At 46.9% G+C, this 58731-nt stretch overlaps 1 protein-coding gene across 1 annotated transcript; it reads left to right on the top strand.

Annotated features, from left to right (window-relative positions):
• Window positions 1-25731: 25731 nt before the first annotated feature.
• Window positions 25732-58521, top strand: cfap276 (cilia and flagella associated protein 276). The gene is made up of 5 exons (XM_072480298.1): window positions 25732-25907; window positions 39781-39897; window positions 43884-43996; window positions 55799-56001; window positions 58276-58521. Exons 1-5 carry the CDS (start codon window positions 25827-25829, stop codon window positions 58344-58346), a joined length of 585 nt encoding a protein of 194 aa, XP_072336399.1. The 5' UTR covers window positions 25732-25826; the 3' UTR covers window positions 58347-58521.
• The last annotated feature ends 210 nt before the right edge of the window (window positions 58522-58731 follow it).

Raw genomic sequence — 58731 nt, 5'->3', positions numbered from 1 at the left:
CCCAAAACGGGATTCTGTTTTTTGCGCATTAAATCACGCCCTAAATATATAGTTAAACCTGAAAAGGACTAACCATGTGAATCTAATTCACTAACCATTCAGCTCACTCTGGCATAGTCGCCTGTCTCCTCACATGCCTGTTAACCAGTAAAAGGCTAATTCAGGGCTAATACCAGCACTTCTTCGCACATAATGTGGTTAATAGTTGGAATAGGCTTCCAGATAGATTATAGAATTATAGATTGTCTGGAAGAATTAGCTCGACCAAACGACCTTCCTCATCTGTAATATTTTTGATCTTTATGAATCGACCTTTAAAATCCCTTGTGCAGTCGCACACAGCAGAGGTTATTTTAACGTTTGATAATATCAGATGATCTGCCCAAATTAACCTTATATTGTCTTCATTTACCTCTCATGTGGGTGATAAAGATTACATGACCTTTTTGACATCTTACTGTCCTAACCATCACTTATAGCCATTATCTGCACAATAACTTATTTTTGTCTGACGTGTTCAGTGGCTTACTTGATCTGTGTGTGATTATATTAGTCTGGTCACCGATCCATGTTCAAGGTGCTTGATTGCGTAAACCTGAATGAAGTCACTGTGAGCGAAACAGAAGATTCCAGAAACACTTGATTGGATTGGATTGGATTTGTTTATTGTCACGTGTACCAAGGTACAGTGAAAAGTATTTTTCTGCGAGCAGCTCAACAGATCATTAAATACATGGGAAGAAAAGGGAAGAAAAGAAAATACATAATAGGGCAACACAACATATACAATGTAACTACATAAGCACTGGCATCGGATGAAGCATACAGGGTGTATTGATAATGAGGTCAGTCCATAAGAGGGTCATTTAGGAATCTGGTGACAGTGGGGAAGAAGCTGTTTTTGAGTCTGTTCGTGCGTGTTCTCAGACTTCTGTATCTCCTGCCCGATGGAAGAAGTTGGAAGAGTGAGTAAGCCGGGTGGGAGGGATCTTTGATTATGCTGCCCACTTTCCCCAGGCAGCAGGAGGTGTAGATGGAGTCAATGGATGGGAGGCAGGTTCGTGCAGTGGACTGGGCGGTGTTCACAACTCTCTGAAGTTTCTTGCGGTCTAAGCTGTGAACTAGGGTGCAGAAAGCATTGCAAATAAACTTGTTATGGAGTTAGAACTAGTGCCATCTCTGCATTGCTCTGTGGTAAACCAAATATATCAAATATACAAAAAGCTGGCAAATACACAACCGTGTCAACAAATTTGACAAAGAATCACCCAGACTCAAAACGTTAGCTTCCTTTTCTCTCCACAGATTCTGTCAGACCTGCTGAGATTGTCCAGTATTATCTGTTTTTGTTTCAGATTCCAGCATCCACAGTAATTTACTTTTATCTTCGTGTCAACGAATTGTCTGCCATATTTCCCTACGTTACAACAGTGTGAATAAACCATAGATGATATTGAAAATGGCTTTATTTATCGATTGGGGTGAAGCCACTGGTTGAGGTTTAAAAGACAACAGAATTTCAGTGACTTAAAACAGCAACTTCTAAGAAGGCTGAATATTTGCATAACTGTGCCCTGAAAATTCTGAAGCCATTAAAATGGAGTATGGATGGACCTATCAGAGAGAGCCACCTGAGAGGAATATGGATTACCAATCTCCTGACTGACTCCCAAAACATCCAGACAGCACCTATTCATTCAACTGGACATGAAACAAGCCACCATTTGCAATCAGTTTGGAAAATGGATCCTGGCTAAGAATAGAACTTATCTAGCCATAATCTAATCATGCCTAAACCACGGACCTGGTGTTAACTTGCTCCAGGTAACTGGTAAGTTTGTGAGGGAAGATCATGCGACAAACCAACCAACCCTCTTTTTTTGTTTCAATAACTGTTTTCTCCAGGCTAGTCAGTAGAGAAGAAAAAGAGAGGCAGAAGAAGGTCCCTGAGTGGGAACTTTCTCATTCTCTCGCTCTCTCTCCTTCCTTACTGTAAGCTTGAGCCCTGTCTGTTTATTGACTAGCTACATGCCACAGGCAGCATTTAAAAATCAACCAAGCAGCCGCTGACTCCGAGAAACCAAATAGAAATGGTCTGTGAACATCTTTAAGTGATCCCAGCGCAGAATTCGGAGAGACTACTGAACCCAGTCTAAAACCATCCTGGGCATCAAACTACAGGATGTGTATGCAGAGTGTGTGTTGAAAAGTAAAAATGGGAAAATATGTCATTTGAAACATGGAAGTCTGGCAAAACCTGACCTGAGGGTACATGAGAAAATGTAGGAAAAAAATCCCACGAAGGGTTAACAGCAGCAGAAAAAGAAGGTTTTAAAATGCAGATAGCCTTTAGCAAACAGGCGTTAAGAAAACAGCTTGCGACTGCTCAAGCTGTAAAACTGATGCATGTCTTTCAAGTTAAAGCAGATTGAACTTTTAGTTACATGAAGGGAAACAATATTTTGCACCTTCTTTGAAGTTAATTATTTTAGTAAGCATTTATTAAAGAATTGCCAGGATCTTCAATTGAATTAGGTGACAAATGTTTAGGTGTGAAATCTTGCTGACACCAGTTGAATATGGGAAGCCGGAGACAACGTGTCCACGAGAGCACAAGTTAACCCCAAATCGGAGTCAGAGTTCTGACAAGCTAAGGGCACTATTTGGTAATAAAGCAACTTTAGAAGTGACAGGAACCAGAACCCCTCGAGGATCAAAGCACTTTTGAACATTACAAGGGAAAAAATGTAATCAAAGTTCGATGAGCTAAAGTCATGCTCAACATGAATACATAGTCACGTTAGAAGTAAATAAGATTAAAGGCACATTGAACAATCAAGAGCAAAACAAATTTACTTTACGATAATGTCATATAAACTTAATAACTGTTCGAAGGGAAATATAAACCCAAAATCGTTACCAGTCAGCAGAATCAGCTCTCATAGCTGCCCTCGGTCATGGGAAGGATAGAACACAGAAACCGAGCAGAACAACGAATCCATCAGGAGAAAACCAAAAGCTAAAGAAGAAAGATTGTCAAGGTAGACCTGAAGGCCTAACAACTGACCACGAGGTTCCAAAGAAAAGATCTTTTTACCTTTCTGTAAAAACAGTGATTTCATCTTTTAAAAGGAAAGGTATAATAATAAAAGTTTTCACCTGAAACAGTGGTTATGACAAAGTCTACTTTACTTACTTAGCAACGCGGGACCCAGGATCAATGCTACTAAGTGGTAAGTAGCTGAAATCTTCTATGAAGATATCGGTTATACCAGGGGATAACTTGAAAATATAGATTGACCCGAATAGCACCCACCTAAGTCTGCATAGGAGTCAGGGAGTGAGAATCCCTGTTCACCATTTAGAATGTCTTATTGACCCTTTTTGGTATAGGAGGAAATCTAAGAATAGTGGTGAGTTTTTTTACTTCAGTGTGAACTCTTGAATGCATGTGTGCGTGAGAGGGTTGTAGCTTTTTTATTTTTTAAAATTTAGATTGGGTGATGAGAACAATAAATACTATTCTATTTTCTTTAAAAAGTCCCAGCCGGGGGGTATGGGGCAGGGGTTGTTGCTTCGGGCTCTGGGAGGGAGGTGGGGGGGGGAAGTACTGCTGACAGGTGTAGGGCTTTTAAAATGTAAGGGGAGGAGGATCGATGACGGTGGGTGCCCGAGGGCGGGCCTGGGAAGGTGCAGGACATGGGCCGGAGGCTGGCCCAAGAGGGGCGATGGTTGATCGGCAGGGTGCCCCCCCGACCAGGCTGGTCACGTGGAATGTGCGAGGATTGAATGGGCCAGTCAAAAGGGCACACTTAAAGCGATTAAACGCAGATGTGGCCATGCTACAAGAGATGCACTTGAAGGCTGGAGACCAGATTAGACTGAGGAAGAGATGGGTTGGGCAAGTGTTTCATTCAGGGCTGGATTCTAAAACGAGTGGGTGGCGATTTTGGTCAATAAGCAGGTGGCGTTCGAGGTGGGAAATATAGTGGCGGACTCTGGGGGCGGTATGTTATGGTAAGCAGGAAATTGGAGGGGATGCCAGTGGTGTTATCAACATCTATGCCTCGAACTGGGATGACGTGGAATTTATGAGCAGGTGCTGGGGATGATTCCGGACCTGGACTCTCATTGGCTGATTATGGAGGGGGGACTTTAATACAATCCTGGATCTGAGACTGGACCGGTAGATCTAGAGGTCAGGGAGGGTGTCGGCTCCAGCAAAGGAGTTTGGGGGTTCATGGAGCACATGTGGGGGGAGAGTGGGGGGATCTGGGGAGATTTGGAAGGCCGAAGGCGAAAGAACTTTAGTTTTACACCCATGTGCACAAGGTGTACTCCCGAATACATTTTCTACGTGGTGGATAAGATGTTGTTGGCAGGGATGGTGGATGTCGAGTATTCGTCAATAGTGGTGTCGGACCATGCCCCGCACTGGGTGGATTTACAAGTGAGCAAGGCAGGGGGCAGCGCCTGCAATGGAGGCTGGATGTGGGACTGTTAGCGGAGGAAGAGGTGTGTGAGCGGGTGAGGAAGGCCATCCGGGGATAAGTTGAGATCAATGACATGGGGGAGGTTTCGGCAGCAGGTACGGTCTGGGAGGCACTGAAAGCAGTGGACGGGGGAGCGTATTTCAATTTGGGCACACAGGGAAAAGGCGGAGCGGGTGGAGAGAGAAAGGTTAGTAGAGGAAATCCTGCAGATGGACAGGAGATATGCAGAGACCCCGGAGGAAGGGCTGTTAAAGCAATGTCAGAGGCTGCAAATGGAATTTGGGTTGGTAACCGCGGGTCAGGTGGTAGGGCAATTGCGAAAGGTGAGGGGGCGGTATATGAGTATGGGGAGAAAGTGAACAGGATGTTAGCACACCAGTTGAGAAATCAGGAGTCGGTGAGAGAAATTGGAAAAGTGAAGGACACGGGAGGGAACACGGTCTTGGGCCCGGTGGGGGTGAATGGGGTGTTTAGGGAGTTTTATAGTAAATTGTATAAGTCGGCACCCTCAGCCAGGGAGGAGGGGAGTTCCCAAAGGTGGATGAGGGACCCCAATTGGGTTTGTATAAGTGGTAGAGAGGTTGGAGGCGATGCAATCGGTCAAGGCCCCGGTGGAATCTTATAAGAAGTTCTCGGGGGTGTTTGGACCGCTGTTGGTAAGGGCCTTCAGTGAAGCAAAGAGTTGGGAGCACGCCCCCCGATGTTGTCATAGGTGTCGATCTCCCTCATTTTAAAACAGGATAAGGATCCGGAAAATTGTCGGTCATATAGGCCGATCTCCCTGTTAAATGTGGATGCCAAATTGTTGGCGATGATCCTGGCCACAAGGATCGAGGACTGTGTCCCAGGGGTAATTGGGGAGGACCAGATGGGGTTTGTTAAGAGGCGGCACTTGGTGATCAAAGTTAGGTGACTGAATATAATCATGATGCCTCCAGAGGGGCGTGAGGTTGAGGTGGCGGTGGCAATGGACACAGAGAAGGCTTTTGATCGGGTGGAGTGGGAATATTAATGGGAGGTCCTGGGGCGGTTTGGGTTTGGGCAGGGATTTGTGGATTGGGTTTGGTTGCTATACCAGGCAACGGTGGCAAGTGTGCGGACGAATCAGGCGAGATTGGACTACTTCAGGTTGTACCAGGGGACAAGGAAGGGATGTCCACTTTCCTCACTGTTGTTTGCCTTGGCTATAGAGCCATTGGCATTGGCATTGAGAGGTTTGAGGGTCTGGCAGGGGATAGTACGGGAAGGGGATGGAACACAGGGTCTCGCTCTATGCGGACGATCTACTTCTGTACATATCGGACCCGCTGGGGGGGATTGGTGGGATTATGGGGATATTAGAGGAATTCGGACGGTTTTCTGGATACAAATTGAATATGGGTAAGAGTGAGGTCTTTGCGATCTAGGCGAGGGGGCAGGAGAAGAGAATGGGTGAGATATCGTTCAAGGTCGTGGGAGGGAGCTTTCGATATTTGGGTATCCAGGTGGTGCGGGAGTGGGAACAGCTGCATAAACTGAATTTGGGACGGTTGGCAAACAGATGAGGGGGGATTTTCGGAGGTGGGACGCGTTGCCATTGGCAGGGTGGGGCGGGTACAGACAGTTAAAATGATGGGCCTCCTTTTTGTTTGTTTTCCAGAGTCTCCCAATTTTTATTCCCAAGGCGTTCTTCAAAAAAGTGAATGCAGAGATCTTGGGGTTTGTGTGGGCGGGTAAAACCCTGTGCGTAAAAAGGTGCTGCTGGAGCGGGGGGGGGGGGGGGGGGGGGGGGGGCTGGCCCGCCCCGATTCTATGAACTATTGCTGGGCGGCGAACATTGCGATGGTCAGGAGTGGGTAGTGGGGGAGGGGTTGGTATGGGACGGGGTGGAGGCGGCCTCATATAAGGACACAAGTTTGGGAGCATTGTTCACGGGTTTCCTGCGCCTGGAAGAGCTGGAGGAGGAGTTCGATTGCCAGGGGGGAATGTGCTCCGCTATCTGCAGGTGAGGGATTTTCTGCGGAAGCAGGTTTCGACCCTCCTGCACCTGCCGCCCCAAGTTAAGGTGGTGTCGAGAACAGGAGTAGGAGAGGGAAAGGTCCCCTGGATCTATAAGGAGCTGATGGAGTGGGAGGGAGCCGCGAAAGGGGAAGTGAAGAGGAAGTGGGAAGAGGAGTTAGGTAGGAAGTTGGAGGCTGGGTTATGTAAGAAGGCCCTGAGGAGAGTTAATGCATCCTCGTCGTGTGCCAGGCTCAGCTTGATACAATTTAAGGTGGTCCATAGGGCACACATGACTGTGGCCCAGATGAGCAGGGTCTTTGAGGGGGTGGAAGATAGGTGTGGGCGCTGTGCAGGGGTCCTGCAAACCATGTACATATGTTTTGGGCATGTCCAAAGCTGAGGTGTTTCTGGCAGGGGTTTTCTGACGTCATGTCAGAGGTCTTACATGTGAGGGTGGGTCCATGGAGAGGTGGCGATCTTCGGTGTGTCGGAAGACCCGGGAGCTGAGGGGGTTAGAGAGGCCGATGTCCTGCCTTTGCCTCCCTGGTGGCCCGGAGACGGATCTTACTAGGATGGAGGGGCTCGGAGCCCCCGAAGTCGGGGGGTGTGGGTTAGCGACATGGCGGGGTTTCTCAGACTCAAGAAAATTAAATTCACTTTGAGGGTGGGCACCTTGGCACTGCCACCCTGGCACTACTCAGATGCCCAGGTGGTAATGCAAAGCTGGCAGGAGTACTCCCAGGGTGCCAGGGTGGCACTGACAGGGTGCCAGGGTAGCATTGCCATGGGTCAGGGCGGGTTGAGCGGGGGTATTAAGGGTGGAGAATGCTGGACAGGTATGAAGGGGCCTCTGGAAGGTTGAGGGTGGGTGGTGAAGGGTGGGGGCCTGGAAAGGGGGGTGGGAACGCCTTAAAAAGGAGGCCCTCAGTGACTCCTTGAGGGGGTGGGGTAATGCCCATATGTGTGGATGGTGGCATTGCCCATGTGTGGGGGGTGTGGGGGACCCACAAGCTCATTTACAGATCTGGGCACCCTTTCAAAATGGTGGCCCGATCGCTGAGGAGACGGTAGGCTAGTGAGTCAGCTCCCAGTGATGAAAATAATTCTAGGTATGAAAAACTCCCCAGGGTCCAAACAAGTGACTAAGTGTGGTTAGATGGAAGTGAGGAATTTCCAGCAAAACCTGCCACAAATGACACGCCCATAATCTATTAATCATATATGCTTCTCAATGTGAATAAAGAAAACAAACACATGGCCAGACAAATATTTGATTAAAAAATAATTTGATGGTTAAGAAGGTTAGTAAACACAATATTCATGATCAGTATTCATGGAAGAGAATTGTATTATAATACTTCATGATTATACTCAATGGTACACCATGATTCTGCTGGGACCATGGGAACCTATTACATAAGTGATCATATAAAGTTTCATAGATTGAAATGTGAATTTAATATCTTGAGGTTCTCACAGCAGTTCCTCTGAGGATCGAGAAAACAAATTCAGAGTTTATACTTTTAATTCTGATTAGTCACCACTCTCAGAGAGCAAAGTAAAAGTTGAACAGAGTTCACAGTAATATAAAATATACATTGATTATTGGAGGGAACAGTCCACCGCATATTTTGTTGGCCTGAATAATGCAGTCAGCAGTGTTCATAGCATTCAATGTTTATTATGCTTACAGCTCCCCACAATTTCTTCATGAAAATTGTGCAACAACCTATGGTTATCAAAGAACCTTTTCAATTTGGCACCCTCTGCTGGAGCTCTGTGGCATGTCTTAGCAGAAAAATGAACAGCATAACTCTTCAACAGATCAGATTGATGAACTCTCACTGAGACATGACGGTCTAAACCAAGGGCATACATTAGAACATGTAATTCATCATAAAATCACGTACAGAAACTGAAACAAATAGAGGGAAAGGAATATGGCATAAAGAGAGAGGATAATACAGACTGTAAAGTATAATTTTTAACATTTTTAAATTCTCCAACGATAATTATATTCTGAAGGAATGAAAATCCACACTTGTAAATTGTTTTTAGGATCAGAGAGGTTATTTGTCAGTAAATGTGATTTATCACACAGTTCATAAATCATAGAATTTACAATGCAGAAGGAGGCCATTTGGTCCATCCAGTCTACACCAGCCCTTGAAAGAGCACTCTACCCAAGCCCACACCTCCACCCTATTCCTGCAACCCAACAACCCCAGCAACCCCACCTAACCTTTGGACACTATGGGGCAATTTAGTGTGACCAATCCAGCTAACCCACACATCTTTGGACTGTGGGAGGAAACCGGAGCACCCGGAGGAAACCCACGCAGACACGGGTACAAAATGTAGACTCTGCACAGACAGTGACCAAAGCCACGAATCGGTACCTGGTGCTGTGAAGAAACAGTGTTAACCACTGTGCTACCGTGCCACCCCAGATAACTAGCAGAGAATTGTTTTGATCCATCGACCTCTGGCGCCAAAAATTCACTTATACAAAGAGAGGGAAAGATGGTTGAGATAAGAGAAAAAAAGACAGAATGCAAAGTAAAAATATATCATTTTAACACTTCTAAATTCTCCAACAATTATATTCGAAAGGAATGAGAATATAGACTTGTAAAATTGTTTTAGGATCAGAGAGGTTATTTACAGTCATTGTGATTTACCATAGTGTTAAAAATTAATTTACACGAATGAAAGGAAACAAAAGTTGGGATAAAGAGAGGGGAGGAGGACAAAATGAAAATAAATAATTTTTTTACATTTTTAAAGACTCTAACAATAATTATATTCTGAAGGACTGAGAATTTGGACTTGTAAAATTGTTTATTTTTTTAAGAACCAATGATGTCCAAAAGAGGCAATAATTTTAATTTATCACACTGTCAAAAATTCACTTAGGACTGTTTGCATAATTCCTAACTGCTGTAGTTTGGTCAACTAGTTTGCAACTACAGTAACTTCACGCCCTCACATGGATTTCAAGGTCCATCGATGAGGTATTGGTAGGTCTTGTGGAGTAGCAGGGCAAATCAGACAGTATATTCCAAATTTCCGCATTTTTCTATGCAAATGCAGTCGCCAAAATTTGGCACTTGATTTATTCCATAATAATGGTGGGCAGCGATAGCCTCTCTGTTACCACTAGCTCAAAAAACATGTCAAAATATTTTTTGTAAAGCTGAGGCGAATGCATGGTAGTAAATGCCTTGCGATCTTCCGATGGGCGATGGACTAAAATCCTGAATGAAAATACATTTTCTTTGGTTATCTTATACGGTTAGCAATTTCTTTCTACAGTTGCGGCGTAGATCATAATAAGTGCAGTAAATGAAATTTAGATTAAAAGTCAAGTACTGAAACAGGCCAGTTTTTATATTTAGTTCACCAAATGTTATAATCCACTGGCAAAATGCATTCATTCTGTTCCTAACAAGCCAGTAACATGCTTACTGGTATTTATATCCAAGTAAAAAGCACAAGAACACAATATAAAGAGCTTAATACCAGGATGAGTAAAATAGATATAGAATTTACAATGCAGAAGGAGGCCATTCGGCCCATCGAGTCTGCACCAGCTCTTGGAAAGAGCACCCTTTCCAATCCCACACCTCCACCCTATCCCCATAACCCAGTAACCCCACCCAACACTAAGGCAATTTTGGACACTAAGGGCAATTTAGCATGGCCAGACCACCTAACCTGCACATCTTTGGACTGTGGTAGGAAACCGGAGCACCCGGAGGAAACCCACGCACACACAGGGAGAATGTGCAGACTCCACACAGACAGTGACCCAAGACAGGAATCGAACCTGGAACCCTGGAGTTGTGAAGCAATTGCACTAACCACTATGCTACCTGCTATTGTCCTGTAAGCTCTGAATCAAATGGCTGTGTGGTGTTCTTATTTAGGATGGTAGGCGTAGTGTTCCACAAGACCAGAGTCTAACTTTTACTTAAACAAAGCTATGATTTTATTTACACTACTAAACTGGGTTTTGACACCTAGTCCTTTTAGCATACAGAATTGATCAATGACATCTAACTACACTCACCTACTGCTAATCTCACTAACTGGTCTAACTACAAGCTAACCTTCTCACACTAACTGCTCTTATGACCTTCACTCGCCGTCTCCTGCTTACACTCTTCCCCCAAGGTCTGGCATCACTGCTTTATATTGTAGTCATGATGTGGAGATGCCGGTGTTGGACTGGGGTGGGTGTGGTAGTACCAGGTATTGCGGTACCTAAGAGGTGGATGACCATTGGTTAGACCCAGGAGTCTACCATTGGCTGTTGTACATAGCTCCGCCCTGAGAGGCGGAGTATAAGAACCGGTGCCGTCCTGGCAGCCTTCACTTTCTGTATCGAAGCTGCTGGGGAAGAGTTCTAGCAGATTAAAGCCTTCAGTTATGAATCACTTCGTCTTGAGAGTAATTGATCGCGCATCAGTGGGCATAGTAAGAAGTCTTACAACACCAGGTTAAAGTCCAAAATTCGAAACAAGCCTGTTAGATTTTAACCTGGTGTTGTCAGACTTCATATATAGTAGTATCTGCAGCTCCCTCTAGTGGCTATTCATGGTACTACATTAACCCTTGTAATGCTGATAGTTATGATAATACCATAGGCTGAAACCTCAATGTCTGATATTTCCAGACACTTTGTTTTCCACCACTCCTTTCCTCATATGAAGTCACTGTTATTTATTTGTGAGCTGGGCCATATAGGGTCCGCAAAATATTTAAATCATAACCCAGCTAATGCCTAGCCTCACCTGACATCCCACAAATTCCAGAGTGCAGTGACCAGATATCAGTCTGGATTAGAACCCTCAGTAGATCTCCTCTTTTCAAGCTGAGGGCACTGAGGCTAAAGTTAACATCTGTGTCTCTTGGTTCAGCTGAGACCAAGTAATTCCTCACTGTCCAGAAATCAAATCCTGTACTTTTGTGATTCTCCTATAGATTAGGAAGTACCATGCTGATTAGTGCATTTATTCACTACACTGTCACGAGGGCGCCATGAAGTAGAAACATGATTTTAACATTGCAAAACGATCAAATCGAAACTGAATGGCTCAACGTTTAGATATAAATTTCTGTTGATTGAAACTATTAAATTTCAAGTGAATTGACGTTTTAGATCTAGCGGTGGATTCTCTGCCGCCCGCCGCCAGCAGCGGGTTTCCCGATCCAGTGGAGAATTGAGCATCGGGCAAAAAACACCGTTCCGATGCTTCGACTCCGCCGTCGGTGATCTCAGCGAACTTCGCACCCCTCCTCCTTCCGGCGAATCCACCATTTGCATTGGATTTAAATCTCATTAACTGGCTGGGGGCCCAAATCTCCAAAACTTCACAATGCTCCACCCCTCACAGTGGTAATCACATGGGTGTGAATTGGTGCAAGTATTTACAAACGCAGACCAGGCACATGGTCGTTGAGGGGGAGCAAGAAGGTTATTGAACTGTGCAAACCTATCGGGCTTGCTGGGGGGTGTACGCCTGGAACCCTGGGAGTAGTGGGGAACAACATTGTGGCAAGTGTGTGGACTCGGGGTGTCTCCCTCGGAACTGGGATGCCCTGACTGAGACCCCCCACTGCTGCTATACAGTAATTTAAACCCACCCCCTAGCTGCAACTTTTAGGCTCCTGGCTGCTCACACTGCTCACAGGATCCTGGAAATGCTCTGAAGGCCACTGGTCATGTGGCAACCATCCAGCATACCTATAAGGACACCCACGCATCCCAGCAGTATAATGGGCGTGGCCATGCTCAATCACCAGCCCACCAGGAGTTGGCATTCCTCACTGCACCCTTTATAGCACTGTTCCACACCAGAGGTAGCAAGGGATCAGCAGAGCTCACACCAAACAATGGAGACATGCACCGGTTCCGGTGGAACCCTCCCTGGCACACAGCCCCTCTCAATCACTGCCTGACCAGTGACAATATCATCTAGCCCTAAGGATCATGAGATGTCTCCAAGCCTGGCCTGTCCGCTGTGCCCCGGAATCCATCCATCGCATCCCCCGGCCAGGAACACGAACCAGCTCCTGGTCACAACCTCTGTGTTAAAACCAGGCTCCACATAACACTGCGGCTAAGCTCCCAGCAAACTCGCATGTCCCTCGCTCACCCCCATCTTTAGGATCTGCCCACACAACAGACTCTTAGCATGGAGACAAATAGCTGCCCAGTATGAATGCCTCCACCACACAACCAGATGCCAACATTCTGGCAGGTTGGAACAAGGCTTACCCAGTGAGGAGACCCACAGTAGTCCTCACTGGGGCCACAGAGCCTTTCATTAACATCAATTGCAGCAGTGCCGGTTACCACAGTTGGTAGGGATGGGTGGTGATGATAGAGACCCCCCATCACAGGTCGGGTGCCAGTCACCGATGGGGACAAGGTGGCAGTGTGGGCTACCACATCTTGAAGGGAGGGGGCACAGGGTGACGGTGGCACAGCAGGACAACTCAAGTTGACAATGTAACCTCGTGCCATTGGATGGTCAAGGGAATCTTCATCATGCTCACATTCTCTCTCCACCCCCCCCCCCCCCCCCCCCCCCCACCCCTTCCACAGAGACAATGGATTTCAGACTACAGCCAGCTATGCTAGCTGTAGCTACAGGGAGATGGTGCGTCTCCTGTGCCAAATGGAGGAGGACAACCCCTCCTGGTGGCCGTCAAGGTGACGGTCGCCTGAGATTTTACGCCTCTGATTCATTCCAGGGCTCGAGCAGGGACCTGTGTGGGATCTCACAGTCGTCAGCACACAGGTGCATCTGTGTTGCTGTGGATGCCCTATGTGCCCAGGCATCTACAGACATCACCTTTAACCTGGACTAGGCCCACCAGGATGCCCAGGCAGCAAGGTTTGCCGCCATCGCTGGCATGCTCCAGGCGACAATCGATGGCATGCATATCGCCCTCTGAGCACCGGCTTGACAGGGGTGCCCTTCATCAGTAGGAAGGGATTCCACTCCATGAATGTGCAGCTGGTGTGCGATACATCCTGGCGCACTCGTCAGTTCCCGGTACCTTCAAGATGCTTCCTCGGATGAGGGGTTGGCTGTTGGGCGACAAGCTCACCGCAGAAGTCATGGCTATTGACGCCCAGATTGAGGCGGAGAACCATTATAATGACGCTCACTCAGCAACCAGGATCGTCATCAAGTGGTGCATTGGCCTGCTCAAGATGCGCATCCGATGCCTGGACCACTCTGGTGGTGTGCTCCAATAAAGCCCCGAGAAAGGCCTCAAGAATTGTGGTGGCCTCCTGCGTCCTTCATAACATCGCGGAACATACAGAGGAGCAACATGCTGGAGGAAGAGAAAGAATGACAAGCCTCGTCTGACGAGGAGGATGAGGATGGTGTCCAGGAGGAAGCGAGTGTGGCGCCTGAGCGGTAGGCCGCCCATTGTGTGATCCAGTGCCACCGCACATGGAACCACCTCATCACCTCTCGATTTAACAACAATGAAGCCTGGAAACTGGCAGCTATCTTGCCCTGTCCCATCTCTTTCCACCCCTCACCCCGCCCAACTCTTCAAATACCCCCTCCCCACCCTCCACATTACCCTGAGGCTCTCAATTCTTACCTCTTTCTTAGTCCTTCACTCCCCCTAGGCTTCCACTTTTTCCCACTACCAGAGTTCCCCCTTCCCCCTCCAACGGTCATATCAACATCACCACAGGATGTTGGCCCTGGGTTTGCAGTATAAGCGGGTCTTGTCCACGGATGGAGGAGGTTGATGACGACTCGCTGCAAGATGAGCTCCTCACTGTCTGACAGTCATACTTCTGTCTCTGAAATAACAGTCTCCTGTCACCACCCCCCCCCCCCTCCCCCCCCACACGCCCACTGACCCCTGCATGTGAGCTGCCGATTTACTGTCATGTCTCCAAATATTTTGGTGGGGATGGGATACCTGGACGTGGTGCCGATCGGTTATGGCTCAATCACTGGGAACTCTTGTCATACAAGGCGGCTCACACTGCTGCGCCCATGCCCTGCAACGTCTCGGTGAGGATGTAGGCATGTGAGAGGTTCCTGTGTCATGGCCGGCCTTCCCCCCTTCCCCCATCCCCATTCTGCCACCGCACAACATCCAGCCCATCCTTCAATGGAAATTTCATGACCAGCAACATCTCGCCCAACATTTCCAAATGGCTGAGTTGTTCCAGTACCTCCCCTGCAGGAGGCGCAGGGATGGGCCCCATCACTTCTTCTTCCCTCAGGGTGCTTTCTGGCCCTCAGGGATACTATATGGGATGGCATGGAGGCCAGAGTGAGCTCCGGAGGTTCCACCATTACCTGCCAGTTCTGGAGGCAAGCCCTTGGTTCGATGCCCTCATCCAAGGAGCACTGAGACTGAGCCATGACCCTCAATTCCTTGGACAGTTCACTATGTGAGTGTGTCATGGCCTTCAGCGCCTCTGTGTCCGGTCATGGTCCCTCAGCCATGACCCGCTGTGGCTGGGCCAAGCTCTGGAGTGCCGCAGCAATGTCCAACTGCACCCAGGACATGCCTGCCTGTGACTAGGCTCTCGTGTCCTTCGCCTCAGACATTGATATCCCGACACATGGCTCTGACGTTTTGCCCAGGCCTTCCACCACAACCACAACCCTTTCAGTGATGGCCTGGGTGCCATGCATTGTCAGAAGCATCTCCTGCACCTGCAGGTGGGTGGACTCCTACAGCTGACCTTGCAGGCACTGGAATGTTGCTGACACCTGCTCCTGTAGATTCTGGCTCTGAGTCTGCTGCTGCACAAATGTTGGGAACGTCTTTGCCAGAAGCCAAAAATCTGTCTGGGCATCAGCTGTTTCCTGGGCTCAGGCGGCCCTCTGGAAGCTTGTTCCCTTGGGAGACCCTGCCTCCACCTGGAGTGCTTTAGATGTGTGTGCTGGACACCAGAGGGTGACCCAGGAGCTGACCACTAACATTACCCACTGAGGTGATAGTTTCTGTAATGGTAGATGGTTTTTCCCAGAGTCAAGCTATGGGGTGTCTTGAGGGTCTTGGTGGGGGGGATAGCGACCCCGGATGGCCCAGCCCTGTATGATGGTGATATTGAAAGACCAAAGGCAAAGGTTGAGATCTTGAGAAGGACAAGTCAATGGGAGTTGATAGACTCACTTGCTATAGGGACATCAGCATTGCATTGGTCTCTCGCTCGTTTCCCTCAGGCTTAACTCAATTCCAGATACCGCACTTTCCCCAACCTCCCCGGTGATTTGGAGTGCCCTCTCCATAAACAGGTTGTGGACCCATAGGTCCGATATGTCCCTTCCAGTCTTCTTGGTGGTTATGGGCCATTTTATCCTTGGGGACACGGAAAGGACATATTGAGATGCAGGGATGCGAGTTTGGTTGGGGGGGGGGTTGTTTTGTAACTGTTGACATGTGTGCGAAAGGCTCCTAGCCAAGGAGGGCAATACATGGGGGGGAGAGGAATTTGTGGAGGGTGGGCTGCAAGGGAAATTCAGGCAGGTAGGGTGTTATTGGCCTCTAAGGGATTTGGGGCAGGTGTGAGGGGTGAGCGACGGGACGGGAGTGATGCCAGGAGCACAGAGTGGTTAGTTATCCGAACTGCTCGAAGGAGGTCATTCACCTGTTTACAGCATTGCATGCTGGTCCTCTTGGTCACGCCGGCAGCATTGATGACCTTTGCTACCTCATCCCGAGTCTGATTGAGAAGGGCAGACTTGGTCTCTGCCCCACCCTGGGAAAGAGGGTTGCCCTTCTCTCCTCAACAGCGCCCATCAATCTTTCTATTTCAACATCCAGGAAGTGAGAGGCAGCTCTTCTCGTCACCATCTTCTAGCTGGAATGAGAGATTGATGTGAGTGGAGCGCTTAAAAGCTGCTTCTGGGCTTGTCAGCCTCCAAGGGCTAATCCCTGCCCCAGTGAATCTGACGCTAGCGGGACTGGGAATCGCGCAGACTGCACACTGCACTGGCCTATTTGCAAGTCCTGAATAGCTCGTTGCCATGGTTCCCTGTAGCAGCATGCATTTACAGCGATTCTCCGTCGCAGGGAGAAGAGGGGGTGGGATTCTCTAATAATGGAGCTATGTCCCCATGCCAACGTGAAAACCGGCACTAAAGACTCCGGCGTCACCAGCCCCCGAAAGTGAGGGATTCGCATCTTCCTAGGGTGCTAGGTTGGCGCCGGAGTGGTCCCCGCAGCTCCAGCCAGCGCGGAATGGCCCGCGTGAGTTCGCGAATGCGCGGAATGGCCGGCGTATTTCCGCGCATGCTCGTGGGTTCCTTTCTCCGCACCTGCCCCCAGGCAATATGGCGGACCCCTACAGGGGCCCGACGCGAAGTAAAGTAGGCCTCCACGGAACCAGCCCGCCCGCCAATCGGGAGGCCCCGATCGCGGGCCAGGCTACCGTGGCCCCCCGCCCCCCGGGTCGGATCCCCCTGCCCCCTCCAGGATGGCCCCTGCACACTCACCTTCCAGCTCCCGCTGTGTGGGAGGTGAGTAACCCACGTAGGCGGGACTCGGCCAAACTCGTCGGCCACTCGGGGCCCGGAGAATCGCCGGGGAGGGCCACTGTCAGCGATCCCTGACTGGCGCGGCGGAAATCCCACGGGCGCCTGAACAATGGCACCGGAGAATGGGGAAGCCAGCAGCGGGGCGGCGGGGCGCGCCCCCCCCCCCCCCCCCCCCAGGGATTCTCCGACCCGGCGCCAGGTCAGAGAATCCCGGCAATAATCTCCCAAATGGAGAATCATGTCCCTGTATGTGTGCATTGTTGTTATTCAGGACTTCAGTGAGGAATTTCTGGATTTTATTGTTGAGAGTTTGGTTGCAAAGCCAGCCATAACTGTGCCAAAAACCTGATCATGAAAGAAAAAGCAAATTAAGAAAATCAAATGTCTGAAAATTATTTGTTGTTCAAAGATCACTTTTCAATGTTTCTCAAAAGCTCACGTAATTACATGAAAACCGATGACTCTCAAATATCGACTATAGATCAAATACCAATGACTTATGCTTTTATGAGTGATCAGGCATATTATTATATTCCAGAATGATGAGCCATGATTATAAAATAGTCACTAAGAAATCCAATCAAATTTCAGAAGAAACCTATTTACCAACAGGGTGTTAGAGTATGGAACTTGCATGTGGTGCATTAAAGAGCATTTAAGGGGAAGCTAGATCAGTATATGAGGGAGAAAGGGATTTGAAGATATATAGATAGGATTAAATGGCATAGTGTGGGAGGAAGCTTGTGTGGAGCTAAACAGCAGCACAGACCGGTTAGGTGAAATGGCCTGTCTCTGTGCTCTTTATAGCTTAGTACCATACTGAGCGGTGTATTTATTCACTACATTATCAGGAAGCGTTATTACAAAATAGAAACATAAACATTAAGATTTATACACTGCAAAATGATCAAATCAAGGCTATAACTTTGACATAATTGCACTTAATTTAACTTAAGGAGCTACCTTACAGATTCTTTCTATAAAATGAATCAAACTAAAATTCCATCCAACCCAATATTTTAGCACTTTTTGATTTTCAATTAACATGCATGCAATGCATCAACTAGTAAAGTGAAGTTGCATAAAATAGGAAAGTTTTGCAAGCTCTTATTTTCTGAAAAGTTGCTCTGTCTATTTACTTCATTTACTCTTTTTGTTTGGTATTAATCATGGCCGGTGCAACAGCAAGAGATTTCCACCTGCATAGATCCGCGTGGATATTTGTACGTTCAACAACTTAGATAATGCTGTGACAAGGTCATGGTTCATATTAAGTGGTATGTATCAACACAAGAATAAACCAGTTAATGTTAACCCACTGAGAACTAAATTACTGTTATAATTCAAATGACAGTTCTGTTAAATATGGATTTTAAAAACAAATATTCTGTAACTGATTTGATGGAACAGGCACGGTAGCACAGTGGGTAGCACTGTTGCTTCACAGCTCCCCGTACCAGCCTCCCCGAACAGGCGCTGGAATGTGGCGACTAGGGGCTTTTCACAGTAACTTCATTGAAGCCTACTCGTGACAATAAGCGATTTTCATTTCATTTTCATTTCAGGGTCCCAGGTTTGATTCCCGGCTTGGACCAGTGTCTGTGCGGAGTCTGCATGTTCTCCCCGTGTCTGCGTGGGTTTCCTCCGGGTGCTCCGATTTTCTCCTACAAGCCCCCGAAAGACGTGCTGTTAGGTAAATTGAACATTCTGAATTCTCCCTCTCTGTATCCGAACAGACGCCAGAATGTGGCGACTAGGGGCTTTTCACAGTAACTTCATTGCCGTGTTAATGTAAGCCTACTTGTGACAATAAAGAATATTGTTATTATTAAATCAGTAGTTTCCATGTGTTTCTGTGTAGGAGACGGCGTGCAAAATTGGTTCGATCAGGAACCCTATGTTACAAAGTCTGAACCCTAAAATCAGCCACCCAAATTAAACAATACAATCATTGTGGACATTTCTGGCATACAGGGATGGAAATGATGAGAAAAAAACAAAGAAAAATAGAAAATGTACAATGTAGAATTTGTGAGACGCCGTGTACAAAGATACATTAGTATGAGATGGACAGAAATCAGACCTCACAGAACCTTTGGGTTCCGTGAATGACCCTGGAAGGTTCTCAAATTCCAGCCTGTAAGCTTTATAGTATATGCTGGGAATGCACCGTGTCAATCTAGACCTAAAAGAAAAAAAAATATGTTAACATTTACAGCTGAGAACCATTCAATAAATGCTTCACTGTTTTGCTGAAATTTTAAGTGACTACTGTTTCAGACACTGAAAGATCTGCAATGTATTTGTGTGACATTTTGTTTCTTCATACTCTTCCTTCAGCAGTCCCTTCCCAATTACAGTACACCATTCCACAGCTCCTTGGCGCTACATTGATATGTTTGAATCTACACTTGTTTAACATCAATTACCTCAATGTAAAGGTTTACTCACTACATTCAGGATGCATCTGTCTTGGAGTCCCAGCGCACTCTCATAAGCAAAGAGTTCCCAGCACCCAAATCAATTCAGTGACTCGGAATCTAGGGCGGCACTGTAGCACAGTGGCTAGCAGTCTTGCTTCTCAACGCCAGGAACCTGGGTTCGATTCCCGGCTTGGGTCACTGTCTGTGCAGAGTCTGTATGTTCTCTGTGTGTTTCCTTCAGGACTCTGATTTCCTCCCACAAGTCCTGAAAGATGTGCTTGTTAGGTGAGTTGGACATTATAAATGCTCCCTCAGTGTACCTGAACAGGCACTAGAGTGTGGCGACTAGGGGATTTTCACAGTAACTTCATTGCAGTGTTAATGTAAGCCTACTTGTTTCACTAATAAAGACTATTATTATAAAACTAATTAATACCTTTTCCCTTGTATAAGGGCATTATTACTGCCATTTCCAAGACAGCAAGGTGGCGCAGTGGTTAACATTGCTGCCTCACAGCGCCGAGGTCCCAGGTTTGATCCTGGCTCTGGGTCACTGTCCGTGTGGAGTTTGCACATTCTACCGTGCTTGCGTGGGTTTCGCCCCCACATCCTAAAGATGTGCAGGGTAGGTGGATTGGCCACGCTAAATTGCCCCTTAATTGGAAAAAATGAATTGGGTATTCTAAATTTTTTTTAAAATTACTGCCATTTCCCAGTCAGAGATATTTTCTGCATTCTCCAGCTTGCATGCATAACGTATTAATTCATTCCATATGCTGTTTGTTACAGTATCTATATTTACGTGACAGAGAATATGTATTCCATTAAATGGTTCTCATATTTCTTTGAAATAATATTATTAACAAACTATTTTCCTTTGAAAGTTCGTTTAAACAGAAGGTTTAAAATATAAAGTGTCCAAAACTACCCTTACAAAAATTAAGCATTTTCTTGATGACATATCCTGTTCTCCGCTTTTTCTTTCTGTCCCTGTATGAATAGAGTTTTTAAAAAAACCTTCACAAGAGAAATTGTGTTGGATTATTTCAATGCATAATAGCATCAAAACCGACATTATGACGCGGGAAGTATTTTGAGCCTAGGCGTGGCACTGAGGCGGCAGCAGCCAAAGCAAGGAGCTTATAAATCATAGAATTCCAACAGTGTGAGAAGGAGGCCATTTGGCGCATCGAGTCTGCACCAACCCTCTGAAAGAGCACCCCACCTAGGCCCACTTCCCCGTCCTATCCCCACGACCCCATAACCCCACCTAATCTGCGCAATAAGGGGCAATTTATCGTGGCCAATCCACCTAACCTGCACTTCTTTGGATGGTGGAAGGAAACCGGAGCACCCGAAGGAAACTCACGCAGACACAGGGAGTTAGGAATTGAACCCGGGTCTCTGGCGCTGTGAGACAGCAGTGCTAACCACTTTGCCACCGTGTCGCTTGGCTTGGTGAAAATTGGTCCTCGGGCCTTATCTGAATAATTCACAGGTTTCCATAGACATGTGAAAGGAAATGACCATTTAGGCCATTTGCATCACTGGCACTGTCTCTCAGGTAAGTTCTGTATGAACGGTTGATCCAATTGCCCAAAAGTTGATAGACACATACTCACACAAATAGCCAATACCTAGATGGTTATTCATTTATTAAGACTGTATTAACTTAGGTTACGGGTTGGGGCAGCACGGTGGCGCAATGTTTAGCACTGCTGCCTCGTGACGCCGAGGATCCGGGTTCAATCCCAGCCTCCCGCCACTGTCCGTGTGGAGTTTGCACGTTCTCCCTGTGTTTGGGAAGGGGGTGGGTGGGTAGAAGCAGTCTGAATATCTTATTTTGCCCTTATTTTGGGCATTATAAACTTTCGTTACCAATGGCAATTGAAAAACAAATTCAGGAAACGTTTTGGGTGTAGGTATTATTTATGTCACTCAGCAGGCAGAATATTGGTGAAAGTAAAGATTATATTTCGATAATGAAACATCACAACTGTAAATTGATATTATTAGATTAGAAAACTAGCAGCATAAAAATGGTGAAAACTTACATGTTGTAGAAAGAATGTAGAATGGGTAGAATATGGCAAGCTATAGGAAATATTTCTATTTACAAAGCTGGCTAAGGCTCGCTTCCTAATTTTGCCTTGTGTATTAAATTCACTTATATGGGTCTATCTAACATTTGCATGTGACCCATCTCCCATTTATTTGATCTTCAATAGAATATAAGTAAAACCTTGTCACCAAATTTAAAGGAAAAAGCAAAACAACATTTTGTTTGGCAATATATACAAATCTATGTTAGTCACAGCTCCATTGGTAGGACTCTTGCTTCTGAGAGAGACAGTTGCGGAAAGAAATCCATTCCAGATATTTGAGCAATCTAGGCAGATGCTTCAATGCAGCACTCCGGGATTTCTGCACTGTCAGAGTGCCTGTTGGATATGATGCTACACCGAGGCCTCCCTTAACTGGAGTACAGGTTTCTCTGTAATGCTCCATTTAACATTTTGTTGCTGCACATGGAGCGTTTTTTTTTCCATTTAGATTTTATAGCGTGACTGTGCACACACATTACTGAGCATGGTTTTGCTGGACCATCCAGTCTACTGCACGGCTGTACACATGCAGTTTAGAAGGAATAATAATCCCACTGCTTTTCTCTCCACTTCCTGACCAATATTTATCCTTTCAACCAATATCATTAAAAACAGATTATCTGTTCACTATTTCATTTTTGTTCCTGAGACTTTGCTATATACAAGTTGATTGTTGATTTAGCCCAATAAAAGATACAAATTGGTTGTTGTATTTACTAACAAAACAGCAGGTGAGGTGAGAGGGTAGTTACTTCATTGGTGGTAAAGTACTTTGACACATTCTGGACCAAATAATATGATTACGCGCCAACAGTGGGTTCCCCACCCATATCTCCAGGCCCGTTGTTCACACACACCTGATAATACGGTGATTGCCATCAATTAGAGGCAAGGGTGGGTTGCAGACCATCACCCTGCCCTATGAGTGCTGGAGGGCAGGGTGTTCCGTCTCTGAGCTTGCAGGCGGTGACCTGGAACAAGCTCATGATCAGCACTTTAAAGGACCACCTGGCATGGGCATTGTCAGGTAACCATCGGATGATCAATCAACTACATCTATTGTACACAGTGAAGATTTGCACATTTTCCAGTCTGGTCAGGTTAGTCAATTTAAATTTAAGCTCATCTCCGCCAGCCATTTTAATCTTCAAATGTGGCAGAAATTTTAAAAATCACCAAGTCTCCCGCCTTTTGGCAATGAGGAATTGTACATTTATCACATGTTTCCATTGCATAATTGTCTGCACCATTGGAGAGAGAAGAGAAGCGCTCTAGAAAGGACAAAGTTGCTCCTAGGTTCAGTGACACCCCCCTTGGTGCTTTCTCATGTGCGCCATATGATCGATATAATTATCTTAGTTCAAATAGTGGAAAAGGAGGGCCAAGGGTTCACCAAATCCCTCTGTAGCAATGGCAAGACGCACGAGAGGAACCTTTGCCATATTAAGGCATCATTAGTGTCACAGCCATCCACTTGGTTGCAGCCAGGGCCATCAGCAGGAGCAACGCCATGGTCCCTCAACTCATCATTTCCCTCAGAGAATTGGCTGCCATCTGGCGTATCATCCTCCTCCAGGGCACCTCCTCTTTGGATGGCAATGTTATGGAGTGCACAGCAAACCACAACCACCAGGGACACTCATGAGGAGGAGTAATGAAATGCACCTGTCCAGATATAGGAATTGCATCTTTAGGAGACCGTTGGTCTGCTTCGTTATGGCCCTGGTCCTGGTGTGGCTCTCACTGTGCCTCCGCATTTATCAGATATTGTTGGCACCCTCATAGGCTTCATTATCCACCATTTTGATGGATAGCCCTCATCACCTAATAGCCATCCCTCCAAGGAATGTAGGCTGGTGAAAAGGTTTGGAATCTCTGAGTTCCTAAGGATCTACGAGTCGTGACTGCTGCCTGCGTACCTGACTCACACCTACATGACCCGCTGCTTATGGTTACACAGCAGCTGCACACTGATCGGGCGGAAGCCCTGTCTGTTTATGAAGGTGCATGGCTATCCAGCAAGACTCTGATATGCAGTCAATGGCTCCCTGCACCCTGGAGAAACCTGCAATCACCACATATCCCCTGGCCCTATTCATCTAACTGTGAAAGATGTAATTCCAAGCCCTTCGGAACATTGCATCTGTGAATACCTTGATGAAATGGTGTGCAGCGGAATGTGTTATCTCACTGAAGTGCCCACAGACTATTTGGAATGCACCTGCTGCAAAGAAATAAAGTGCCACTGTCAGCTTCAAAGTGACAGGATTTGGGTAGCTCCCAAGGCAGTTGGATGATGTCTCCCCTGTGAGTATCTCACATAGCAATGCTGCAGTCACTCTTGAAAGCCTAAGTCTTTATCTGTATGATCCTCATTTAGTTGCAGGGAGCTGAATTGCTGCCTGTACATTCTTGGGGTAGTATAAGCTTGTCTGCGCCTTCAATGAGGGTTTCTAGTCTCCTCTTGACCTCAGGAGTCTGCCATTGCTCTGTCCCCTTGCTGAGGAACCACAGGCATCCTGAGCATCCCTGTGTTCTCTTCTCTCTCTATCCCACTCCTCCTCCTCCTCACTAGAGGTGTGGCTCCACCCAAAATCTCTGTCTGACTCTGAGAGTTTTCATCCCTCACCCTAGGTTACAGACAGGAGAATATTCAGTGAACAATCAAAAGATCCCTCTGAATGAGCGAAGATTCGTCCTCATTAAATATTTATCCAAAATGTCACTCTTTGCACTCAAATGAGCGCAATTGAGTTTAAACGGCACAGCTGAGACTTTGGTCTTAACTGCAGTTTTAAAACCTGCCTAAAGAAGCTTGTCCTTAAAAAACAGATTCCCCACTGTAAACAGAGTGGTCATGTGATGACGAAGCTAAAAAAGAGGTCACATTTCGAGAGCACGAGAGTTATCCCTGGGAGCACGGACAGAGTACAAGCATGATAAGCTAGTGAATAAGCTACTCTTCATTATACGTCCTTGTTGTCAGAGATTTGGGAACCCAACACATTTACATGGTGTTAGGACAAGGCAGTATGGCACAAGTACTTTGTCGCATTGATCCACTCGTCTTTGGTGAAAACAACGCAGACAGTTGGGAAACGTTCAAGAAGGAGTGCCATATTTATTGCGGTGCTGCATTGTTTGACAAGTCGAAAAAGGTACAGGCTTATACCTTATTAAACTTAGTTGGCCCCCGAGGCTGTCAAAATCTTTGAGTCCTTTATTTTCCAGATGGAGGAGAAAAAAGAGGAATCTGAAATTATCCTAAAAATGTTCAAGACTATTTGCTTGCAGTAAAATATATAATCTTCAACAGACATGCATTCAGTTCAACAAACAAAAGAACAGATGAAGTAATACAATCTTATGGGCCATCCTGAAAATAATGGCAAAGAAATGTGCATTTATAATAATAATAATCTTTATTTGTGTCACAAGTAGGCATCCATTAACACTGCAATGAAGTTACTGTGAAAATCACCTCGTTGCCTCACTCCAACGCCTGTTTGGGTACACAGAGGGAGAATTCAGAATATCCAATTCACCTAACAGCATGTCTTTCGGGACTTGTGGGAGGAAACCAGAGCACCTGGAGGAAACCCACGCAGACATGGGGAGAGCGTGCAGACTCCACAGACAGTGACCCAAGCCGAGAATCGGATCCGGGTCCCTGGCGCTGTGAAGCAACAGTGCTAACCACTGTGTTACCATGCCGCCCACCACAGTGTCAGACAGCATGAAAAGGATTTACAATCGAACTTCTGTAACATGAGGTGATTTAGGTAGGATAGACTATCTCCTTTTGACAGAGGAGGCAAAAGAGATGGTGAACTATTTGCTCAGACAGCGTTTACAGCATCAGATGCTTTGTCAAAAACAGTAGATGAGGCAGAAACCATTGCATCCCTTAAGAGATCAGCGTTTAAAGGTTTGAAGCAGAGATGGGCACAAAGCTGTGAAGGGAAAGGGAAAGTGGGATTGGCTTTGGACTGCGCTCGCACAGGGCAACAGACAGAAATGGCTTTACACGGCGCTGAATGATGCCATCATTCTGCACTGGTCTTTTCTGGCCCTTTCAACTATAGACATGTTGACAGCAAGTCCTGGTAGCATTCACTAGAAGGCAGCAGAGAGAACACTCGCGTGGTAACCATAGAGATCCAATGATACGTGATAACCTAGCAACGGACTGCAACACTATAAACAAACCAGAACGCTGTTGCAGTCAGTCAGGGAGATTTCCTGCCTTCAGAATTCTGCAGCCATCGCCAGCTCGCTGGAAACAAAATGCCTGAGACCAGGGACCCATTCCCTTTCCCGAGATTTGAAAACGATGATGATTTCAGGGGTCAGAATAAGGACACGCAGGTATTGCAACAACATTGACATTTATAGCAACTCGCACTTTGCACATTTCCACCTTGCATCTTATTGCGGATTTCTCATTTTTTTTAATATACAAATTTGACTAACTTTGTGAGAATAAGTTCAGCATTTAGTGAGCTCTTTGTCTTTTTGACGCACGAGTTTTGGCACGTTAGAGTGGTGGCTACTAGATATCTTCTGCAAAATTGCTAAGGGGTGCATTCCGGTTTTTCTTCTACCTGGAATCCTCCACGCAAGTGCATTCTACTAAATATTTGCCAGCTTATTAACTTCTGTAGTATGCAGCAAGTTACTGAGTAAAAACACGATTTCATATGTAAAATACATGCAGGAACTTCACATTTTAAAGCAGTTTCGAGTGACAATGCTGACAACAGCTTAGCTCCCCCCCCAAAAAAAAATCAATTCAATTTATTGACATCATTTTTCAAAGTCCCTCGAACAGTCACTGGGCATAAAAGTTGGACTTGGGACGATTGTTTAAAGTTAATGCTCCGAGGACACAAGTCGTGGTTCAGTGGGTGGCACCTCTCGCTTATGATTATCGCAAGGTTCTGGATTCAAGCCCTCCTCCAAGGTTTGTGTACGAAGGCAATGCTGGTGCTTCACACTGGCACTCCGGAAGGTATTGTCTTTTGGACGAGCTGTGGCCCCATTTAGATGAGGAGCAGGGGGTGGATTCCTTGACCCAATCCAAAAACAGATTACCTAGTCATTATCGGACTGCTGTTGGCGGGAGATTGCTTTGTGCAATTTGGCTGCTTCATTTCCTATATTATGAAAGTGCCTACACTTCAAAAGTATATTATTTACTCTCCAGTGCTTTCAGACCTCCAGTGATTGTGAAAAATGCTTTAAAAGTGCAAGTCTTCTTTATATCCAACAGTTTGAGTCATTTTGGTTCTTTACAAGTTGCTTTCAGATACTGATTCACTTCTTAACTGTGATTACTTCCTGCAACATTCTTACTATCCATGTAAACTGCAGAGCGGATTCATTACAAACATAAATTGGGTATAAGGGGAATATATTATCTCACTTTGCAGACAACATAAAAACAGGGAGTGTTGTTAACTATGAAGAGAACAAGGGACGTCGGGAAGTAACAAGACAACTTAATATCCTGGACCAACTGATGTCAGAGGACACTTCAGGCAGAAAACGATGAGGCAATACATTGTGGGGAATAAATAAGGAGAGACAATATGCACTAAATGGGAACATTTGAAAGGAAGCAGAGGCTTAGAGGTTCAGATTCCCAGAACTTTTTTTTATTATAAATCTTTTTATTGGCATTTCTCATATTTATAAACAGTTGTGTGGATATATACACATCACATTTTTCTCGCCTGCGCTAATTTCCTTTATTATACAGAGGTTTAGCTTGTCCTTCGTTTAACTGACCCTACGTGCCTTTCATTGCCCTCTGGATCGGTCTATGGTCCCCCCCCCCCCCCCCCCCCCCCCGCTAAGAACATAAGAACTCGAAGCAGGAGTAAGCCATCTGGCCCCTCGAGCCTGCTCCACCATTCAATGAGATCATGGCTGATCTTTTGTGGACTCAGCTCCACTTTCCGGCCCGAACACCATAACCCTTAATCCCTTTATTCTTCAAAAAACTATCTATCTTTATCTTAAAAACATTTAATGAAAGAGCCTCTACTGCTTCACTGGGCAAGGAATTCCATAGATTCACAACCCTTTGGGTGAAGAAGTTCCTCCTAAACTCAGTCCTAAATCTACTTCCCCTTATTTTGAGGCTATTCCCCCTAGTTCTGCTTTCACCCACCAGTGGAAACAACCTGCCCGCATCTATCCTATCTATTCCCTTCATAATTTTATATGTTTCTATAAGATCCCCCCTCATCCTTCTAAATTCCAACGAGTACAGTCCCAGTCTACTCAACCTCTCCTCGTAATCCAACCCCTTCAGATCTGGGATTAACCTAGTGAATCTCCTCTGCACACCCTCCAGTGCCAGTACGTCCTTTCTCAAGTAAGGAGACCAAAACTGAACACAATACTCCAGGTGTGGCCTCACTAACACCTTATACAATTGCAGCAGAACCTCCCTAGTCTTAAACTCCATCCCTCTAGTAATGAAGGACAAAATTCCATTTGCCTTCTTAATCATCTGTTGCACCTGTAAACCAACTTTTTGCGACTCATGCACTAGCACACCCAGGTCTCTCTGCACAGCAGCATGTTTTAATATTTTATCATTTAAATAATAATCCTTTTTGCTGTTATTCCTACCAAAATGGATAACCTCACATTTGTCAACATTGTGTTCCATCTGCCAGACCCTAGCCCATTCACTTAGCCTATCCAAATCCCTCTGCAGACTTCCAGTATCCTCTGCACTTTTTGCTTTACCACTCATATTAGTATCGTCTGCAAACTTGGACACATTGCCCTTGGTCCCCAACTCCAAATCATCTTTGTAAATTGTGAACAGTTGTGGGACCAACACTGATCCATGAGGGACACCACTAGCTACGGATTGCCAACCAGAGAAACACCCATTAATCCCCACTCTTTGCTTTCTATTAATTAACCAATCCTCTATCCATGCTACTACTTTCCCCTTAATGCCATGCATCTTTATCTTATGCAGCAACCTTTTGTGTGGCACCTTGTCAAAGGCTTTCTGGAAATCCAGATATACCACATCCATTGGCTCCCCGTTATCTACCGCACTGGTAATGTCCTCAAAAAAGTCCACTAAATTAGTTAGGCACGACCTGCCCTTTATGAACACATGCTGCGTCTGCCCAATGGGACAATTTACATCCAGATGCCTTGCTATTTCTTTCTTGATGGTAGATTCCAGCATCTTCCCTACTACCGAAGTTAAGATCACTGGCCTATAATTACCCGCTTTCTGCCTACCTCCTTTTTTAAACAGTGGTGTCACGTTTGCTAATTTCCAATCAGCCGGGACCACCCCAGAGTCTAGTGAATTTTGGTAAATTATCACTAGTGCATTTGCAATTTCCCTAGCCATCTCTTTTAGCACCCTAGGATGCATTCCATCAGGGCCAGGAAACTTGTCTACCTTTAGCCCCATTAGCTTGCCCATCACTACCTCCTTAGTGATAACAATCCTCTCAAGGTCCTCATCTGTCATAGCCTCATTTCCATCAGTCACTGGCATGTTATTTGTGTCTTCCACTGTGAAGACCGACCCAAAACACCTGTTCAGTTCCTCAGCCATTTCCTCATCTCCCATTATTAAATCTCCCTTCGTATCCTCTAAAGGACCAATATTTACCTTAGCCACTCTTTTTTGTTTTATATATTTGTAGAAACCTTTACTAACTGTTTTTATATTCTGAGCAAGTTTACTCTCATAATCTATCTTACTCTTTATCGCTTTTTTAGTAGCTTTCTGTTGCCCCATAAATATTTCCCAGTCCTCTAGTCTCCCACTAATCTTTGCTACTTTGTATGCTTTTTCCTTCAATTTGATCCACTCCCTTATTTCCTTAGATATCCACAGTCGATTTTCCCTATTTCTACCGTCCTTCCTTTTTGTTGGTACAAACCTTTGCTGAGCACTGTGAAAAATCGCTTGGAAAATTCTCCACTGTTCCTCAACTGTTTCACCATAAAGTCTTATGCTCCCAGTCTACCTTAGCTAGTTCTTCTCTCATCCCATTGTAATCTCCTTTGTTTAAGCACAAAACATTAGTGCTTGATTTTACCTTCTCAACCTCCATCTGTATTTTAAATTCCACCATATTGCGATCGCTCCTTCCGAGACGTTCCCTAACTATGAGATCTTGAATCAATCCTGTCTCATTACACAGGACCAGATCTAGGACCGCTTGTTCCCTCATAGGTTCCATTACATACTGTTCTAGGAAACTATCGCGGATACATTCTATAAACTCCTCCTCAAGGCTGCCTTGACCGACCTGGTTAAACCAATCGACATGTAGATTAAAATCCCCCATGATAACTGCTGTACCATTTCTACATGCACCAGTTATTTCTTTGTTTGTTGCCTGCCCCACCATAATGTTACTATTTGGTGGCCTATAGACTACTCCTATCAGTGACTTCTTCGCTTTACTATTCCTGATTTCCACCCAAATGGATTCAACCTTATCCTCCATAGCACCGATGTCATCCCTTACTGTTGCCCGGATGTCATCCTTAAATAACAGAGCTACACCACCTCCCTTACCATCCACTCTGTCCTTCCGAATAGTTTGATACCCTTGGATATTTAACTCCCAGTCGTGACCATCCTTTAACCATGTTTCAGTAATGGCCACTAAATCATAGTCATTCACGATGATTTGCGCCATCAACTCATTTACCTTATTCTGAATACTACGAGCATTCAGGTAAAGTACACTTATGTTGGCTTTTTTACCTCTGTTCTGAATCTTAACACCTCAATCAGTGGTGTTGCCGATCGCCGTCCGAGCAGGATTCTCCGGCGTGCGATTAGGGAAGTGAAAGCAAGGGCATTGGCCCCTTTCCCCATGTGTAACTCTGGCTGCTCCGATACCCCGAAGATTGCCACTATTGGGCATAGCTTCACCCTCACTCCACAACCTTGGACATTGCCTCGTAGAAGGCTGTCCAGAACCCAGCAAGCTTGGGGCAAGCCCAAAACATGTGGGTGTGGTTGGCCGGGCCCCTCTGGCACCGCTCACATTTGTCCTCCACCTCCGGGAAGAACCTGCTCATTCGGGTTCTGGTCAGGTGCGCTCTGTGCACCACTTGGAGCTGCATTAGGCTTAGCCTTGCGCAGGAGGAGGTGGAGTTCACCCTGCTCAGTGCTTCGCTCCCGAGTCCCCATCCTACCTCTGTCCCCAATTAGTCCTCCCATTTTTGTCTGATCCCGTCCAGTGGAGTCCGGGCTCTGTCCAGTAGCTGTCCGTATATTTTCCCACATCCCTTCTCGTTGCTTGTGCCTATCAGGTCCTCTAGTAGTGTGCTTTCTGGGGCCCCAGGGTACCCCACTGTCTCTTTGCGTAGGAAGTGTTTTATTTGGAGGTGTCTCATTTCATGTCCTTTTGATAGCCTCCACTGCCTCATCAGTTCGTCTAGTGTCGCCATTCTGTGCCCTATGTAGAAGTCCCCGACCGTTAATGTGCCCCCGTCCCACTTCCATCTTTTGAAGGTGGTATCCAGCATGGCTGGGGGGAATCTGTGATTGCCGCAGATGGGGGCATTGGGGGACATTTAGTTATCCCGAAGTGTTGTCTGAGCTGGGTCCATGTTCTCAGCGTGGCCGCTACCACTGGGCTCGTTGTGTATCTTGTTGAGGGGGATGGGAGTGCTGCTGTAGCCAGGGCCCAGAGGGTCGTTCCTTTACAGGATGCCTCCTCCATTTGTACCCAATCTGTGTCAGGTTCTTGTACCCGTCCCCTCACTCTTTCTGCCATTACTGCCAGTGGTAGTATTGTAGGTTTGGGAAGGCCAAGCCCCCTTTGATTTTCCTTCTTTGCAGTGAATGTTTTGGGATTCTCGGGTTCTTTCTCCCTCCCCCCCCCCTCCCCCCCCACACACACCCCCACACACACCCCCCCCCACACACACACACACACACACACACACACATGCCATGATTAGACTGTCTACGTTTTGGAAAAAGGCCTTGGGGATGAAGATCGGAATGGATCTAAACAGGAAGAGGAACCTTGGCAGTACATTCATCTTGATTGTCTGCACTCTCCCCGCCAGGGAGAGTGGGAGTGAGCCCCACCTTTGAAGGTCTCTTCTTACTTCCTCCACCAGGCTGGTCAGGTTCCACTTGTGGATCTGTGTCCAGTCTCTGGCTATCTGGATCCCCAGGTAGCGGAATCTGTTCTGGGTTGTTTTGAACAGGAGCCCCTCCAGCTCTCTCCTTCCCGCGTTTGGGTTCACTGGGAATGCCTCGCTTTTGTCCAGGTTACGTTTGTAGCCCGAGAAGGTTCCAAACTCTTTCAGCATTTGCAGTACAGCCTTCAGTCCCTCCTGTGGCTTCGAGACATAGAGGAGCAGGTCATCTGCATAGAGCGAGACTCTGTGCTCTCTGTCTCCTCTCCGGATTCCCTTCCAGCTTTTCACGTCCCGCAGGGCTATCGGCAAAGGTTCGATGGCTAGTGCGAACAAGAGTGGGGATAGGGGGCAGCCCTGTCTTGTTCCTCTCTGCAGCTGGAAGCATTTAGAGCTGGTGGTGTTAGTTTGGACGCTCACTTTGGGAGCGTTGTACAGGAGCCTCACCCAGGCGGTGAACCCCGCTCCTAGCCCAAACCGTTCCAGTACCTCGAGAAGGTATTTCCATTCAACTCTGTCGAAGGCCTTTTCTGCGTCCAGGGAGACGATCACCTCTGGTGTTCTCTCCCCAGAGAGGGTCATTATTACCTTCAACAGCCGCTTGATGTTCGCTGTGAGCTGCCTACCCTTGACAAAGCCGGTTTGGTCCTCTGCGACCACCTCTGGTACACAGCCCTCCAGCCTTTTGGCCAGGACCTTTGCGAGTATTTTCGCATCCACGTTCAGCAATGAAATGGGTCTGTATGATCCGCATTCCGTCAGGTCTCTATCTTTTTTGGGTATCAGTGAAATTGTGGCCTGCGCTAGCGTTGGGGGCAGGGTGCCCCTTGCCAGTGAGTCCGCAAACATGTCCCTTAGGTGCGGGGCCAGGAGTGGTGCAAATTCTTTGTAGAAATCCGCCGGGAACCCATCGGGTCCCGGTGCCTTCCCCGCCTGCATGGAGCTGATGCTCTCCATGATTTCTCCCAGGTCTATTGGTGCTTCCAGCTCCACCCGTCTGTCTTCCCCCATAACTGGTAGTTCCAGTCCGCCGAGGAAGTTTCATCCCCGCGTCCCTATTGGGGGGCTCGGAGGTGTACAGTCCCCGGTAGAAGGTCTCAAATGCCCGATTGACCTCCTTTGGTTCTGTTACCAGTCTGCCTCTGCTATCCTTTACCTGCGCTATTTCCCTTGTGGCTGCCTGCTTTCTCAGCTGGTGAGCCAATAGGCGGCCAGCCTTGTCTCCGTGTTCGTAGAAGGTCCCCTGTGTCTGACGGAGTTGGTACACTGCTTTCCTAGTGGATAGCAGATTAAAGTCCATTTGCAGCTTTTTCCTCTCCGCCAGCAGCCCTACGGTCGGGCCTCGGAGTATTTTCTGTTGACTTCCAGGATGGAGTCCACCAGTTGTTGCCTGGCCACCCTCTCTTCCCAATCTCTGCTTGCCTTGTAGGCTATGATCTCTCCTCTAATCACGGCCTTCAGTGCCTCCCAGAACATGGAAAGTGAGACCTCCCCGTTTTGGATGTTACTCACGTAGTCGCCTATAGCCCGCGATGTTTTCTGACAGAAGGCCTTGTCGGCCAGGAGGTCCGTGTCCAGCCTCCATATGGGGCGCTGGACACGGCCTGTCTCCAACCTCACATCCATATAGTGTGGAGCGTGGTCAGAGATAACGATCGCGGAGTACTCCGTTCCCGTGATCCCTGGAAGCACCGATCTCCCCACTGCAAAGAAGTCGATACGGGTGTATACCTTGTGTACTTGTGAGAAGTATGAAAATTCCTTCTCTCACGGGTGCAGGAACCTCCATGGGTCCACCGCCCCCATCTGCTCCATAAATGCTCCTAGTTCCCTAGCCATGCCAGTCTTTTTCCCTGCTCTGGGGTTTGATCGGTCGGTCAGTGAGTCCTGTACACAGTTGAAGTCGCCCCCCATGATCAGTCGGTGTGTGTCAAGGTCGGGGATTTCTGCCATGGTCTTCTTTATGAATTCTGTGTCGTCCCAGTTGGGAACGTACACATTTACCAGTACGACCGGTGCCCCTTCTAGGACACCGCTGAACATGACGTACCATCCCCCTGGGTCCATAACTGTTCTCTCGTAAACCTCGTTCTCTTACTAATTAATATTGCTACTCCCCTCGCCCTTGTCCCATAGCATGAGTGGTATGTCTGTCTCACCCCGCCCTTCCTTACCAGCCGTCGGTCCTTCTCCCTCAGGTGCGTCTCTTGTAGGTAGATTATGTCTGCTTTCAGGCTTCTTAGGTGGGTGAAAACTCTAGATCTTTTGACCAGGCCGTTGAGTCCCCTTACGTTCCAGGTAACAATCCTAGTGAGGGGTTTTTGACCCCCCGGTCCTGCGGACTCACCCATACTTACCTGGTGGATGCGCCCCTGCCCTCCGGGGTTTCCCTTCGTTAGGGGGCTGTGCAAAATGGCCCCGGTCACCGCTCTCACCATGAGGTCGGGCCCCAGGGCTCCGGGATTTCCTTTTGTCCAGGGGGCACCCACCATGGCCGCCAGCTGTGTGTATGCCAAGTTGCTGCGCCGCTGCACTCCAGCATCTCCCTTCGTCCTGAAGCCCTCCCGAGTGGCTGTTTGTGGCACCATCTTGGTTCCTCGCCCTGCTCCATGCCTGCCGCGGCCTGTGTTCGTGCTGCTTATCTACCTCACCCTTCCCTTTGCTTCTCTTTTGTTCTGCGCTCTCCCCCCGACTCCTCTTCCCCCCCAGTCCCTGTTCCTCTGTCCCCTCCCTGTGTTCTTCCCCCCCCTTCTGCCCTGCCCCCCCTTCTCTTTGTGCAAGGCGCTCCCTCTCCCCTGAGAAGCGCGCCGCGGCCCTCCTTTCTTCCTGCCTCCCGTGTTAGCCCTCCTTGCTAGCACGGTGGCCCCCCTCCCAGCACTTGCCCTGCTCTGGTCCTGTTTTACCTTCTTTTTGCTAGCCCTTGTCTCGCCCTCCTGTCCGTCTTTTTCACCCTCATTCACCTTACTTCGCTCCCCCCCATTGCATTGAGAGGTGGAACGAGCCCGGGAACGAGTCAGCACAGTCCCGCACAGTGCACCAAACACGTGTGTACAGTTCGTGATCTTATTGTCTCTGTTTGCGGTCTGCCCGCTGCTCTTTGTTCCGATTCTTCCTTTCTTTTCCATCCCCGTCGCTTTAATGATGGCTGTTGTGGCTGTCCCTCCCCCAGTTTGTTCGCTCTAACGAACTCCTCCACTGTCGCTGGGGTGTTAAAAAACAGCTCCTTCCCCTCAAATGTTACCCAGAGTTTGGCCGGGAATAACATCCCAAATTTCACATTACTTTTGTAAAGTGCTGATTTGGCCCTGTTAAATTCAGCCCTTTTTTTGGCCAGGTCCGCCCCAATGTCCTGGTACACCCTTCTGGTCTTCCCTTCCCACGTGCTCGCTTTCGTCTGCCGGGCCCACTTTAGGATTTTTTTCCCTGTCTTGGAACCTGTGCAGCTTCACGATAATCGCTCTAGGCTGTTCCCCGGCTTTGGGCCTGGGTTGGGGCGACCTGTGCGCCCTGGCGTTTTCTGAGGGGTTTGGAAACTTCTCCCTTCCCACTAGCTTGCCCAGCATTTGGGTGACGTAGCCTGTTGGATCTCTGCCCTCCAGCCCCTCTGGCAGACCCACTATTTTAACATTCTGCCGCCTGGACCTATTTTCCTGGTCCTCCACTTTCCCTCTTCGGCTCCCCTGGGTCATTACCAGCCTTTTCACCTCAGTTTCCTGAGTTACCATCCTGTTGCTCTGGTCCGAGACGGCCCTCTCCAACTCCTGAATAGTTTTCTCCTGCACCTCCACCTTCCTTTCAAGGCCGTTGATGGTTCGCTGCATTTTTTCTGTTGTCTCCGCCAGCATCTCCTTCATCATTGTGTGGAGCTCTGTCCTGAGTGCCTCCCTCATGGCGTTTATCTCCGTTTTTTATCTCCTCCTTTATGGCGTTTATTTCCGTTTTCAGCACGCTTCTCCATTCCTCCCCATGTGCGGGACAGGGGTGGGGGGGGTGGGGGGGATGGTCGCCACGTCCTGTTCCTGTTCCGCTGCTCGGCTCGCCAGCTTTTCCGCTTCCTGATTCGCCTGAACCTCCGCCTCGCCCCGTGGGGTCGTCTGCCTGCGCGGCCGCACTCCTGCTTTTTTCCTTCGCCTTCGCTGCTGTTCCTTCTTACATCTCGCCGTTCCCCCCAATTTATTATTTGGAGGCATATTTCTGTCTGTGCCTTTCTTTTTTTTCCTGGGTTTTGGTGCGAAAAATAAATTCTTCTTTTTTTTGTTCCCCCTCCCCAAAAACCCTCAAGGGTTTTTTTTAAAATCCTTTTAAAACAATTGTTTTTCAATAAAAAGGGATTTTTTTTTTTTTTGAAAGGTTTCCCCTTTCTAAAAGTTTTCCTTTTTAAAAAAAAATTTTGCAGGAGAGGAACAAGGAAGGTTGAATTTAAAAATTCTTATTTTGTTCTTGTGATCCTTTCCGTGCTCCGACTTTCAGGCCGTTTCGGAGCGATCCCCACTCCTCCTCCTCGTGCAGCTCGCCGGGGCCAGTCTCTCCTTTTTTTTCTCTCTCCCTCTCCAGCTCCGTGGATCGGAGCTTTGGTGCCTGGGCAGGGCCGAATTCGTGGGGCCTAAAGAATTTTAAAAATAAAAAAAAAATCCCCGGGAAAATCCCCCCCAAAAAGCCATTATTTTGTGGCTGTGCGGGAGCGTCTTTGCTGCGGCCGCTCCGTTCGATTCCCAGTACTTTTAATTTGGAAGGAAAACTTGATTAAAGAAAAACTGATAAAAGGAAAGCAGGGCTGAGATTTTACAAATTAGAGAATAGAGAAATTTTAAATCCATATCAACCATTTTTAGGCCACTGCTAGGATGTATGTTCAGTTTGGGGCACCTTTAGGAAAGATACCAAGACCATGGAGAAGGTACAGAACAGATTCACTAAGATAACATGGACCAGAGCTTTAATTAAGAAGAGAGACCAAGTAGACTGTAGCTTATTTCATCAGAGATGAGGTTAGGAGGAGATTGAAAATGAGACGACAGTAACTAGAGAACACAAATTTAAGATCATCACGATTGAAAGACTACACTGCCTATCCAGCCAGGAAATCTTGCAGCATGATGCCATATCCTGGCAATATGTAGATTTAGTGATTCTTGGAAATAAAGGTGGTGGGTAGGATATTGTTTGGGGTTTAAGGAGGATTACAGAATAATTGAAGCTCAAGGTGAGGGAGTCCTGAGGTCAATGATGTGGAGGGAAGGATACTTCAAGGAGAGATCAGGGTTCAGAGAAGAGTCCAAGATCACAGGGGAGGTCAGAGGTTGTCAAAGAGGTAGAGATAGCAGCTGACATCCTGGACCAATGATGGGAGTGTTGAAGATGGATGGGGGGGAGGGGGGGGGGGGGGTGTTGGCAGGAATGTTGTGATCATGCTGGGAATTAATGATGGGTCAGATTGTGAAGATGATTGGAGAGTGCTTACAGGTCAGCTTGATGAGCCTGGAAGAAACACTCCTGCTCTGGCTGGTCCAGAAAAAGTGAAGGAGAATTACTGCCTGATAGATCCACCCCTTCTTGCCTCCTTTAACTGCCTGCTTCCCAAGGTTGAGGAAACATGGCTAACAACACTTATAAATTAAGACACTATAATCATAGGCGTGCAACCTCCTTAAAAATGTCAATGATCAAACTGCCCAAAGAGAGCCCCTTGTCCCACATCCACTAAAACTGAAAGTAAAGTGCCCCCAAATTAACACTCATTCATTCTACCAGTGGCCTAAAAATGATTTATAAGTTGCCTGCAAAGTCACATAGTAATCTGAACCCTGATCTCTCCTTGAAGTATCCTTCCCTCCACATCATTGACCTTAGGACTCCCTCACCTTGAGCTTCAATTATTCTGTAATCATCCTTAAACCCCAAACAATATCCTTTACCTCCAAGAATCACTAAACCTACATGCTGCAAGATTTCCTGGCTGGATAGGCAGTGTAGTCTTTCAATCATGATGATCTTAAATTTGTGTTCTCTCGTTACTGTCGTCTCATTTTCAATCTCCTCCTAACCTCATCTCTGATGAAATAAGCTATGTAATGCACCCCTTTGTAGTTTGCAAGAATAGTAATTGCTGTACAGGAAGCAATCACAGTTAAGAAAGGAATCAATTTATTAAAGCAACTTAGAAGAATTAAAATGACTCAAATTGTTGGATATAATCACTGGACGTCTGAAAACACTTTACAGTGAATGAATTACTTCCGAACTTTATCCACTCTCTTGGAGTCGATCCTGCTCTGTACTCAACATCCTTTCTATCACCTGCCTACAGGCTGTTTGTAAATGGGCTGTGGTGTTTTCTAAATTACAACAATGATTGCAATTTATTTACTGGCTATAAAACACTTTGGGCAGCGCGGTAGCATAGTGGATAGCATTGTTGCTTCACAGCTCCAGGGTCCCAGGTTTGATTCCCGGATTGGGTCAGTCTGTGTGGAGTCTGCACGTTCTCCCCGTGTCTGCGTGGGTTTCCTCCGGGTGCACCAGTTTCCTTCCACATGTCCCGAAAGACGTGCTGTTAGATAATTTGGACATTGAATTCTTCCTCTGTGTACCCGAACAGGCGCCGGAATGTGGCGACTAGGGGCTTTTCACAGTACCTTCATTGCATTGTTAACGTAAGCCTCCTTGTGACAATAAAGATTATTTAATTTATCTATTTAAACTTTGGGTCATCCTGAGATCATGAAAATTGCTTTATAAATTCAAGTCGTCTTCTTTTCTTCCATCATTCCATCTTTAATTCTTCTTCATCCAATAATTATGTTGCCATTAGCACATCTGCCCTTTAATGGAATTCTCCCATTCATTCCTAAAGCTGCCTCAAAGAAGTTTAGCTTCCTCTTTTCTGCTAACCATTTTTCCATTCAACAACCCCTAACTTGTCATGACACTTAGGGTTGTGCAAAATCTGAGTAACTCTTGTATGTTTGGAAGTCTTCTATAATCCATCCCTCTTTTCTTATCAGCAGATGAGAGAAAACCTGTTAGAAAGATATTCGTATTTCGCCTTTGGGCCGCCAAGATTTCTTTTCTTGTACTTTAGCAGTGCTGTAAAGATCAGCACTTGCTGGGAACTTTCTTGTTGCAGTATTCTTCCAAAGCTGCATTCTACTAGCTCTTCCTTTTCGTTGTGTCTGTGCTGTTTCCTACTCAAACTTATTATATTTTATAACCTCAGAACTTAATACCTCCTTCCATCCCTCAGCCTTTCCTTTCTCCTAGAATTATTGAGTGTTTGAACAAGAGGTTTTGTATCATCTTATCACTACTTCCCTGTTCAAAAATTATTTCTAAGATTAAATGTTATTCTCTTCACATTAATACTGAGTTTAATTTTAGTTATAGTTTGCATAAACCATTTTTTTTCTAAATTAGGTAATTACTGCCTTGCGCTGATCTTAAGGTTGCAATATAAATCTGGAGCCAGGACCCCACCTGGCTCCCAATTGATACGTAGCTCCAGAAGTACATAGTCTCATGCCTCTTGCGTTTGACAGTACATAGAAAGGAATAGAATGAGTGTAATATTAAAGTGGACCCAAAGAGCGTCCTGGCATTTTTTAAAGACCTCTTGTAAATATTTTAAATCTTCTTGGAGCTCATTTAAATCCTAAGTCAGTGTATACACAGCCACCTGCATTATCTAATTGTTCAGGTATGTATTTAACAACGTGGGAATGCAGCTTGCTTCTGTGTGGAAAATTCACAGTTCCAACAGCAAGTGTCCAAAGTATAATGTATCATTTGATTTATTGATGAAAATACAATCGTTTTAATTCAGATCAATTTTTCTCATCGTTTTACTGAATGAAAGAATCACCGGTTGAGAACAGACTGCCAAACAAAATGAAACTTAGGCTCTGCCGTTACTCAGCAGAAGAGATTTAATCCATTTAAACTGAGCTGGTTTCAAAGCCGATTGTAGTTCTGAAAGGAGAGTGCCACAGATCACCCAATATGTTAAATATTTTTATCAGTGAGCACAGCAAAGGGTGGGGTTGTGCTGTCCTTGATGCTTTGCATTCTTACCTTCCTGCAGGGTCAGCAGTATCCCAAACCAACTCATTTAGCTCAACAGGAGGATCCATGGAATCGACTCAATGCAACATTAACTGTGTCAAATGCAAACAAAGGAATTTACATCTATAATCCCAAGGTATAAAATACATGAAACTTTAAAACCTATGGAGGTGTTTCCCTACCTGTTGGTAAATTGCTGTCATCTGTAAAGTGAAATTCTATAATCGCTTTTGGGAGGTTGCTAAACTAAATCAGTAGAAATTAGGCCCTCTGAAGATCATCCACTCAGAATTCTTTGAGACAAGGGAATTTGTATTTCTGTATTGAAACATCCCCATGGTTTGAGTGTTTTGGTGACCACAGCTAAACACATTATTCAAAATATTGATTCTCCAACATAGGCTTCAAAAAGTCTTAACAGAACAATTAAGTAATTTATTAGCTGATGGATCAATTAAGTTCTGCTATCCCGAATTCTCAGAATCATTATGCATGAGGTTGATTTTGGTTTTGTGAGGCAACATAATACAGATGATAGCAAATGATCAGTTTCCTTTAAGTATCTTCTGATGTTTGTCCTCATTGACTTTCATATATGTAAAATCAGAAGAGATGTGCTTCCCTGCTGATTTCCATTTTATACTATTTCACAAAGCCAAAATCTACTCCATGAAATACACTTAAAACAGTATGCATAAGGGAATAGGTGATTCTGAACTGCTGGTTAAAAGGGCATAAGTTTATGTTCCAGATTGAAATGAAGAACATGGTTGTGCATAGGAGCTGGAATGAAAGATCGGGTGACAGATGCGTCTGGAGGGAGAGTTAGGACCTGCTTTCTATGAAGTATGGACCCAAATTTCAGAAGGATGTTCAGTACACTTAAGTGTTAACAACGTGGAGGGTGATTTTCTACTTGGTAGGCTTTTAGGCAGGTATTCAACCATAATTGTCTTCAATTACTACCCATATGGTAACACTTCATTTTTTCATAACAGCAGTAAAGATTATGAAGGACACAGTGAAGATATCTCTGTTTGTATCAAAACTACAAGCCAAAATTATAAGATCAACGTTAATAAATCTAATAGGAAATTCAGGAGACTGCCTTCACGCAGAGAGTAGTTAGAATGTGGAACTCGCTAGTACAAGAAGTAGTTCAAGCAAATTTCATCCATGCATTTAAGACGATGCTAGATAAACACATGACGGAGAAAGGAATAATTTGATGTAAAGTTTTCCAGCTGGGGGTAAATTAGGATATCCAACCAGATTTCAGAGAAGAATAGCATGTAACATAAATTTCTTAACTGTTCTATACAACATATAGATCTGAACATAGCCACTGCTCTGAGAGGGTAGGTAAAGAGCATGTATGTGATACTATCTTGAGATAATGGGCGCGATGCTACGGAAGAATTTCCAAGTGTTGTAGCGAGCGGGAATTGCCGCGTGTTTCCCGGTGCTCGGCCAAGCAAAACCGGCAACACAATTCAACGTTAATTGGTCCACTTAACGAGGCCTCACAGGCTTCTTGTCACAAATAGCATCTCACCAGCCGATTCAGCAGGACCGCGCTCGCCAACACCCCCCCGCTAACAAGGTTGAGCAGCACTTAAACTGCACTTGCTCAGGCAACCCCAGTCAGCTCGCAATAATGGTGCCGAGGAGACCGGCCCCAAAGTTCGGGGACGCTGACCTCGGCAGTCTCCTGGACACGGTGGAGACCAAGAGGGATGTCCTGTTCCCCCGGGGATCCCGGAGGGTAAGCCACAAGGCAGTCAGTGCTGCCTGGGCTAAGGTGGCAGCAGCCATTAGTTCCAACAGTACGACCAAAAGGACTGGCCAGCAATGCAGGAAGAAGGTCAACGACCTACAGTGACCGGGCAGCATGAGTGAGTAGACACCAACGCATTTCCCACCTCCTTCGAGGAAGGGGCCCTGAAGGTGACTGGTGTGGCCGAGGACAGGGCTGTCACCAATGCGGAAGCTGGCAGACGCCGCAGAGGTGAGGAACCACCAGGATCCATCCAGAGGACCTGCCAAACGTGAGTAGTGATTGCCTTACTGACTGACCCATCCCTCCCACTGACCACATGTGCATTGTCCTGCAGGTCCTCCAGCCGACAGCGCCGGCTCATCCCGGGTGGCCCCTCTCCAGACTCCGAGGAGACCACCTCAGAGAGCCACCATATTAGTCGCGGCACAGCTGTCACCCCCACCCTCCACCAGTGCAGATACACACATCTCGATGGGACATGTTAGTGGTCAGGCTTCTGGGGCACAACCTGGTGAGCACCACATTGTGGTGGAGGCAGGAATCCCCAGACGAGACAGCAGTCGGAGGTCTGCTGGATCCCAGGACCCAGCTGGGTCCCAGCCTGATGCTGAACATCTTGAAGTGGATTACCCGGAGCTGATAGAGACGATAGAGAGCTGCCGGGACATTCAGAGGGAGATGTCAGTGTCACTCTAGCAGATCCATCGCCTCTTAGAGGAGTCCCAGAGGCTACTGGCGCAGGAGATGGCACCGACAATGAATGGCACTGAGGTCAACACTGCTAGGGTGGCGACCGCAGCGGAGTGTCTGGTGCACGACGTCGGCACTATGAGTGAAGAGGTCCAAGGCATCGCGCAGTCAGTGACGGTCATGGCTGAGGATCTCAACAGAATGTCTGCCTCTCTGGGGGATGTGACTCAGTACCAGGCTGACCTTGATGAGGTTTTGCGGGGCATGTCCCGCTCTCAGATGGGCATGGCCGAGGTGCTGCGGAGCTTGTCCCAGTCGCAGGTGGGCATGGCTGAGGCACTGCAGAGCATGGCCCAGTCACTGAGGAGCATCGCTGAGGGCATCGATCCCATATTGCGGTCCATGGGGAGCCGCCAGGACTGGCGGAGCCAGACGATGCAGGGGCAGCCGGGGCTCCAAACAGCTGTCCCTCCGCCCCATGGTGAACCCCAGGGCCTTATGGGCACCGATGGGGCGGAGAGGGCACTGGGTGCCAACACAGGCCCATCCCATGAAGTGGCCACAGTAGCCACCAGCTCCCCCTAGTTCCACCCCTCTGATGAGGCCACTTCTTGCAGGCAGCACACGGTACAGGGTGGCATGACAATGCATGTGCTGCCGACAAGTGAGCCAAGGCCGTCCGGCCCCAGAGCCCCCAGAGGTTGCCCGCCAAGGGCATCGAGGCCCACGCAAAGAGCTAAGCAGTTGGCTGCCTCGACCTCCGATGTGCATCCTGGGGAAACACCAAGACATAGTAGAAGAGCCAGGCATGTTGAGGATCACAGAGGGCACCGGGATAGTGGGTGGATTTGTAGGCTGGAGGGATTGGGGGGAATGGCACTATCGGGAATGGAGTATTCTACAGCACATTAAACAATTTTTTGCACAACCATTATGATACCTCTGTCAATACAGGCTGACCCCTGGACCCTTTGCCTATCCCTCCAGGGAAACAACCCTCCCCCCCCGGATCTCGTTTTGGCCTCTCTATTCACCGGCCTCGTTACGCTTGAGCGCGAGTGTAACGAGGCTGGAAGACCGTGCCCTATGTGTCCTTCAGAATCTTTACTGCTGTTATGAGAAAATGTAGCTTTATCATATGGATAGTAATTGAAAATAATGATGGTTGAATACCTGCCAAAAAGCCTGCAAAGTGGAAAGTCTCTCCATGTCGCACCGAACATCCTTTTATGATTGTGCTCTCGATTAAAATAATAGGGACAATTTTCATCCAACCACCCGGGTGATTATGACATTACCGCCACATACCTTTCCACATTCGGATATTGCTTGTGCCTGTTATAGGTGCGACCCAGCATGCTTATTCCAGGAAACACAAGAAGTCCTGAGGCAATGCGAAGGAGATGGACTCAAAGTGTTTCTGCCCAAATTTTCCTCTGCTTTGCTTGCAGGGGTTAAGTAGTCCCTGGGATCAGATAAGGAGATAATCACCCAAATATCTCCAAAACACGTTTGGGATTAATTATGAAGTATAATAATGTAAAAATGCAGAAAGTGCCTTACTGAATATGGTTGAAGTTAAAACATTTCTTTTAATTAATACTTCAAGTTGCCGATTTTATAGTTTTGAAGATTGTACATTGTTCAAACAGGCACCCAGAGACAGTCTGGATCTTCATCTTAATACTGTTTATAATCATTCAGAAGCTTTTTTGAAACATAAGAATGAGGTACTTCTTCAAAAACAGACCTGCGATCCTCAGAGGTAAGTGTGTTGTAAGACAAGTGCACTTCAAGTTACTGTGCCATTCAAACTTTTAATAGCACAATAAAAAAATACGATGAGTGTAGTGCAGATATTCCCAATCGGGTTAGCAGTGGTTTTAGATTTATTTTGACACTTTTTGGTATTAATTATTTCAAAGACATTGTTTAGGGAAAATAGCATTTGCAACACTATGAAGATCCTTTATTCATACAGTTCAGTGCCACCTTGCCAAAAGCTCCTGCCAAACCAAAACTGTTCTTCATGAGGACAAAGGTAAAGATCGATCTGGTTAGTTTGCACTGCAAACAAGTCAAAGGAGGGGATTAGCTGATACTAACTGCAATGTTAAGATAAAGGACAACCCACAGATGTAGTTGGCTGATTTTTCATTCAGGTGACACTCTTTCTCTCCCCCCCGCCCCGCCACGCCATACTTTCTTCAAGTATATTCCAGTGAGACTTCAAAATGCTTGCAGCATACTTTTCCCATAACTCTGCCTGGTAGACTCAAATGCAGCAGCAGCCACTGGAAGTGGGCTTGAGTTTCTTCCTAATGCACAGATTAGACAATCGGAGATGGCCCTGCCAGAAGCTTCCTCACTTTCAGGTCCAACAAGTAAAACCAGGAAGGCTGTGGAACATCAGCCTGCTTCCTTTGGACAGCAGCTGAAAGTCTTTGTTCCAGCTGCTGTCGGGAAATGGTCTACATTCATTTTGGGTGCATGTCCATTCCAAAAGGAATTCCTGCATTAACTGCTTGAGGCATGGCAATAGAGTGAACTCAGAAATACAGGTTCAGCTGCACATGAGAAGAGCATACTTCTGCTGTGCTTCATCTGCCATGCGTGGAAAATCCGCCTAATTGAATATAGCTGGTGACTGGCGAATCATATTAAATGACATGTCCCTTCATTTGCTCACAATGGCCAGAGAGAACTGACTGTACTCAACCAGACTGTACTTGTAAAACTCAGAACATGATGTCTAACATTGGCGATGATTATGTGATTGGACAGCACTTGCTGAACAATCCCGAGTGTGCCAAGAATTACACTAACAATCAATTTAATATTATCGGTTGGGTTTGCAACATTGCTCACTTATGCTTGCTAGAACCTACAAAAAGGTCATACACAGATACCTGACTCTGCAGGCAAAAGGAACATATACAGGCATTGTGCCTTTATTGATTGAACAAAAGTTTGAGGAACAATAGTTTCCTGGTACATTTTCTGTAATAACCCTCAGGAGACCCACGGGGACACCTCAATTGATCTCCACATGGGACTCGTGGAACACAAGCTTCCCCGCTGTTGGGTGGAGGCCCACCCAGCTGGGGCTCATAAATTTGCCTTAGAAAAGCCGGCCCGGACTGGGACTGGCGTGATCGGTAGTCCGTTTGAACTGCATGCCGTGTTGCGGCCTTTGCTTTTTGTTGATTTATTAAACATCGTTTAACTCACCTTCTCTGACCTTCTGAGCTTTTGCATTCTCCATGGCAATGCCGAGAACAATCAGAGCTGAATTGCCAACCAATCATCACCCTTTTCTCATGCTGTATAAATTGTTGTTCCCTGTGGAATGACATATTTGTATTTCTTCTGATGAGTGCAAGATGAAAAGCTCGAACAGAATGGTTCTCTTTTTTTCAGCAATACTCAAGTTCTGTACTACCAAGTGGCTAAATATAGCTTAATTGTTCTCTTTGCTGTTTATATGCAAATCACTGCTGTATTTATATCTATCGCACAAATCATTGTATGTAAAATAGTTTGAAATTTGATTTTTTTTTTTAGATTTAGCAGTGGGATGTGAATATGACTGACAAGACCAGTATTTATTGTACATTCCTAATTGCCCTTGGAAAGGAGTGATTTGCATACAAACAGCAGAATGAACAAAGCCCCAATAAGCCTTATTTGGAAGTGGAAGAAATGTTAGTTCAGATAATTCTGTACCAAAAGATAGTCAATCAAAAAAATAGTTAAGACTTTAGCATTTTCTTGAAGTAGCACACTTCTGACAATGTAGCATTCCCATTTTGCAATACTGAAGTAGTAACCGAGGATACGAGATTGAACCCATAATCTTCTGGCTTGGAGAGAACAAGTCTGCTAAATGAACACAGCTGACTCTTAATTACAGTAAATATAGCATTAGTTGCACAATAAACTTCTTCAAGACCTGCATCAATCCCGAATGTTCCAACAAGAAAGTTATATTCTGTCCCCATGCCAACCTTCTGTCAGGGATTTCATCCCAAGGTGGCAGAACCACACACATTATGATACTGGAGTAACTATTTAAAGTGATAGCAGTAATGTCAGAACTAGCTTCAACACCATATTATTCAAACAGAACTCAAATATGTACTTGCAATATAATTTTAAATCTACATTTGAAGATTTTACTACCCAAGGCCTTTTCCTCATGCTATTTTTATTTTCTCCAATTCAATTTTCCGATGTTTCCCCTCATGTTTTATTTTACTGTATCTCTATCTAATACCTAGCTCTACAATTTAACCCCACATTTGAAGATAAAGAAAAGTAGAGGACAGGTATTATTGGGCACTCATTACTAAAGAGTATTATAGAATTAGAGAAACTTTCAGTGCAGGAGGAGATCACTTGACCCATCATCCCCATCTTTTGTCCATACCTTGTTGTTCCTCATCATCAAGTGCCTGTCCAATACCCGTTTAAAATGATCAGTGGTCACCATCTTTCCCGCTACTGCATTCCTCATCCCAACAACTCTACCTCCCCACTCCCTTTTGCCAATGATTTTGAATCTATGATGTCTGGTTATTGATCCACTCACCAGAGGGAATGGCTTTCTCTATGCATACCAAAACCTCAGTATTTTGAAAAAGCGTTATTGGTCTCCACATTCCAAGAAGAACAGCCTTGGATTTTATAATATTTGCCTATAACCGAGGTCCATCATACCTGGTAACATCCCTGTCGACCTCTTCTGCACCAGCACCAAGGGCCTCAATATCTTTCCTGAGGGTGATATTACGATCCCAGCTGATGTTACTACTGGATAGTCAGGTCCCAGAATAGACCGTAACTTGTATTTTGTTTAAGAGACGTGGGTGAACAGTCATGGAACTGCCAATGAACTTCTAACAAAGAATAAAACATTTATTAAATGTGAAAAGATTAACTATAATGCACTACTCATTCACTCCCACTACACCTTTACAAGTATATACAGATTTATAAGAATCACACAAGTTACAAAATATCTTAAATTCTAATATTCCTGGTAAGTCACTGTCCATGTAAACCAATAAGCCAAATGTAGTCAGACACACCACACTCTGAAACCAAGCAGCAGATGCCACCCAATACAACTTCTGTGGATTTCTCATCAAATCCCTCCAGATGCTTAGCGCACTGTGAGCCAATTGGTCTCACTGGAACTCCTGATTTCCATAGCGGCATTTCCAAACTCCACCCTCAAAACACACGCCTTAGAGTCTTCTCCCTCACAACACTTTCTCTTGAATGCCTTTACCAAGGATCCACTTGCAGTATTACAATTTCTCCTTTCATTATTCCTCTGTCTTGGATTGCCATGTGCATTCAAGCTTCAAAAACATCTCTCAGTTACCCAGCCATGCCAACAGAATACTATTCCTTCACAGGCTGTACTAAGCTGTCACCTGTTATGTACCCAGTTGATGTTTTAACTGGAAGAGAAGGTTCCTGAAAGGAACCGAAGTTCAAAAGACCGTAGGCGGGATTCTCTGTCCTGCCGCACCCAAAACGGGTGCAGTGTGCCCCGCCGGCAGTGGGATCCTCAGTCCAGGCAGTCGGCCAATGGGGTTTTCCATTGTGGGCACCCCCACGCCGTCGGGAAATCCGCGGGTGTGAGTGCGTTGCCAGCGAAGAGGAGGATCCCGCCGTTGGTGAATCCAGTCCCATAACTTTAAATTTTTTATATAAAACGTGAAGGACCAGACTCACAGGATGACTAATTAGTTTTGACAACAAGGAAAAAAACATTTACAAATTTTAAAACAGTGTTTTTCAAACTTTTTTTCCCGGGACCAGCTTTTACCAACTGGCTCCCCTTCGCAACCCATGCCAGCTGACCTTCACGACCTACGCCGGTCGACCTTTGCCATACATGCCAGCCGGCCTTGGCGACACACACCACGTTCGCTTACCATTTAAAAAATAAATTTAGAGTACCCAATTCATTTTTTCCAATTAAAGGGAAATGTAGCATGTTCAATCCACCCACCTTGAACATCTCTGGGTTGTGGGGGCGAAACCCACGCAAACACGGGGAGAATGTGCAAACTCCACACGGACAGTGACCCAGAGCCGGGATCGAACCTGGAACCTCGGTGCCGTGAGACTGCAGTGCTACTACTGCACCACCGTGCTGCCCTTGTTCGCTTACCTTTGGTGCGAAAGTGAGCCTACTCGGTCCTCACTATCACACTTGAAACAGGTGCAAAGGAGGAGAGGGCAATGCGCATATCAGGTGCAGACTTCAGCCAATGCCATTGTGCTGTCTTCGTCTTTGTGGAAATGGAAAATCCAAGCTCTAACGTATAGGTCGTCGTCAAGGGCAATACCAAAAAAGCTCATTTTAATCAGCACTGGATACTCCTGGGAGATGCTTCTCTAGAATGCTGACAGCCTCATGGGCTTTTTAATGAGGTATCACAGGTCAAGTACAGCAGCATCATCTTTTAATTTGGCGTCAGTTGTAAGTTACTAACTGACTCTGGGGTCTCAACTTCAACCCACCCACCGCTTCTGGCTGGATAACTGCACAGAGCCTCATTTCTTTTCATTTAAAAAGGTGGCAGTGGTGCCATTTTCAATTTAAAAGCCAGAAGCGGCCATCGGGCGCATCTCCGGCTATCAGGACCACCACAAGAATAGCTCGACTGATCACTCCGAGAGTCTCCAGACACCTGCCCATGACCCACCTGTGGGTCGTGACCCACACTTTGAAAAATCCTGCATTAAAAGATTTTATTATGATACAATGCTCCTTTACATCCTCTTAGTTTAACAAATACACAGGTTTTAAGATTAATACAGATTACTAAGCATATCTTAAGATACACAACATCTCTTTAAACAGACAAGCTGGCTGTGGTCAAATACACTCTCCATTCTGAACCATAAGTGAATGTCTGTGGATTTCTCCTAATAATCTACCCAGATGATTGTCCAAATTGCACTCCCAGAAAACATGTTTTAAAATCTTCTTTCACAACACTGCTTTCCATTCTGAAATCCAGTCCAGGTTTTCCAAATAACTAGGAAACAAAGATTCTGCTCCACTTTTAACAACAAATCTATGTTTTACTACTTCCCCTTTAGGATTGCCCTTAGTGTTGGTTGGGGTTGCTGGGATATGGGGATAGGGTGGAGGTGTAGGTTTGGATAGGGTCCAAGAGCTGGTGCAGACTCGATGGGCCGAATGGCCTCCTTCTGCACTGTAGATTCTATGATTCTATGATTTCTTTGTCTTAACTGTTGGACAAACTGTTCACAATTGCTTTAACTATCGATTCTCAAACTCTATTAAGATGGCATCAAACTTCCCATTTGAAATCTGCTTACTACAACTGTCTTTTTAATTTGGAACACTTTGTTTGCTTTCCCCCTTGAATTCTCCTGAAAATACATTGGTCTCAGTTCTCTTACCCAATTCTCTGGTTATCTGGTTCTTTGGGTAGCCAGCCTCTTTGCAGCTCCCATCCTGTCCAGTTTTTCTTCTGGCAGAGTTGAAAAATGTTCACTCCCCAGTGTGCTGTCTCCAAAAAAATTTAGCTAAAAAATAAAACATAAAACCTTCCTTCCATAAAAGGCCCCTATTGCTAAGCAACCACTACTACTTCTATTTACTCTTTATGCCACAACCTATCTAAGCACAATAGAATCACAGTTGGAATTTAAACCAACTCCCACACATAAAAACACCTTTGTCCAGCATGAATCTAACTATAGATTTTACCCTTTGTGGCACAAGAACATTAAATTAAATCCATTTAAAACTATACCTTATTTCTAATATTTACCTACACAAATATAAATCCCTTAAAATGACCTTTGTTTTCCTAACACACCAACTATGGATTACTTCAGATATCTGGCTTCTTGCTAGCCGACTTCACCAGGTCCCCCACCTTGCCACTCTGTCTTCAACTAAGAGCCTCTCTCTCTGCGACGTTCTTTAAATTCATCGAGCAGTACCTTGTTGAGATTCCAGTTCTTTTTCCTTTTGACCAGCTTTCATAGGACTTCTCTTTCCATTCCCTAGACTCATCTTTCATTCTCACTCCACAGTATAAATATTTCCCACTTTCTCTGTCTGTTAGCTTTGACAAAGTCATCGGACTCGAAACGTTAGCTCTTTTCTCTCCCTACAGATGCTGCCAGACCTGCTGAGATTTTCCAGCATTTTCTCTTTTGTTGTAGAAATATCTGGGGCTGGATTATCCGACCCTTCGCCGGGTCGGAGAATCGCCGGGGGCTGCCGTGAATCCCGCACCCGCCGGTTGCCGAATTCTCCGGCACCGGATATTCGGCGAGGGTGGGAATCGCGCCGCGCCTGTTGGCGGCCCCCCCCCCGACGATTCTCCGGCCCATGATGGGCCGAAGTCCCGCTGCTGGAATGCCTGTCCCGCCGGCGAGAATCAAACCACCTCTCATACCGGCGGGACAAGGCGGTGCAGGTGGGCTCCGGGGTCCTTGGGGGACGGGGACGCAGGGCGATCTGGCCCCGGGGGGTGCCCCCACGGTCGCCTGGCCCGCGATCGGGGCCCACCGATCCGCGGGCGGGCCTGTGCCGTGGGGGCACTGTTTTCCTTCCGCCTTCGCTATGGTCTCCACTATGGCGGAGGCGGAAGAGACCCCCTCCACTGCACATGCGTGGGGATGCAGTGAGCGGCCGCTGACACTCCCGCGCATGCGCCGCACGGCAAAGTCATTTCCGCGCCAGCTGGCGGGGCACCAAAGGCCTTTCCCGCCAGCTGGCGGGGCGGAAATCAGTCCGGCGTGGGCCTAGCCCCTCAAGGTGAGGGCTCGGCCCCTCAAGATGCAGAGAATTCCGCACCTTTGGGGCTGCGCAATGACGGACTGATTCGTGCCGTTTTTGGCGCCGGTCGGCGGACATCGCGCCGATTACGGAGAATCCCGCCCCTGTTCTTTCGCTTCTGGGACTTGCTTTCCGACTCTTTCTCCATCATACTGCCTCTCTGCCGTCAATTTCTGAGAGAGCTGCTTTCTTCTCAGATAACTGATTCCAGCTGAATCACACAAGTGCTTATACTTTTCAGCTTGGGCCCCTGTTTACTAAGTAACAGCCTAGTCTTTCTTTAACCATTGTTTGTTTGTTTTCAAGTCGTAAACCCTTTAATTAAAATTCAGGCATAGTTTAAAAGGAAACCAAAATCCAGGCACAGCAACATTTGTTTAACAGATAGCTAACTCAAGGTTTAACTGTTTCTTACACAGAAACACAAAATTAAACTTACTTAAAGCTATACCGTATTTCTAATACCCACAAATACAAAGAGATTACTTAAAACTACCTTTGTTTGCTAATAGTGTTGTCCAAAATTGTATGTAATGGAACAAAATTGATTCGTATTTATGGAACCATTCAATATAAATCAAAAGATAACATTCTGTCATTATGCAGGTTGCGAGTCCAGCTCTGGTCTCCTCATGTTTGGTAACAGAGTACTCTTGGAAAAGGCCTACAGAAGACACATGGGAGTAACTCCTATCTTTAATGCCCATAACTACTTAGATAAGCTTAGGTACCTGGGTTTCCTCATTTTAATGCAGAAGCAACCTGATAGATGGGGAGATCTTGTGGCGCAGTGGGTAACATCCCTGCCTTTGAGCCAAAAGTTCTGGGTCTGAGTGTCATCCCAGTACTTAATGGCCAAGGAAGGTGCATTCATAACGCAGCCAAACAGGTTGAGTATCAACTTTCCAATCCCTCCTACACACACCAATGGCAGGCGGTAAAAGTGGGAGAGACTCCTGGTCTGCCATTCTTGATGAAGAGTGGCACCCCTCAAGCCCCTGGCAATAGACTAGTGACCTGTTCCAGGTTAAACTATCTATGGAAACATATATAAGGAAGTATGCCTCATGCCCAACTAGGTTTGAAGGTCCATGAAATAATGAAAGAGTTTGATCGGGTGACATATTGGGGAGACCAAGAGGTTCCCGAGGGTGGAGGAGGAGCAGGTGGCTGGGCTTGGGGCACCGGTAGGGCTGGAGGAGCTGACTAAGGGGCTGGGGAGTATGCAGACGGGGAAGGCACCGGGGCCAGATGGGTTCCCGGTGGAATTTTACCGGAAGTACATGGACCTGCTGGGCCCTCTATTAGTGAGGACTTTCAATGAGGCGAGGGAGGGGGGGGGCCCTACCCCCGACGATGTTCAAGGCGCTGATCTCGCAGCAGGGCAAGGACCTATTACAGTGTGGGTCGTACAGGCCAATCTCTCCTCAACGTGGACGCGAAGCTGTTAGCGAAGGTGTTGGCTACCAGAATTGAGGACTGTGTCCCGGGGGTGATTCACGAGGACCAGACGGGTTTTGTTAAGGGAAGGCAGCTGAATACCAATGTGCGGAGGCTCCTTAACGTAATCACGATGCCAACAGTGGAGGGGGAGGCGGAGGTAGTGGCGGCGATGGACGCGGAGAAGGCCTTCGATAGGGTGGAGTGGGGGTACCTCTGGGAAATGTTGAGGAGGTTTGGGTTCTGGGAGGGTTCATTAGTTGGGTTAGGCAACTTTACGAAGCCCCGGTGGCGTGTGTGGCCACGAATCGGAGGAGGTCGGAATACTTTCGGCTGTACCGGGGGACGAGGCAGGGATGCCCCCTATCCCCCTTGCTATTTGCATTGGCAATTGAGCTTTTGGCTATGGCTCTAAGGGAGTCCAGGAACTGGAGGGGGCTGGTCCGGGGGGGAAGGAACACCGGGTTTCATTGTATGCCGATGACCTGTTACTGTATGTGGCAGACCCAGTGGGGGGGGTGCCGAAGGTGATGCGGATCCTCAGCGAGTTTGGGGACTTTTCCGGGTATAAACTCAACGTGGGGGAAGAGTGAGCTCTTCGTGGTACACCCAGGGGACCAGAGAAGGGGGATAGACGAGCTTCCACTGAAGAGGGCGGAAAGGAGTTTTCGGTATCTGGGGATCCAGGTGGCCAGGAGCTGGGGGGGCCGACACAAGCTCAACTTGACGAGGCTGGTGGAGCAGATGGAGGAGGAGTTTAAAAGGTGGGATATGCTGCCACTCTCCTTGGCGGATAGGGTACAGTCGGTGAAGATGACGGTGCTCCTGAGGTTCCTTTTTATATTCCAGTGCCTCCCTATCCTGATCCCCAAGGACTTTATTAAGCAGGTCAGTAGGAGCATCATGGGATTCGAGTGGGCGAAAAAGACCCTGAGGGTGAGAAGGGTGTTTTTGGAGCGGAGTAGGGACAGAGGAGGGTTAGTGTTACCTAATCTGTGTGGGTATTACTGGGTTGCCAATGTGGCGATGATACGCAAGTGGGTAATGGAGGGGGAGGGGGTGGCGTGGAAGAGGCTGGAGATGGCGTCCTGTGTGGGAACGAGTCTGGGAGCACTGGTGACAGCACCGCTGCCGCTCCCGCCGACTAGGTACATCACGAGTCCGGTGGTGGCGGCGACTTTGAAAATTTGGGGGCAGTGGAGGCGCCACAGGGGTGAGGTAGAGGCTTCGGTTTGGTCCCCGATCCGGGAGAACCATCGGTTCGTCCCGGGGAGAATGGATGGAGGGTTCCTGAGCTGGCACAGGGCAGGAATTAGAAGGATGGGGGACCTGTTTTTAGATGGGACATTTGCGAGCCTTGGGGCGCTGGAGGAAAAATTCAGGCTTCACCCCCGGAAATGCCTTCAGGTACATGCAGGTAAGGGCATTTATATGACAGCAGGTGAGGGAGTTCCCGCTGCTTCCAGCATTCAGGATCCAGGATAGGGTGCTCTTGGGGGTGTGGGTTGGAGAGGGCAGGGTCTCGGCGATCTACCAGGAGATGCAGGAGGAGGAGGAGTCTTCGGTGACGGAGCTAAAGGGTAAATGGGAGGAGGAGCTTGGGGAGGAGATAGATGAGGGTATGTAGACGGACGCCCTGGGTAGGGTTAATTCTTCCTCCTCTTGCGCCAGGTTTAGCCTGATACAATTTAAGGTTCTTCACAGCACGCATATGACAGGGGCGAGGCTGAGCAGGTTCTTTGGGGTGGAAGACAGGTGTGGGAGGTGTCGGGGAGCCCAGCAAATCATACCCATATGTTCTGGGCGTGCCCGGCTCTGGATGGGTTCTGGAGAGGTATTGCGAGGACGATGTCTAAGGTGGTGAACACCCAGGTTAAGCCGAGCTGGGGGTTAGCACTATTTGGTGTATCGGACGAGCCGGGAGTGCAGGAGGCGAAAGAGGCTGGTATTCTGGCCTTTGCGTCCCTGGTAGCCCGGCGGAGGATTCTGCTACAGTGGAAGGATGCGAGGCCCCCAAGCGTGGAAGCCTGGATCAGCGACATGGAAGGGTTCATTAAATTGGAGAGGGTAAAATTTGCCTTGAGAGGGTCTGTGAAAGGGTTCTTCAAGCGGTGGCAACCGTTCCTAGACTTTCTAACGGGGCGTTAGGAGGTGGTCAGCAGCAGCAGCAACCCAGAGGGGGGACGGGGTGTACTTTGTGTTTTCTACTGTGTTTATGATTGCTTAATGGGGGTTTGTATATTGGGGGAATTCGTGATGTAGCTGTAAGATGTTTATTTATGTGTTCTTTGTTTTTCTTTTTTCTGGGGGGAGGGTTTGTTGAAAATATTAAAAAATTTGAAAGAAATATTTCTAAAAAAAAATTGTGGAGAACAAGAATATGAATCTAAACCAGGGGTTTTCAAACTCAGGGTCGCGACCCTCAGTGGGTCGCGGGCAGGTTTCGGTAGGTTCACGACACCTGGTCGCAGTATCCCCGATCGCGGGAGGAACGCCCAATGGCCATGACTGGCTTTCAAAAATGCCGGCAACAACGGAGTTTTGAGATTGCCGGTCTTCACGCGCATGCGTGCCGGATCAAGCAGTGCACAGGCCTGGAGCCCAGCGGGGTGGACCGCCTTCTCCTGACATTAGAGCGCTGTCCGGGGCAAGTTTTTTTTTTGTTGCAAATGACAGACTTCTCCCACCGGAAGCGGTGGCAGAGAGCAGGTCACACCCCGTATGATGACGTCACATGTTATGGGTGCGAGAGAGATTTCTCCATTTTGCAGCAACAAAGCAGCATAAAGATGATTTCTTGAGATATGGGTTATTAATTGTTCCACTGCAAATCAGGTTCAAAGTTCATGTGTGTTATATGCAGGGAAGCACTGGCAAATCAAAGTTTAAAACCCTCAAAACTTCAAAGATATTTGAAGACTGAACATGGTGAGTTCAGACAAACCTCGTTATTTTTTTCAACGGATCCCGTGTGGGTTGCAAAGGTTGGCCGGCGTAGGTTGCGAAGGTCGGCCGGCGTGGGTCTCGAAGGATGGCTGGTTGGTAAAAATGGGTCCCGGGTAAAAAAAAAACACTGATCTAAACTATGCAAGAATGGGAATTGACAGGATAGTAGATAGTGTTTTCCCAGGGACTAATGACAATTTGGAATAGATTGATATTGGCTATTATGATGGGTGCTGACTCTGCACATCAGAAATGCTGTTAAAGAGCAAAACATTTCATATCCTGTAAAATTACATACAACTTAACTGTTTGCTACATTTTCTTAATTACTTGCAGAGGTTGTTGGTTAGGCATGGATGAGCAACAACCAGAAGACATATTTCGTAGGAAAATAGCAAAGGAGGCAGTGCAAAAAGAAATTTGTGGTTGTGCACCTGAGGAGTCAGATGCCAGAGCTAATTATTTATGTGCAAGACCACCCCCAAGACTTTGGATGTCGCCAGCAAAATTACCCATTCATAGCATTGACGGAACAATAAGTGAGAAATCAGTTCTGTGAATTTTACATGTATTTATTTCTGTAATGTGTGTTGCCTAGCAAGCTTAGCTGCTGGTGTTAGGGTGCATCTGCCACCGTCCCCACTTCCTGCCCACATACATACCCTTCAATAGTTAGTTGTTTGAAATTAATCAGAAATAGGACATGTAAAGACTTCCAAAATGCAGTGGTTGATTCATTTTGTTTGGGCGTGAAAATAACTAAATGAACATCGCCATATAATCTCCATACATAAATAAAATTCCTAAGTGCAGAAGGAGGCCATTTGGCCCATCGAGTCTGCACCGACTCTCCGAAAGAGCACCATACCTAGGCTCACCCCCCTGCCCACCTAAGGGGCAATTTAGCATGGCCAATCCACCTAAACTGCACACCTTTGGACTGTGGGAGTAAATCGGAGCACTCGGAGGAAACCCATGCAGATATAGGGAGAATGTGCAAACTCCACACACACAGTCACTCAAGGTCAGAATCGAACCGGGTCCCTGGCGCTGTGACTCACCAGTGCTAACCACTGTACTGCCCTATAGCATTCACAAAATTAGGTCTGACATCAGTACAAAGATGTACAGGTTAGGTGGATTGGCCATTCTAAAGTGCCCCTTAGTGTCCAAAAGATTAGGTGGGGTTACTGGGTTACAGGAATAGGGTGTGGGCCTCGGTAGGGTTGGTGCAGATTTGATGGGCATTTAAATCAAGGAAATTTAGATATAGCTCAACATGAAAGGTGTAATTTTAACCCTGCTTGCTCTGTGGAAATCAGGTCAGCACACAGTTGAATTTACCACGAGACAATTGGTTTCCGACGTCAAGCTCCCTTTTCCAGGCTTCCATTTTTTTAAAATTTAGAGTACCCATTTAATTTTTTCCAATTAAGGGACAATTTAGCGTCGCCAATCTCCCTACCCTGCACATCTTTTGGGTTGTGGGGGCGAAACCCACGCAAACGGGAAGAATGTGCAAACTCCACACGGACAGTGACCCAGAATCGAACCTGGGATCTTGGGGCCGTGAGGCAGCAATGCTAACCACTGCACCACCATGCTGCCTCAGCCTTCCATTTTAACATGCTCTTTTGAGGTGACAGAAAGGACACCCACTGGTATCTGGCAGGTCTTTGTTTAAACCGGAGTGTTTCACCCCAGTGTCGGAGGCCGCTCCCAGCCCCCTCTTCTCCTGCCCCCAGGGGGCTAGGGGCGGTGCCGTGTCATTTACGCGCGCTGGGCCTTGGCGCCGCGTAAAAGCGGCGGCGCGTAAATGACGCGAACGGCACCGCGTAAATGACGTCACCCCGCGGTCGCCCCGCAAGAAGATGTTGGATGGATCTTGTGGGGTGGCGGAGGAAAGGAGGTCCTCCTTCAGAGAGTCTGGCCCGCCGATCGGTGGGCACCGATCGCGGGCCAGACCCCTTTTGAGGCCCCCCTCGGTGCAGGAACCCCCCCCCCCCCCCCCCCAGTGTTCCCACCCTGTTCCCGCTGGCAGCAACCAGGTGTGGATGGCGCCGGCGGGAACTTGTCGTGTTGGGCAGGCCGCTCGGCCCATTCAGGCCGGAGAATCGCCGCTCTCCCGTTACCAACGGCAAGCGGCGATTCTCCCAGGGGCCAGCCGTGATTCTCGCCGCGCCGGTTTGGGGTGGGTGGGAGAATCGCGTGCGGGCATCGGGGCGGCGTGGTGGGACTCGAGCGGCACCCGGGCAATTCTCCCACCCGGCGTGGGGTGGGGGGGGGGAAAGAGAATTCCGCCCATGTTGCTGCACCATCATAATTTCACCAAAATCATGTTGGAAGTCTTATTTCTGCTGCAGTTACAGTGAAGTTACAGTGACGCTGCAGCAGAAGGCCTGCGGAAAATTAAGAGTTGTTTTTATATTACTGAATTATGTATGAGAGGAAGGCCCAATTATTGATCTCTGTTCCATTATGAAATCTCAACTAGGATTGTAGTAGAACATTGCATTGTTATTTCTTCCTATGTGAGAGGGAAAAATATCAATTAACATTCTTCTCTGCTGTTAAGTACTTACATGTGAGCATGCAGTGAAGAGAAAGTCAATTTTAGAAGTGATGCTGCCCCAGTCAGATTCAAATATGCTCCTGGCACTCATTGTTGAGACACACTCATGCTATCACAGAGCTGGACACTACTAGACCTTTGAATTCTTGTCCTTCATGAGAAAACAGAAAAAGAAATTTGTTGTGGAAGAGATTGTATTTTAGTCTGAATGTTAACATGTTTTGTTCACTTTTCTTCACAGGAAGCCAACACACAGCTGCCACCAACCGGGGATATTCTAGAAAATTTGATGGCGGCTTCTTTACAAACTGAATTGGTAGAAGGTTCTTTACAATACTCGACTAATATTCTGATTGACTCTTTTGTTTTTCCCCTTCAATAACAAATGGCAAGATAAGGAGCATGTAGCAGCAATACCGTGAAGTAGAATCTCATTCATGGTCTTTTCATCATGAGAATTAAATGATTGCAATAAGAAAACTCAAAATGTTGTCTCTCAATTTTTAACTTTAAGCTTTTTTTGGACGTGCAATTCCAAGGTTAGCTTTGGTGCATGACCAAGGCAAGATTGTGTGGAAGTGAAGTTGGACATAACCATTTCCATGGGGGTTTTGCCACCACATCACTCCCTTTGCATTTCTTCATGCTTTTAGATTCTTCCTGCAATCAAGCCAGAAGGTCTTGAGTTCCCATATTT

The sequence above is a fragment of the Scyliorhinus torazame genome, chromosome 17 (assembly GCF_047496885.1).
Source record: "Scyliorhinus torazame isolate Kashiwa2021f chromosome 17, sScyTor2.1, whole genome shotgun sequence".
In the NCBI taxonomy this organism is placed as follows: domain Eukaryota; kingdom Metazoa; phylum Chordata; class Chondrichthyes; order Carcharhiniformes; family Scyliorhinidae; genus Scyliorhinus; species Scyliorhinus torazame.
The sequence above is the reverse complement of the archived record's forward strand: the minus strand, read 5'-3'. Positions and strand labels throughout refer to the sequence as shown.

Excerpts from the sequence above, each read along its gene's own strand:
- cfap276 (XM_072480298.1), top strand. The coding sequence starts at position 25,827 with ATGCCTGAGACCAGGGACCCATTCCCTTTCCCGAGATTTGAAAACGAT. Across the intron at positions 25,908-39,780 it reads GTCAGAATAAGGACACGCAG|GGTCAGCAGTATCCCAAACC; the intron begins GTATTGCAACAA and ends ACCTTCCTGCAG. Across the intron at positions 56,002-58,275 it reads TAGCATTGACGGAACAATAA|GAAGCCAACACACAGCTGCC; the intron begins GTGAGAAATCAG and ends TTTTCTTCACAG.